This window comes from Pseudophryne corroboree, chromosome 9 (genome assembly GCF_028390025.1).
Source record: "Pseudophryne corroboree isolate aPseCor3 chromosome 9, aPseCor3.hap2, whole genome shotgun sequence".
Taxonomy (NCBI): Eukaryota; Metazoa; Chordata; class Amphibia; order Anura; family Myobatrachidae; genus Pseudophryne; species Pseudophryne corroboree.
Window position 1 is genome coordinate 153,913,999 of NC_086452.1, and position 72,089 is coordinate 153,986,087.

At 45.1% G+C, this 72,089-nt stretch overlaps 1 protein-coding gene and 1 non-coding gene across 3 annotated transcripts; one reads left to right on the top strand and one right to left on the bottom strand.

The window, feature by feature from the left end:
- The first annotated feature begins 5,165 nt into the window (after positions 1–5,165).
- On the top strand, positions 5,166–50,841 carry GCLM (glutamate-cysteine ligase modifier subunit). 2 transcript variants are annotated; one of them, XR_010186727.1, is made up of 8 exons: positions 5,166–5,570; positions 12,017–12,082; positions 31,641–31,725; positions 39,262–39,318; positions 43,492–43,694; positions 44,195–44,309; positions 46,067–48,995; positions 49,747–50,841. XR_010186727.1 is itself a non-coding variant. In XM_063939863.1 (7 exons), the coding sequence occupies exons 1-7, from the start codon at positions 5,442–5,444 to the stop codon at positions 46,237–46,239; spliced, it is 828 nt and encodes a 275-aa protein (XP_063795933.1). In that variant the 5' UTR covers positions 5,166–5,441; the 3' UTR covers positions 46,240–49,415. The 2 variants fall into 2 exon arrangements, 1 of the variants encoding a protein (XP_063795933.1); XM_063939863.1 differs by lacking the exon at positions 49,747–50,841 and having other exon boundaries at positions 46,067–49,415.
- Positions 50,842–55,950: 5,109 nt separating this feature from the next.
- TRNAR-UCU (transfer RNA arginine (anticodon UCU)) lies at positions 55,951–56,035 on the bottom strand. Its single transcript is given in 2 exon segments — positions 55,951–55,986; positions 55,999–56,035. It is a non-coding gene; the product is annotated as a tRNA-Arg (tRNA).
- Positions 56,036–72,089: the final 16,054 nt, after the last annotated feature.

The window sequence follows — 72,089 nt, forward strand, 5'->3', positions numbered from 1 at the left end:
AGAGGTCCCACTGGAAGGTCCTTGCATGGAACCTGCCGAATGGAATTGCTTCGTATGAAGCCACCATTTTTCCCAGGACTCGTGTGCAGTGATGCACCGATACCCGTTTTGGTTTCAGGAGGTCTCTGACTAGAGATGACAGCTCCTGGGCTTTCTCCTGCGGGAGAAACACTTTTTTCTGTTCTGTGTCCAGAATCATCCCCAGGAACAGTAAGCGTGTGGAAGGAACCAGTTGTGACTTTGGAATGTTTAGAATCCAGCCATGCTGTTGTAGCACTTCCCGAGATAGTGCTACTCCGACCAGCAACTGCTCCTTGGACCTCGCCTTTATTAGGAGATCGTCCAAGTACGGGATAATTAAAACTCCCTTTTTTCGAAGGAGTATCATCATTTCTGCCATTACCTTGGTAAACACCCTCGGTGCCGTGGACAGTCCAAACGGTAGTGTCTGGAATTGGTAATGGCAATCCTGTACCACAAATCTGAGGTACTCCTGGTGAGGAAGGTAAATGGGGACATACAGGTAAGCATCCTTGATGTCCAGGGATACCATGTAATCCCCCTTGTCCAGGCTTGCAATAACCGCCCTGAGCGATTCCATCTTGAACTTGAATCTTTTTATGTATGTGTTCAAGGATTTCAAATTTAAAATGGGTCTCACCGAACCGTCCGGTTTCGGTACCACAAACAGTGTGGAATAGTAACCCCGTCCTTGTTGAAGTAGGGGTACCTTGACTATCACCTGCTGGGAATACAGCTTGTGAATTGCCTCTAGCACAGCCTCCCTGCCCGAGGGAGTTGTCGGTAAGGCCGATTTGAGGAAACGGCGGGGGGGAGACGCCTCGAATTCCAGCTTGTACCCCTGAGATACTACTTGAAGGATCCAGGGATCCACCCGTGAGCGAACCCACTGATCGCTGAATTTTTTTGAGGCGGCCCCCCACCGTACCTGGCTCCGCCTGTGGAGCCCCACCGTCATGCGGCGGATTTGGAAGAAGCGGGGGAGGACTTTTGTTCCTGGGAACCTGCTGTGTGTTGCAGCTTTTTTCCCCTTCCTCTGCCTCTAGACAGAAAGGACCCGCCTTTTCCCCGCCTGTTTTTCTGGGGTCGAAAGGACTGTAGCTGATAATACGGCGCTTTCTTAGGCTGTGAGGGGACATGGGGCAAAAATGCTGACTTCCCAGCTGTTGCTGTGGAAACAAGGTCTGAGAGACCATCCCCGAATAACTCCTCACCCTTATAAGGCAAAACTTCCATGTGCCTTATCGAATCTGCATCCCCTGTCCACTGCCGAGTCCATAAGCCTCTCCTAGCAGAAATGGACAATGCACTTATTCTAGATGCCAGCCGGCAGATCTCCCTCTGTGCATCTCTCATGTATAAGACTGAGTCTTTTATATGCTCTACGGTTAGCAATATAGTGTCCCTGTCTAGGGTGTCAATATTTTCCGACAGGGAATCTGACCAAGCAGCAGCAGCAGCACTGCACATCCACGCTGAAGCAATAGCTGGTCTCAGTATAACACCAGTGTGTGTATATATAGACTTTAGGATAGCCTCCTGCTTTCTATTAGCAGGTTCCTTTAGGGCGGCCGTATCCGGAGAGCGCTTTATCCACCCTAGGGGGAGTTTCCCAACGTGACCTATCCTCTGGCGAGAAAGGGAACGCCATTAGTAATTTTTTTGAAATCACCAATTTTTTATCGGGGAAAGCCCACGCTTCTTCACACACTTCATTTAATTCTTCAGATGGGGGAAACACTATTGGTAGTTTTTTCTCCCCAAACATAATACCCTTTTTTTGAGGTACCTGGGTTTATATCAGAAATGTGTAATACCTCTTTCATTGCCTCAATCATGCAACGAATGGCCCTAGTGGACATTAAATTTGACTCATCGTCGTCGACACTGGTATCAGTATCCGTGTCGACATCTGTGTCTGCCATCTGAGGTAGTGGGCGTTTCAGAGCCCCTGATGGCCTTTGAATTGTCTGGGCAGGCACGAGCTGAGAAGCCGGCTGTCCCGCATTTGGCATGTCGTCAAATTTTTATGTAAGGAGTCGACACTTGCACGTAATTCCTTCCATAAGTCCATCCACTCCGGTGTCTGCCCCGCAGGGGGTGACATCACATTTATAGGCATCTGCTCCGCCTCCACATAAGCCTCCTCATCAAACATGTCGACACAGCCGTACCGACACACCGCACACACACAGGGAATGCTCTTAAAGACAGGACCCCACAAAAGCCCTTTGGGGAGACAGAGAGAGAGTATGCCAGCACACACCAGAGCGCTATATAATGCAGGGACTAACTGAATTATGTCCCCTTATAGCTGCTATAAGTTATACTGCGCCTAAATTTAGTGCCCCCCCTCTCTTTTTTACCCTTTCTGTAGTGTAGACTGCAGGGGAGAATCAGGGAGCTTCCTTCCAGCGGAACTGTGAGGGAGAAATGGCGCCAGTGTGCTGAGGGAGATGGCTCCGCCCCTTTTTCGGCGGACTTTTCTCCCGCTTTTTTATGGATTCTGGCAGGGGTAATTACCACATATATAGCCTCTGGGGCTATATATTGTGGTTATTTTGCCAGCCAAGGTGTTTTTTAATGCTGCTCAGGGCGCCCCCCCCCCCCAGCGCCCTGCACCCTCAGTGACCGGAGTGTGAAGTGTGTATGAGGGGCAATGGCGCACAGCTGCAGTGCTGTGCGCTACCTTGGTGAAGACTGAAGTCTTCTGCCGCCGATTTTCCGGACCATCTTCATGCTTCTGGCTCTGTAAGGGGGACGGCGGCGCGGCTCCGGGAACGAACACCAAGGACGGGTCCTGCGGTCGATCCCTCTGGAGCTAATGGTGTCCAGTAGCCTAAGAAGCCCAAGCTAGCTGCAAGCAGGTAGGTTCGCTTCTTCTCCCCTTAGTCCCTCGTTGCAGTGAGCCTGTTGCCAGCAGGTCTCACTGTAAAATAAAAAACCTAACATATACTTTCTTTCTAGGAGCTCAGGAGAGCCCCTAGTGTGCATCCAGCTCGGCCGGGCACAGAAATCTAACTGAGGTCTGGAGGAGGGGCATAGAGGGAGGAGCCAGTGCACACCAGATAGTACCAAATCTTTCTTATAGAGTGCCCAGTCTCCTGCGGAGCCCGTCTATTCCCCATGGTCCTTACGGAGTCCCCAGCATCCACTAGGACGTCAGAGAAAAGTTAGTTTTATGTAATCTCATTCAATATTATGCATAATAAGAATAACGGTCTTCCTTATTTTCTTTCTTACCAGTTATTTACATAGCGCATACATATTCCGCAGCGCTTTGCAGAGAATATATTTGGCCATTCACATCGATCCCTACTCCAGTGTCTATATTCCCTACCACATGCGCACATTTACACACTTGGGATCATTTTTTGGGGAGCCAATTAACCTACCAGTATATTTTGGGATTGTGGAAGGAAACCCGGAGGAAACGCATGCAAGTACTGGGAGAATATACAAACTCCACAAAGGGCCGTGGTGGGAAAGAAATCCATGACCTCAGTGCTGTGAGGCAATGATGGTAACCATTACACCATCCGTACGAGTTCAGTATGATATACCAATGGACGGGATGCCGGCTGTCAGTATACCGACATCCCCCCATTTAGCCCCCTAACCCTCATGTTTTCCCTACCCTATCACTAACCCTTCTCTTGTGGGTGCCTAACCCTTCCCACTAGATGCCTAATCCTAGCCCTTCCTTCCCTGATGCCTAAACCTAACCCTCCCCGCTAGATGCCTGACCCTAACCTCCCCCTGTATGTGGCTAAACCTATCCCTCCCTCCACGGTACCTAACCCTAACGTTTGTGTGTGTATGCCAAGCCTAACCCCCCTTTTGCTGCCTGAAAATAACATCCGCCCTCCCCCGCGCGGCAGTACAGAAAGCACGTCCCGCTGTCAGGACGTTCGGGATGCCGGCTGTCGGTATTTTGACGCCGGCATACCGCATGGCACCGGTATTTTGAAGCCGGGATTGTGTCCTCTATTGGGATCCCGGCGTCGGTAAATATCGACCTCTAAGATCCCGTTCGTCGCTAAGCTGACTGCTTCCCATCCGTACTGCCCACCTGTACAGCACTCAATGCCAACAAGATCAAATATGTCATGTGTGCAGCATGAATGTGGGCAGGTAAGTAGCTGTATTGCCTTACTGCTCAAACTATTGTTCTGCCACGTGTGCTATAGGGTGGTGGTCAAGTCCCAAATCAAATGGTCCCAAACCGAAGGCTTGTAAGAGACAACAGCAGTGTTGGTGTGGTGGCTGCCAATTCTAAACTATGATTGCAAACAAACAATAAGACAACCCAAGCATGCCAGGGGTTTTGTTATTGTTTGCAATTATAGTTTAGAATTGGAAGCCACCGCACCAACACTGCTGTTGTCTCTTACAATCCTTAGATTTGGGACCATTTGATTTGGGACTGGACCACCACCCCATAGCACACGTGGCAGAACAATGGTGGTCATTCCGAGTTGTTCGCTCGCAAGCTGCTTTTAGCAGCATTGCACGCGCTAAGCCGCCGCCTACAGGGAGTGAATCTTAGCTTAGCAAAATTGCGAACGAAAGATTCTCAAAATTGCGAATAGAAATTTCTTAGCCGTTTCTAAGTAGCTCGGGACTTACTCTGCCACTGCGATCAGTTCAGTCAGTTTCGTTCCTGGTTTGACGTCACAAACACACCCAGCGTTCGCCCAGACACTCCCCCGTTTCTCCAGCCACTCCCGCGTTTTTTCACACACTCCCATAAAACGGCCAGTTTCCGCCCAGAAACACCCACTTCCTGTCAATCACATTACGATCACCAGAACGAAGAAAAAACCTCGTAATACCGTGAGTAAAATACCAAACTTCTTAGCAAATTTACTTGGCGCAGTCGCAGTGCGAACATTGCGCATGCGCAGTTTGCGGAAAATCGCTGCGATGCGAAGAAAATTACTGAGCGAACAACTCGGAATGAGGGCCAATAGTTTGAGCAATACTTTATGTATCTTTGCTGACTACCTCAGTAATAACCTTTTGACTTTGGGTTAAAGTCGACTCTAGGACCTCGTGATTCCAGAAAGCTAGAGCATCTGTTTCAATAAGACACCCCAAGGCGGCAGGGGGCGCTGGTCCGCACAAACAGGATCCCATAACAACAGTAACGTGGTAAGTGGCGTAGCACTGCACGTGTTGCGGTGCCGGCGGCGGTGAGCCCAGCAGCAGCAGCAGCAGCAGCAGCAGCAGCAGCAGCAGCGAGCGGGGGCCGGGGATGAGTCACCGTTCCTCAGCACTTAAGTTCTGCTGTGTGAGTGGTACTGCTGTCTCTGTGTCGAGTCATCGTGCTGCAGCTTTATAGCAGATCCCGGCAGCCGCCTCACACTCTGCTGCTCGTCCGCTCAGCGAGGAGGTGTAACCGCATCATCTGCAGGGACATGAGCACCACCGACAGCGCCGCGGCCATGACTCTGCTGGGCAAAGCCCACACTCTCAGCCTGCACACCGGCAACCTGATGAACTGGGGTCGCCTGAAGAAGCGGTGCCCTGTCTCCCCCAGTGAGGAGGTGAGTGCTGTAATGTATGCTGACACTGAGTATTCCCTGCTACATCAGTGTGTGTGGCCTGTGCACTGATATAGCATTCTAGCTATTCATAAGTGTTAATTAAAATAAATTGCAATTATAGGGATAAGATTGCATGTGAGTTCTGCTTTGTAGCCCGGTGGGTGAGCGCCCTGCTGTGGGCTGACTGGCTGGGCACTTCTAGTTGGCAGAGCTCTGTGTGTCATTGGAGTATCTGTGGCATCTGTTCTCCCTGCACATGTTCCTATCGCAGTAATCGGTGACACTATAGAGATGGTTATATGATGGGAAGTGGTGTGCAGTGCAGCTACTGTACTGTTGTGTCATATAGTTATGGAAGAGAGCGATGTACATGTTATGTAATATCAAATACTGATGATGCCATCTGCCGGGGAGTGCGCAGTGCTATGCCACCTGGCATGCCTGGCACAGTAGGCAGTGGCCACTGTGATGGGTGGCTCCTGGTAAATTGTTCCCTCTTGGGATGAAAATGTAAATATCACTTTAAACCTAAACTTTGTGTCTCTAGGCAGGACTGACTGCAAATCTTATTACAACAAAATGATTTCTGCTGGGGTGAGACTGGGCTATAAGTATATCAGTGATTGACTGCCGGGGTATCCAAGATGTGTAGCCATTGCGGGAATTTCATTATCGGAAACTATTATGTAAATCTGTATATTACATCTGCCTAGTTGTGTAGTTGCCAATAGCTTGAATGTAGTTTTGTTCTACATAATGTAGGCATCCTGTTCCGCTTATGTCTCCCATGAGTACAATGGGGTCAATTCTATTCGGCAACTTAAGAATAGCGCCGGGAATTAGCTCCCGACGCTATTCAATTCAGCTGCTAGTGACCCGCAATTGTCGGGAATTCTTCTCTCTCATCCCCGGGGGATGAGAGAAGAAACCCGACAAAAGTGCTGCCTCGCGGCCGGCGCGAGGCTGATTCTAAGTCGGAGAATGCCCGTTCTCCCGACAAAACTACCTGTTAAGTTGGCGATAACGGGACATCGCCGACTTAACTGGCGCTGAATTGAATAGCGTCGGGAGCTAATTCCCGGCGCTATTCTTAAGTTGCCGAATAGAATCGACCCCATTGTGTGTGTTAAAAAAAGATATCGGTCAGTGCTAACTGTAAACCCCAATGAAAAGTGTGTGTATCTGGTTTAATTACCAGGACATTATAGTAACATGTACTAATATACTGTATTTCAGATGTTTTCTATTAACAAAATCCTGTTACCTTCAGGCCACTAGTTTACATGTTAAAGGTCTATTCAGACAGTTCATTAAGCTGGACTTACTGGCTTTGCTGCATTTTAAAGGGAAATATTAACCCGTTATCTTGTCTTCAGAAATGTCATCCATTTGTTAAGTTAAATAGGAAACCATTCTGCTGCTATGTAGGAATCATTTGCCCCAGGAACCAGTGACTTCAGTATAAGCATACTTTAAACTACAGTATAATACAGTAATAGCAGACTATGCAGTGTAGATACACAGTATAGCATGCAGACAGCATTTGAAGGCCTGCAATGTTTACTTTCACTTCCTTCATTACTTCGTCCTGTCAGGATGACTTGCTGGTTTTAGGCTTCTGACTCACGTCCATTAGGCTATTACAATGATCTGTGTTTCTAGACTGGTTTATTGTGTATGATTCTGATACCAGTATATACAAGTGCACATAAAAATCAATACAAGAATACCAGACCTTATTTATAAATAGATGCAATACAGGATCAACTGTTGTGCTTTCATTAAAGGCAATTTTATCTTTAGCGTTTTGGTAGATTACTATAAAAAAATAAAATAAACTGCAATGTCTTCTGTATTGTTTAGCGATTTCTTCACAAATAATTACTACAAGTCTCAGCATGGTAGCACCTGTTATGATTATTGTTAGGTTGTGTAGTACAGACTCCACCCCTTTCACAAGTGATCATACAACAGTCATTTAACACTTTTTTTTTTTTGTAAATTTATTTTTATTACTGTTGTATTATATTTTAAACTGAATGAGAGGTTTACACAAATATTCCTATAATTAGTGTATAGTTTCTGCAAGTCACCTCTATAGGAACTTCCCCACAAAAAGACTGTCAGCCATTTTTATATTTTAAGGCAGAGGTGAGTGAGGTCTCCTGGGGTACAATTTTGCGTGGATGCCTGCCCACAAAGGGTTATTGTTTACTAGGATGAGCAAGTTATTACGTGAGCTGCTATTAATTGAGCAATTAGACTTTTTGTATTTCAATGCTTCTTACATATTTGTAAGACAACAATTGTGACCACCATATTTATTTATAACTAATTAACAATGATCCTGTGACCTCAATAATATTTTTTTTTAGTCTTTTGAAAACAAATGGGCAAAGAAAATATACAAAAACAGTAGGTACCTAATGTGTTGATTTCCATAGTAATAAGAATACTGCCTAAGGAAAATATAGTCCTATTTCCAGCAGACTTCATACACCAATAAATGGCTTGTTAGCATATTCCGCATGACCTGGGAACATTATTTAGGAGCTTCAGCATCTGCTTGCTTACACTCTCAATCATTTAGTCGGACCAGTATTTCTCTGGACTGTTGGGGAAGCTGATATGGGCACAAGGAAAATACTGACACCCTTGACCGGACTGACTTTGATTGCTTGACTGAAGTCCTATAGACCTATAACCTAAAATGCAAAACTTCTCTAACAAAAGTTGCATTTATAATGCTTACAGTTAAACCATTTTGTTTTTATGTTGCCTAGTGACTTATCTTGTACTCTGGTGTCTTTTTCCTGAGACAGCTTTATTCTCAGAGGGTTGTTTTTAGAATTTGCACACCATCATGTTTTAAATGGGGTAGCAGTTGATTTACAGACTGACACAATACCGACGGTCATAATCCTGACAGCCATTGACTGACAGTCAAAATACCGGCATTCATTATACCGACATGTCCAAAATGCTGACATAGAATACCGACATTTAAAATGCCAACATGTCAAAATGCTGACAAGTCTGTTTTTTAAGGAATTTTTGCCCAAAAACAGACTTGTTCATGTTTTACCATCCCAGCGGACCTGGAAGAGGAATATAATAGTGCGCTAAGCGCAGCGAGCCATGCGAGGGGACGCAGTACACTTACACGGTGTCCATGTCTACGTATGTCCACATTGACAACAAAAAAAATCATCAGAAAAACTCATGTCCGTATTCTGGAATGTCGGCATTTTGAACATGTTGTCATAATGATTGTCAGTATTTTGACTTTCTGTATTTTGACTGTCGGTCAATGGCTGTCGGGATTATGACTGTCGGTAATCGTTTTCAGGAGGGTCCCTCCCCCATCTTTTACTTGCCTATATAGCTTTATTTAATATAATGAGTTGGCACAAAAGAACCTGGTCTTGTTGCATAGGCTATTTATCAATATATCACTATATTGTGCAAGAGTATAATCCACATAAAGCCGTGAAAAAATGGTAATAAGTATATAATAATAATTGATGTCATTGTTTACACAGCAACGTTCCTGCAATCTGTTGCGGATCAATCGGTAACAAGGTCTACAATCATTAGGATGACCGTGAAAAGGTCGCTATGGTCATTAGGTTGACATGAACAAAGGGTCCACTCATGAAACGGTCGACAATAGAAAATAGTTGACACCCTCTAAAAGGTCGACACACCGTTTTTGGTGACATTTCAACCGTCTGAGCACGTGGTTCCCCAATTAGTGCACCGCTTCGCTCACCATGCTTCGGGCAAGGTGCCTCACTCCACTGCGCTCGGCACAGGTTACTATTCCCAATCGTAGTCCACGTGGATGGTGAAGTATGACGAAGTCAGAAAAAAAGAATAAAAACAAACAAACTACAAACCTCATGTCGACTACATGTGTCGACCTTTGGCATGTCGACCTATTGACTGTCTAACTAGACACTGTAGATCTATTGACCCCATATTCCTGCAATCTTTAATTTACTTAGAGAACATAAGTGGATCTGTCGCCAGCATTAGCCGATGTGTTTGACCAGTGGAGCCTATAAATTCCCTAGGACAAGAGACATAACTGTGATACTTTTAGTGCTTAGTGATTTTCACTGCATCAATGGAAACGCTGTTACTTTTATTTCTTATTATATTCCGGGAAATAATTTCTCAACCTGTCTTGATCCATAGAGAAGGCAAGTGCCATGTGTTTACTGTCTGTATGATGTAGTATGTGCCATCTTAAACGATTAAAATATATTGGCAAATGTATGGGTGTTTAAAGATTTAAAATAACTCTATGGGGGGTATTCAATTGTTTGAAAAGTCAGTTGGGAGTCTGTTTTTGCCTGTCTATTGGGTAAAAACAGACACCCAACCGACTTTTCAAACAATTGAATTCCGCCTTATATGTTAATTTCCCTGCTTCATATACAACTTACAAAAAAGAGCACAAACAGAATGTAAAAATGTGATGCAAATAGAGTAGTAGATTGCTCTGCATCACTCAATTCTTTGTAATCATTTAAGACGTGTGTTTATCATTAAGCACAATTCAATTCTAAAGGGGGGTACTCGCGGAGCGATATTCTAAGCAATCTGACTAGATGGCTTAGAATATCAGCCTGATCGCTCAGTGTGTAGCCCCCTCAGCGATAACGATGCGCGGCCCCGCACATCGCTATCGCTGCTGCTAGATTGGCCTGCATGCAGGCCAATCTAGCGGGTCGCTCACTTCACCCACTGGGTGAAATGAGCTGCCCCCCCGTCTCCCCCTGCACGCTCAGCACACATCGCGCTGTGCTGAGTGGCGGGAGAGATGTGTGCTGAGCGGTTCGCTCAGCACACATCTCTCGTGCATCGGCCCGTCTATATGGGCCTTTAGAGAGTTGAATAGTGCAGGGAATTAGCTCCCGGGGCTATTCAATACAGCGCAATGGTAAGTCGGAAAATGCCCATTCTCCCAGACTAAACAGTGTTTTGTCGGGAAAACCGTCATTCTCCGACTTAAGTGCCCAGCGTGATGCTACTTCCGCCGCGCTAAGGGTAGAAATTGGCATCGCGCCTGCACTTTTGGCGGATTTCTGCTCGCACCCCTCCGGGATGTGAGAAGAAGTCCCGTCGTCAGGTGTCGCATTGCGCTGTATTGAATAGCCATTACTAATTCCCGGCGCTATTCAACTCTTAGAATTGAATTGTGCCCTATGAGACCACTTGTTGTTTTATATTGGGTATAGGTTGATATTTATGAATGGAGGGTTTTTTCATTTTCCAATATATTAGGGAACAGGTATCCATGCTTGAGCACTGGGGACGTTAATTAGTACCTCAGGCGATTTGAAGTAACCATCTGTGCTGAAGCATGGATATCCTTTAAACCTGGGCTGTAATGGCAGCATTTGGAAGCTCTGCATTTAGGGTGAAACTTCATTCTCTTGTGTTGTATGTTTGCCAGATACAGGAAGCCAAAACTGTGATGAAATGTCAAGCGTGACACTTACCATCTTGCCTTCTAAGACATTTGTATTTACAGAGTACAATGAAGATCATTAGCTGACTTTGGGGAACAAGGTTGCTAAATATATTTACAAATATTTGGGATTTGTAGTTAGGAAAGACTGCCAGGTATATTCTATCTGGCAAGAACATGCAAGTGTATATGCTAGGTGGCACTTGCTCATGAACTGTACTGTAGTATTGGGTAATTCCTTTTACTACCACAGGCAAGTGCTAGTTAATCACTGTCTTTTTCTCTCCATAAAATTCAGTAATTATTTTAACATTCATGCTTCCATAGTGTGCGTTTCTGTGATCGACACTAGGAACCTGTATTATACTATTTTTGTCAAGGATAAATAGTGATTGAACTTGAATAACTTATGGGCCCTATTCTTGTATATAGTTCAACTTTTGAAATTTTTGCATTCCTAAGCCCCTCCAACCAGTATTTTGCCTGGGGCCCTAGGCGAGATACTGATTAGGGTCCTCTTTTTGTTGGTATGAATCACAAAGGCGGGGAATTCAATTCATAGTGATGTGGCAATGTCTGGCTGCGCCCATATTGGGCCATTTGCAGTAGCTCTGACATTTAATGTTTTCCCTCCCACCTCTGCAGGCTGTAAAGGAAACTGGCAGGACGCTATGTGCCATTGTGGCACGGCACGTCATATCGATGTCTGAAATGAAACTCCCCAAAAAGAGTGGGATCATTTTGTCACTATACAGATACACTACTCGTGCTTTTCACCATATGCTGGATGTGTATAACCACGTGTCTCCTGTTTTGGGGTTTTTAGTTTGTACAGTGTTTTGCAGGGATGCTTACACCTAAAGATCATTCCGATGGTAACGGAAGTGCATTCACCACTTGTGCTAATTAAGCTCTTAGTTGAAAACTGATATCATGTTCTGATTGTAATAAAATTATTTCATTACAGTTGGGTGATTGCATCAGGACTACTCTAAATGAATGGAGCTTGAAGATTAGCCCAGAGCTTATACAGGTAATTATTGATTATCTTTATTCTCTCTTGCATGTATAAAACAGGGCGATGGCTGTTTTTATCTAAATTCATATAGACCAAACTCTGAAATGTAGACGTTAGAAGCTATAAATTAAGGTGTGTACACACCTTAGAGTTTTTTTACTTTCGATTTTGACTGTATAGTCAAAATCGCAAGGAAAGTTAGTGCATATCTCAAGGTGTTAAGCAGCTTGCGATATCTATTCAATCCCGATGCGTGCTCCCGTGGGGTCTGTATCGCAAGGTTAGAGAGACTGCACAGGAAAGTCAATCTCGACTATCTAGTGTACGATCTAATACAAAGTATAGTCAAAATTGCCACTTCGTCAAAATCGTACGTAGACAAATTCGAAAATGCAGATAGCATAGATTTTGACTATCTGGGCTCTGGGGGAGTTCAGGGGAAATCCATAGTCAAAATCGGGCATAGCAGGGATCTCACTGTGAGTACACACCTTTAGTATATACTTTCCTGCGGGTTATATTCAGGTACACCATAATCTGATTGCACACTTGCTCGCGAAGACTCAACAGAACTCCATACGGAATGCTGAAGTCCTCTGTAGACGGTGGATAGTATGCATGCACCATGTTCATAGTTGGGTTGGTCCTTTGTGATTTGGAGAGGAGCATCTTACCCTTCACTCTAACCTGCTACAATGGCAGTGACTGTGCTTATGAACGTTACACTCTTCTGTCTGGAAATATTCTGCCAGGTGATAGTTATCTGGTCAGAATGTCATCATGGTACAAACTGTCGATAGGCACCATGTTGACACCCTCAGAATGTCAACATGTTCACAATATTGGCATCCGAACTGTTTCAATATGAAATGTAATCATTTTGAGGATGCCGATGGTTACGGTTATGCGTCGCCAAGAGGGTTGCGCTTGGTGGGTTGGGCACTAGGGGGAGGGATTAGGGATAGTGGGGAAAATACACATTGTAATGCAGCTGCTGAGACATTGCCACCGGAACTGATCTCCTCATGACCGCTGGCACCCAGAAAAAAGATGCTGGAGACACTGCCCATGTGATGCCACCCTTGCTCAATAATTCCAGCCTGCTTATTCTCACTGGTGCTGCAGCAGACAGTCTCCTGACATTTTAACAGCATTCTAAACAAATGTTTAATTCATACATCTGAATTTTAGTGCAGTTTTCATTGACCTATAATGTAGGGCTTGATCAATTCAGGACTGAGAAACAATTCTCTTGACTGGGACTTTTCCTGTACATGACACTGTGCTTTTACTGCATCTTCAGGATTACCAGGTATAGCTCACATACAGCATTTCATAACCTTGTGGTAAGAGCCGCTCACTGATAGTAATGCAGGGTATGTTGTGGCTCTAGTCACAGTTAATTATAAAATGCTGTTCAGGCAAATGCTGTTCAGACAAATGCTACGCTACAGGAACCAGTACCGCTGGTTCCCCACTGATGCAGTGCAAGCTCATGTGATATATTGCAAGCTAGGGCAGTGCTGGTTGTCAAGTCACAGTGAGAACAGCTTGGCCAGATCATTGCAATGTTCAGAGCAGCAGGAGGTAAATGTGAAGAGCTTGTGGGAGGCAGTGCCATGATGTAAGGAGGGGAATGGAGACAAGTGGATGGAGCAGGGTCCCTAATAGCACTGTGTAGTGTTAACAGGCTTCAAAACTAAATACAAAGGATTTACGCACAGACCAAATAATCGGGGCGATTCAATTAGCACCGTCGGAATCTAGCAACTGGCTTAATTTCTCTAGCGGTAAGTCCGCAATTAGCCCTTAACACAGACTTCTGATTGCAACCTTTAGAGGAAGCAAACAGAATTGTGTGGTAAATAGTGGTTTGGGCTAGTCGCAGGCTCACCACATGCGGTATCTGTATTGCAGAACATCACCCGGGAAATGCTTACCACAACTAAGCTGCGGTGATAGTCGTAGGTACAGAGAGAATTGTGATGGTGTGGACTAGATGGCGCTATCGTTCAAGCAGTGATGGTGAATATGAGAGTGCTAAACAAATACTTAGCTGTGCCGTATCCAGAAGAATAGTCAAAGATATTCTGTATCCCATTTTTGATGGAAGAAGGCAACAACAACCTGCGGCTCCACACACACGCGCTTTTCCCCGCACCTGACCTCCGTTCACTCGTCGACGAGTGAACGGAGGTCCGGTGCGGGGAAAAGCGAGTGTGTGGAGCCGCAGGTTGTTGTTGCCTTCTTCCATCAAAAATGGGATACAGAATATCTTTGACTATTCTTCTGGATACGGCACAGCTAAGTATTTGTTTAGCACTCTCATATTCACCATCACTGCTTGAACGATAGCGCCATCTAGTCCACACCATCACAATTCTCTCTGTTCTATATTTTGGACTACCTGGGATAAGTCCACCGTTGGACTAAGAAGGCAGCAATCGGTCTATTAGAAGCGCCATTAAGGATTTCACCCCCTTTTTTTCAGATACTCGTAGGTATTGGGCGTGATGCAGTCAATTGAATAATGTAGGACACTTTAACTCGAGAGTTACATTTCCTAGGTGATAAGTAAATTGCCCCCATAGAACGAGAGAACTCTACTCAAGTGCTACCATGAAACAGTAATAGTTTGTTTTGAGTGTTAACTGTGCATCTTAGCTTCTCTACTATACCTTTGGGGTAGAGGAGATCTGAATCACTGTGCATTTGGTCACTGACTCTTCCTGTTAAGGCCATGTTTGTCTCCACAAGTCCATTACATTTCAGCAAATGTGTATTTAAAGTGCACTCTACCTGGGTTTCATAAAAAGAATGTTTTTTTTTGCCCCTTCGATCATCGGGGGATGAAAATGTAGAACTAGGTGTAGCAGGAACTCAACCTTTTCAAAACGCTATGCTGGGTGTATGGGAGCCAAAATAAGGGTTGTGATTAGAGATGATGTAGTGGACCTGGGTTTGTGCAGGTGCCGCGCACCATGGATTATTAGGTTGTAGGCTCGCTTACCCTCCATGCAGTGCTTTGGAGAAGGTTGGGAAAATTAAGTGGTGGGGTGGTGATTTATTTGCGGGTTAGCCTTCACACCATTGCCAGCAGCACAGATCCTGGTTGTACCTTGCTTCTAGGCATAAGTAGCTAAGTAGCAGGATATTATGGCGCCAGTCCAGATCTATTGTAGTTGAGGATTAGCTGTTTGCATGCACCTTTGTGTCCTTTCTGCTGTACATGGATAGGTCTGCAGTATTGAAGGCCCAGCTCCTTCTCACATGGCTTTGGTTGCTCTTATGCAAATATTCTAGATAACGTAACATTATGAACATGTCGGGTTAATGGATTTGTTTTACCACTCTTGCGGGCAGAATGTTGTGGATCTTATTTCCATTAAAGATGATCACGTCAGTTTTCCTGTAATCTACAAATGACAACCTTTTTCCTTTAATAAATACTCATAACCTCAAACTGCACATTATTCAGATTCTGCTTTACCACATAATTAGACTGGCTCTCTGCAGTGTCTGTAATCACTGCCCACATCGGCCTTGTGCAATGTGTATTGAGTTGTATGATTAAACAACTTAGAACATTAACTTGAGTGACTGAACCCTGTATAGCAACAACTTACACGGTATGCAGGCGACATTCGCTAGTGGGGAAGTATAGTAATATGCTGTGTGAGTCAGCAGTGCTAATACTCCAAGATATTCTGCTCAGAGCATCAGTGTTTCATGAAAAGTACTTGTAACATTATTATTATTATTATTATCCTTTATTTATATGGCGCCACAAGGGTTCCACAGCGCCCAATAACAGAGTACATAAATAATCAAACAGGAAAACAGCAACTTACAGTTGATGACAGTATAGGACAAGTACAGGGTAAATAAACATAGTTACATCAGCAGATGACACTAGAATAAGTATCAGGTGGTAGAAGACTGCTGGATGTGGTACAGTTGAAGATTATTAAAGTAAGACAAAGGATAAGCATATGAGGGAAGAGGGCCCTGCTCGTGAGAGCTTACAATCTATAGGGGAGGGGTAGACAGACAGGGGTGACACAGATGGGGTACATAGAGAATGTGGAACAGAGGCTTAGGATAAGATTTGTCTGGGTTTGGTGATGAAGTGGGTCTTGAGAGCCCGTTTGAAGTTTTGTGGAGAGTCTGAGGGGGAGAGGTAGGGAATTCCAGAGAAATGGTGCAGCACGTGAAAAATCTTGGAGGTAGGAGTGGGAGGAAGTAATCCGTAGGCAGGAGAGTCGGCGTGCATTAGCAGAGCGAAGAGGACGGGTGGGAGTGTAAAGGGAGATAAGGTCAGAGATGTAGGTGGGAGAGGAGTGGGTGAGGGCTTTGTAAGCGAGTGTGAGAAGCTTGAAATGGATTCTGAAAGGGAAGGGGAGCCAGTGAAGGTCTAGTAGGAGAGGTAGACGTAGTGCGTTTGGTGAGGAAAATGAGCCGTGCAGCAGCATTGAGGATAGATTGGAGTGGAGAGAGGTGTTTGTCAGGAATGCCAGTCAGGAGGAGATTACAGTAGTCCAGTCTGGAGATGACCAGTGAGTGGATAAGAGTCTTAGTAGCATCCTGGGTCAGAAAGGGTCTGATCCTGGAAATATTTTTTAGATGAAAATGGCAGGTTTGTGTGAGGTGCTGAATGTGTTGAAGGAGAGGGAGGAGTCAAGGATTACTCCAAGACAGCGCACTTGATGGCACTACTATCTCCTCTAGCCCCCAATAGATAATGAGATTGTAGGAGGTGAGGTTTTGCGGGAGGGAGGGAAGATGATCAGCTCGGTCTTAGACATGTTAAGTTTAAGAAAGCGCTGGGACATCCAGGAAGAGGTAGCAGAGAGACAGTTGGAGATAGGAGAGCAGGGGAGAGGTCTGGAGAGGAAAGATAGATTTGGGAGTCATCAGCATAGAGATGATATTGGAAGCCAAAAGAACTAATGAGCTTACCTAGTGAGGATGTATAGAGAGAGAAGAGGACCAAGGACAGAACCTTGGGGTACACCTACATGACATTCATGTGTAGCAGTGATAAGACACGCGCATCACTGAGGGAATCTGAGGCAAAGATAGAAATAGGAGTTGGCTGGTCACTGACTGACTACTGTGGCAACACAGTCCAGTTCTGGCTGTACCATAATTACGGGGAGAGTGCGTCATTGCTTTTCTCTGATTGTGTGAAACACCTCAGGAATGAGCAAACAGATGGGGGATGAGAGTTACAGAAAAGCTCTTTTCTCTAACGTCCTAGTGGATGCTGGGAACTCCGTAAGGACCATGGGGAATAGCGGGCTCCGAAGGAGGCTGGGCACTTTAGAAAGATTTATGACTACCTGGTGTGCACTGGCTCCTCCCACTATGACCCTCCTCCAAGCCTCAGTTAGATTTCGTGCCCGGCCGAGGTTGGATGCACACTAGGGGCTCTCCTGAGCCCTTAGAAAGAAAGTATAGTTTTAGGTTTTTTATTTTCAGTGAGACCTGCTGGCAACAGGCTCACTGCAGCGAGGGACTAAGGGGAGAAGAAGCGAACTCGCCTGCTTGCAGCCGGATTGGGCTTCTTAGGCTACTGGACACCATTAGCTCCAGAGGGATCGACCGCAGGCCCAGTCCTTGGTGTTCGGTCCCGGAGCCGCGCCGCCGTCCCCCTTACAGAGCCAGAAGCAAGAAGAGGTCCGGAAAAACGGCAGCAGAAGACATCAGTCTTCACCAAGGTAGCGCACAGCACTGCAGCTGTGCGCCATTGCTCCTCATGCACACTTCACACTCCGGTCACTGAGGGTGCAGGGCGCTTGGGGGGGGGGGGGGCGCCCTGAGCTGCAATAAAAACACCTTGGCTGGCAAAAATACCACAATATATAGCCCCAGAGGCTATATATGTGGTAAATACCCCTGCCAGAATCCAGAAAAAAGCGGGAGAATAGGCAGCGGAAAAGGGGCGGAGCTATCTCCCTCAGACACACTGGCGCCATTTCTCCTTCACAGATCCGCTGGAAGGAAGCTCCCTGGCTCTCCCCTGCAGTCTACACTACAGAACAGGGTAAAAACAGAGAGGGGGGGCACTAAATTTGGGCGCTATATATATATATATATATATATATATATATATATATATATATATATATATATATATATATATATATATATATATATATATATATATTATAAAAAGCAGCTATAGGGGACATAACTTAGTTAGTCCCTGCATTATATAGCGCTCTGGTGTGTGCTGGCATACTCTCACTCTGTCCCCCCAGGCTTTTGTGGGTCCTGTCCTCATTCGGAGCATTCCTTGTGTGTGTGCGGTGTGTCGGTACGGCTGTGTCGACATGTTTGATGAGGATAATGATGTGGAGGCAGAGCAGATGCCTTTAGAAGGGATGTCACCCCCTGCGGGGCAGACACCTGAGTGGATGGGCTTATGGAAAGTAATGAGTGCACGTATAGACTCCTTATATAAAAAAATCGACGACATGCCAAATGTGGGACAGCCGACTTCTCAGCTCGTGCCTGCCCAGGCGTCGCATGGGTCGTCAGGGGCTCTAAAACGCCCGCTAACTCAAGCAGACCCAGATGTCGACACTGATACTGACATCAGTGTCGACGACGATGAGTCAAACCTGATGCCCACTAAGGCCATTCACTGCATGATTGAGGCAATGAAAGAGGTGTTAAACATTTCTGATATAACTACAGGTACCACTAAAAAGGGTATTATGTTTGGAGAGAAAAAACTACCCGTAGTTTTTCCCCCATCAGATGAATTAAATGAAGTAGCGTGGGCTTTCCCTGATAAAAAATTGGTAATTCCTAAGAAGGTACTAATGGCGTTCCCTTTCCCGCCAGAGGATAGGTCACGTTGGGAAACACCCCCTAGGGTGGATAAAGCGCTCACACGTTTGTCTAAAAAGGTGGCACTACCGTCTCCGGATACGGCCGCCCTCAAGGAACCTGCTGATAGAAAGCAGGAGGCGATCCTGAAGTCTGTATATACACACACAGGCATTATACTTAGGCCAGCTATTGCGTCAGCTTGGATGTACAGTGCTGCCGCTGCATGGTCAGATAAACTGTCAGAAAATATTGACACATTAGACAGAGACACGATCCTGTTAACCATAGACCATATAAAAGACTCAGTCTTATATATGAGAGATGCACAGAGGGAAATCTGCCGACTGGCATCTAAAGTTAGTGCATTGTCCATTTCTGCTAGGAGAGGCTTATGGACTTGCCAGTGGACAGGAGATGCAGATTCAAAAAAGCACATGGAAGTGTTACCATATAAGGGTGAGGAATTATTTGGGGATGGTCTCTCGGACCTAGTTTCCACAGCAACGTCTGGGAAGTCAGCATTTTTACCCCATGTCCCCTCACAGCCTAAGAAGGCGCCGTTTTATCAGGTTCAGTCCTTTCGGACCCAGAAAAACAGGCGTGGAAAAGGCGGGTCTTTTCTGTCCAGAGGTAGGGGAAAAAGGCTGCAACAAACAGCAGGTTCCCAGGAGCAAAAGTCCTCCCCCGCTTCTTCTTCCAAGTCCGCCGCATGACGGTGGGGCTCCACAGGCGGAGCCAGGTACGGTGGGGGGTCGCCTCAAAAATTTCAGCGATCAGTGGGTTTGCTCACAGGTGGATCCCTGGATTCTGCAAATAGTATCTCAGGGGTACAAGCTGGAATTCGAGGCGTCCCCACCCCACCGGTTCCTAAAATCTGCCTTGCCGATTGCTCCCTCAGACAGGGAGGCGGTGCTAGCGGCAATTCACAAGCTGTATTCCCAGCAGGTGATAATCAAGGTACCCCTACTTCAACAAGGCCGGGGTTATTATTCCACACTATTTGTGGTACCGAAACCGGATGGTTCGGTGAGACCCATTCTAAATTTGAAATCCTTGAACACATACATAAAGAAATTCAAGTTCAAGATGGAATCGCTCAGGGCGGTTATTGCAAGCCTGGATGAGGGGGATTACATGGTATCCCTGGACATCAAGGATGCTTACTTGCATGTCCCCATTTACCATCCTCACCAGGAGTACCTCAGATTTGTGGTACAGGATTGCCATTACCAATTCCAGACGCTGCCGTTTGGACTGTCCACGGCACCGAGGGTATTTACCAAGGTTATGGCGGAAATGATGATACTCCTTCGAAGAAAGGGAGTTTTAATTATCCCGTACTTGGACAATCTCCTAATAAAAGCGAGGTCCAAGGAACAGTTGTTGGTGGGAGTAGCACTATCTCAGGAAGTGCTGCACCAGCACGGCTGGATTCTGAATATCCCAAAGTCACAGCTGGTTCCGACGACACGGCTACTGTTCCTGGGTATGATTCTGGATACAGTCCAGAGGAAAGTGTTTCTCCTGGAGGAGAAAGCCAGGGAGTTGTCATCTCTAGTCAGAGACCTCCTGAAACCAAAACGGGTATCAGTGCATCGCTGCACACGGGTCCTGGGAAAGATGGTGGCTTCTTACGAAGCAATTCCCTTCAGCAGGTTCCATGCCAGAATCTTTCAGTGGGACCTGTTGGACCAGTGGTCCGGATCGCATCTTCAGATGCATCGCTTAATAACCCTGTCTCCAAGAACCAGGGTGTCTCTACTGTGGTGGCTGCAGAGTGCCCATCTTCTAGAGGGCCGCAGGTTCGGCATACAGGACTGGGTCCTGGTGACCACGGATGCCAGCCTTCGAGGCTGGGGGGCAGTCACACAGGGAAGAAACTTCCAAGGACTATGGTCGAGTCAGGAGACTTCCCTTCACATAAATATTCTGGAACTAAGGGCCATCTACAATGCCCTAAGTCGAGCAAAATCCCTGCTCCTACACCAGCCGGTGCTGATCCAGTCAGACAACATCACGGCAGTCGCCCATGTAAATCGACAGGGCGGCACAAGAAGCAGGATGGCGATGGCAGAAGCCACAAGAATTCTCCGATGGGCGGAGAATCATGTACTAGCACTGTCAGCAGTGTTCATTCCGGGAGTGGACAACTGGGAAGCAGACTTCCTCAGCAGACACGACCTCCACCCGGGAGAGTGGGGACTTCATCCAGAAGTCTTCCAGATGCTGGTAAACCGTTGGGAAAAACCACAGGTGGACATGATGGCGTCCCGCCTCAACAAAAAGTTAAAAAGATATTGCGCCAGGTCAAGGGACCCTCAGGCGATAGCTGTGGACGCTCTAGTGACACCGTGGGTGTACCAGTCGGTTTATGTGTTCCCTCCTCTGCCTCTCATACCAAAGGTATTGAGAATAATAAGAAAGCGAGGAGTCAACACAATTCTCGTGGTTCCGGATTGGCCAAGGCGAGCGTGGTACCCGGAACTTCAAGAGATGCTCTCAGAGGACCCGTGGCCTCTACCGCTCAGACAGGACCTGCTGCAGCAGGGGCCCTGTCTGTTCCAAGACTTACCGCGGCTGCGTTTGACGGCATGGCGGTTGAACACCGGATCCTGAAGGAAAAGGGTATTCCGGAAGAAGTCATTCCTACGCTTATTAAGGCCAGGAAAGATGTTACTGCAACGCATTATCACCGTATATGGCGAAAATATGTTGCATGGTGCGAGGCCAATAAGGCCCCAACAGAGGAATTTCAACTAGGTCGATTTCTGCATTTCCTGCAAGCAGGAGTGGATATGGGCCTAAAACTAGGCTCCATTAAAGTACAGATCTCGGCTCTGTCGATTTTCTTTCAAAAAGAACTAGCTTCAGTACCTGAAGTTCAGACTTTTGTAAAAGGAGTGCTGCATATTTAGCCCCCGTTTGTGCCTCCAGTGGCACCTTGGGATCTCAACGTGATGTTGAGTTTCTTAAAATCACATTGGTTTGAGCCACTAAAATCCGTGGATTTGAAATATCTCACGTGGAAAGTGGTCATGTTATTAGCCTTGGCTTCAGCCAGGCGAGTGTCAGAATTGGCGGCTTTATCATGTAAAAGCCCTTATCTGATTTTTCATATGGATAGGGCAGAGTTGAGGACTCGTCCCCAATTTCTCCCTAAGGTGGTGTCAGCATTTCACCTGAACCAGCCTATTGTGGTGCCGGCGGCTACTAGTGAATTGGAGGACTCCAAGTTGCTAGACGTTGTCAGGGCCCTGAAAATATGTTTCCAGGACGGCTGGAGTCAGGAAATCTGACTCGCTGTTTATCCTGTATGCACCCAACAAGCTGGGTGCTCCTGCTTCTAAGCAGTCTATTGCTCGCTGGATTTGTAGTACAATTCAGCTTGCACATTCTGTGGCAGGCATACCACAGCCAAAATCTGTAAAGGCCCATTCCACAAGGAAGGTGGGCTCCTCTTGGGCGGCTGCCCGAGGGGTCTCGGCTTTACAACTTTGCCGAGCAGCTACTTGGTCAGGGGCAAATACGTTTGCAAAATTCTACAAATTTGATACCCTGGCTGAGGAGGACCTGGAGTTCTCTCATTCGGTGCTACAGAGTCATCCGCACTCTCCCGCCCGTTTGGGAGCTTTGGTATAATCCCCATGGTCCTTACGGAGTTCCCAGCATCCACTAGGACGTTAGAGAAAATAAGAATTTACTCACCGGTAATTCTATTTCTCGTAGTCCGTAGTGGATGCTGGGCGCCCATCCCAAGTGCGGATTGTCTGCAATACTTGTAAATAGTTATTGTTAACTAAAGGGTTATTGTTGAGCCATCTGTTGAGAGGCTCAGTTGTTTTCATACTGTCAAACTGGATATAGTATCACGAGTTGTACGGTGTGATTGGTGTGGCTGATAAGAGTCTTAACCGGGATTCTAAATCCTTCCTTATTATGTCTGCTCGTCCGGGCACGGTGTCCTAACTGAGGCTTGAAGGAGGGTCATAGTGGGAGGAGCCAGTGCACACCAGGTAGTCATAAATCTTTCTAGAGTGCCCAGCCTCCTTCGGAGCCCGCTATTCCCCATGGTCCTTACGGAGTTCCCAGCATCCACTACGGACTACGAGAAATAGAATTACCGGTGAGTAAATTCTTATTTTAATATTACACTAGCTAATGTAAACACTTTGGGGGAATTCAGCGAGCCACAGTAAATTTACCACGGCTCATTGATCCCCAAGGAGTAATTCAGTTGGCCCTAATAGCCGGCCTTTTAATCCCCAATAACTGCCCCTTTTTTGCGGTCATGAATGCAAAAACAGATGGATACGGGAACTTGTCCTGGATTATAGGGGTTTTTGCGCATAACACACAGGGATTTTATGGGGGTTAATTGACTTACTTGGGGGGGAAAAAAGTAATGTTAACCAAAAATTACTGTAAAGTCTCGTTTTAATGGCACGAAAAATTATTGGGAAGAATTGAATTTCCCCATACGCTTTATTGGATATAAGGTAAGCATGGTTCAGTTTTAACCTGCTATGCAATTGCAGCTCCTCTTAGAAAGGAGAGGTTAGTAGAGTATTACATTCCTGTGTCCTAACAGGGTCTGATACTGTATAGAAAGTTTATAGCATAGTTGCTGGTCTGCTCTATATATCGCCCATGCCACTGTATTTTCATTTACCAATGTAAGTAGGCTTGTAGAATTGCTCCATACAAGTGCTTGGTCAGTCACACCCTGCTGCCTACGGTTGAAGAAAGTCGCCCTTCCGGCGTCACTCTGTTGCAGGAGGGTGTGCAAGTGTGTGATAGCTGTATATAAAATGAATTATGCCCTTTTTGAATTATATTAAGCAGCTTTAATTTATACAAAAAAAAAAAAATAACTGCTGATGGATTCTGTATTGAGCGCCTCTGTAAGCTGAGGATCTGGAAACTAAAAAGCTGCCATTTTCTAGATACTCATATAAAAACAAAAGCACATTCTGTGTGAGTTGGTGGAATACTTAAATACCCTGTTTGGTGAAAGACAATGCGAGTGCTGAATAGCTGGTATGTGCAGGGCATTGTACTGGACCAGACAGTTGTTTTTACCAAAGCAATCCCTGTCACACTGGTAGCTGGCAGGAATTTGGAGCTTCTTTTTCAGTCCGATCTCCAACTTAAACCGTGTATGTGACGTGACATTTTCTCAGGCTTCTTGTGCATGGTTTTCTTTTCACTTAGAGGGGGGGGGGGGGGAGGAATTTACTAAACAAGCGGCTGCTTCTTGGTGTGTTCAAGCAAGAAATGTAAACAGTCAATACTATTCAAAGCAAAATGCAACATGTTTTTAGGGTTACAATTTTTACATTTCTAGCTTAAATAGAACAAGCGGTAGCAGCTCTTGATAACGAAAGCTTAGTAAAGTTACCCCTCTGTTCACTCTGGCAAGGTTTGAAACGGCATAAAAAGAAACGTAAAGTTTATTCTTGACTATAGCCAATATTCAGCTTTTAAACATGCATTTTATGTGAATGGAGCATTTCAGTTTTTTTTTTGTTTAAATCCAGAACGGTAACTGTCCAAAATCTACTTTGATAAGGTCTTTTGCGTAAAAAGAAATAAGCACATTTTACATGCAATTGCCAGATGTGGAGATGCGTACTCAAATGTACATGGTTTGAAAAAGCTCCTTTTTAAAAATAAATGAAAGAATTAAAAAAAAAAAAAAAAAAACCACAACAATGTCACCAATACACAATCCCTCAGCGCTGAAAAACGCAGAGGATGCCCAATCTTATTGAAATGTCGTACAGTAGAACTTCCTCTTTCCTTAGTTTTCAATGCGTTTCGATACAGCCAGGTATCTTTTTCAAAGCATACCTGGCTGTATCGAAACGCGCTGCAGGGAGGTTGAGGACGGAAGATTGGACGACCACTGGTGTTTGAACAGAGCCTGCAGGGACGCCTGACATTACCATTCTTATGTCTGTTTGTCTGCTTTGTATAGTGGACCATCACACCGGGTGAGAGTCCAGTACTTCTGCCTTGCACACATTTTATTGTATTCTTGTTTGTTGATATTAAATCTTCTGGTTACGCTATGGTGGATTTTTTCCATTTATTTCTGAGGATACGTGGCTGTTGATTCGTGGTGGGATTAAAAAAACCCTCTCCCAACATCTGTGCATTTGTCTACCTACAGCATAGGCCAACACACATGGTAGGAGTCCATTTAATCACTGCTATCCTGACTATTTGGAACATATATCTCTTGCCCTATGAAGTGTTCGTTTCTTTCTCTTTTTAAGGACAAACTAAGGAAAGAGGAAGTTCTACTGTACGACATTTCAATAAGATTGGGCATCCTCTGCGTTTCTTTCAGCGCTGAGGGATTGTGCATTGGTGACATTGTTGTGTATTTGTGTTTTCTCTGGCTGGGTCCACAGGATTATCCACAGGATAACATTGGGATATTGTCGAGCAACAGCGAAAATGGCACCAACACGGTCACAAACTTTCTGGCCTCCCAGGATGCATTGGGGCCTCCACTATATAGTCCCGCCCACTGACTTAGTCAAATCAGTTTTTGCTTGGTGCGGCAGGAAGCCGCATGGTCACAGGGCTGCTGTGAGAGCAGCCTCAAGCTTTTATTATTTTATTTTTATAGACTTACTATATTGTTTTTTTGAGCAACTTCTCTTAACGGCGTCTTAAACGCATACTAGAAAGAGTCAACAACTCCCCACCGGGTCGCAACAACGCTTACCTTCGGGTATCAGTGCTGTCTCGACGGGCGTCTGTGTCGGATGTTCTAGCAGGTCCAGCAGACGTAACCAGGCTGTGGCCGGAGCATGGGGAGACTGTGAGTCTATGGACTTCCTCTTACTAGAGGGGTCAGGACACAGCTACACTGATTTTGGTGGAGACTGCAAACAGTGTGTTGATCCGCCGAACATCTAGAGTGCGACAGCGCTAAGCTCCGGGGATCATTGGCGCAAGGACTAGGTAGAGGCCGCGATCCTGGGAGTTTAAGTCAACAGGGGGTTTCAGACGCTCTCCTGGCCGTCCCTCCTCCGAGTTCATGGCCAGTTCCCGCGTGTTTCTCGTTTCATGAACTAAATGACCTCGCTTCCGGCTCAGACGCTACCACGAGGGTACTCGGTCGCAGCTTAGACGCTGCGGTTGTGTACACTGGAGATAAACCCGCCCAGACCGAGTCGCAGGCCTTAGCGTCTGCATACACGTGGAAGTCGCTCAGCGTCCGTGTCCGTTTGTGAGCGTCCGTGTCCGTTATCGGTTATCACGAGCGGCAGTGTACACCAGTTGCGTCTGAATCCACTCTGCGTCTTACGAGCGTATTTGCTTGGATATGGAAGTGTGGTGAGTCTCCCTGTATCCCGCTCTACGGAGGCAGGGTATACAGTACTAAAAATTCTCTTTACTTCTTAGTATGCATTGTTAATTTTTTAGTACCTATTGCATATGAGACCTGTATATTACTGTGTTTTCTGCATGTTATGTTGAAAAAAGAACCAGTTTAAAATAGAAGTACAATTTTCCTACTTATGTGTAAGTTGTTATGGAGGTTGTATTCTCATATGGCAATGTCTAATGCTTTAACATGTGACTGACTGCTAGTATGTGTGCTGACTTTTCTGTGTAATGTCAGTACTGTTCTGACCCTCAAATCAGGTGCACTGTGGTCAGATTGATCTCACCTCTATATACTGACATATAGGATGATTTTCAGTCACAAATTGTGTAGTCAATAACAGGTTAATACCATGTCTGTGAGCGGCAAAAGTGATGAGAATTTATCAAGCACTCCTACAGCCCTAACATGCTTATCTTGTAAGTCCAGGGTAATTGATATGAATTAATTGGTCACTTATAAGGGTTTGTGTGCAAACTGTTTCGCTTTTCAGCGAAGTTAGAAACAGGAGTTGGTTTAACCACCAACAGGGCCACCATGGAATATGTTCGCTAAGACTCTGTCTTCAATAGCGGACAGGTTAGTTCCGGTAGCACCACCTCAAGGGTTAGGTTACACTATGAACCCATACATGCAGCTCCCTCCCTTTGGATTGGTTCCAGTAGCCTCTACAAGCAACCAAGGGGCAGGTAAGACTAAGACAGATACGTCTGTGTGGCAGACTACACAAGATGATACATCGGATGATGATGATACAATAGATTCAACTCCGTATGATGATCAGTCGCAGAGCTTTAGTTCAGAAGATGTAGCTTAACTTATTAATGCTGTGAAGGCTGTTCTCTCGTTGGAAGAGCCAGCCAAGACGGTGTTAAAAACTAAAGCACCTGTATTTAAACGAACAAAATCAGTGAAAGCTGAATTCCCAGCGTCAGATGAGCTGACGGAAATGATGGATGAGTCTTGGGCAGCGCCCAGTAAAAAGTATAAGATTCCTAAGAGATGGGATTCTTATTATCCATTTCCTGCTGTGGATTGTTCGAAAAGAGAAGTTCCTCCTAAAGTAGATGCACATGTTCTGCGACTCGTGCATAAATCTGCTTTACCACTGTCATCTACCTCATTGAATGATGTCACAGACAGAAGGGTAGAGAGCCTGTTGAAAAATATTTTTTCTCTAGTAGGAGCAGTGGTAAGACCTGCTATGGCTTCGGCCTGGGTAGCAAAGGCAATGGGCGAATGGATGGAGGAACTAGAGAATGAGATCCCTTCTCCTACTAGGGAGCAAGAGGATCGTTTTTGCCATTTAAGACAATCTGCCCAGTATTTGGAAGAAGCAGCAATTGATGTAGGCACAGTTGCTTCTAAAGCTTCAGCCTTGACAGTAGTCGCTCGCAAAGCAGTTTGGCTACGGACCTGGAAGGCAGATGCGGAGTCCAAGAAAGAATTGGAAGCATTGCCTTTTGTCGGTAATATATTACATTTGAAAAACTTTTATCGGATATCCTAGAATCAGAGGCTGAATCGAAAAAGGTCAGATTTCCGGCTGCTTATAACCCTAAGGTTTAAAATTTCGCTCATTTCGTTGGCAAAGCGAAAGCTAAAGAGGAGCCTAAGCAAGGTTAAATCCAGGGGTAGGAAGCAGTGGGCTAGCAAAAAGCCAGCTTCCAAACCTGAACAGAAACAGTCAGCCTGAAGAGACGGGCCTCCGCCTGGAGAATTCCAGGGTTGGGGGCCGACTCCTTCTTTTTGCACACATATGGCAACAGTCAACAGCAGATGCTTGGGTGCAGAAGGTAGTACCTCAGGAGTATGGGTTCCCATTCAGCAGGCAGCCTCCTCAAAGATTTTTTTTTGCACCAGCCCGTCTCGTATAGAGTCGAAGGCCAATGCCCTGCAAGAAGCAGTCCAAAAATTACTGCAGTCAGGTGTGATTGTCCCAGTACCTCTATCACAAAGGGGACAGGGGTTTTACTCCAATCTATTTCTAATCCAGAAACCAAATGGGTCATTCCGACCAATTCTAAATCTGAAAATGTTGAACAAATACATATGGATCCCGAAGTTCCACATGGAGACGTTACGCTCCATAATGTTGGCTATGGAACCGGGAGATTACATGGTATCTCTGGCTGTACGGGATGCTTACCTACATGTGCCTATAGCACTATCACATCAGTATTTCCTCAGGTTTGCCATCCTCCAGGAACATTTCCAGTTCCAAGCTCTGCCGTTCGGGCTAGCTACAGCACCCAGGGTGTTTACCAAGATCATGGTGGTTATGGCAGCTTGTCTGCGCAAACAAGGGATAAGAATATTCCCATACCTAGACGACCTGTTAATCTTAGCACAGTCGCAAGGTTTACTGTTGAGCCATCTTCAACAGACGATAGTTTGTTTACAGAGACACGGGTGGCTCATAAATTGGGAAAAGTCGTCCCTGAATCCGTCACAGCGGATGGTTCATTTGGGGGCCATATTGGATTCAGACCTACAGAAAGTTCTCTTACCAGAGAAAAAGATAGTCCAAGTGCAGGTCATGGCTCAGGAAGCGTTGCAAGCCCAGACAATGTCAGTCCATGCAGCAATGCGACTGTTGGGTCTGATGGTATCAACCTTCGACATGGTGGAATATGCGCAATTCCACTCCAGACCGTTGCAGCACCTTATTCTGACCAAATGGAACGGAAATCATCAGACGATAAAGAAGCAGATGATAAAGATTCCAGTAAATGTAAAAAGGTCTCTAGCGTGGTGGCTACAGACAGACCATTTAAACAAGGGGAGACCCTTTTGGATAAAAGAGTGGCAAGTCCTGACAACAGATGCCAGCCTGCAAGGCTGGGGGGCGGTACTCGGAAGCCTATGGTTCCAGGGAAAATGGACCGCAAGGGAAAGTCGCCTGCCGATAAAGCTGTTGGAAATAAGGGCCGTTTACTTGGCTCTGGTTCAGGCAAAGGACAATCTACAAGGAAGACAAGTCCAGATCCGCTCAGACAATGCGACGGCAGTAGCATACCTCAATCATCAAGGAGGAACTCGCAGCAAGAGTCTGATGGAGGAAGTAACTCCCATTCTAAAATGGGCAGAACTCCATCTCCCAGCATTGTCGGCGGTATTTGTCCCGGGTGTACTAGACTGGGAGGCGGATTTTCTCAGTCGGCACACCATTCAGGAAACCAATGGGCACTACACCCAGAAGTGTTTCAGACACTGGTGAACAGATGGGGTCTACCGGAGATAGACCTTATGGCGTCTCGTCTAAACAACAAAGTTCCGAGGTACGGATCGAGAACAAAGGACCCAGGAGCGGTCCTGGTAGACGCATTGTCAGTAGAATGGAGGTTTCAGCTGGCATATCTGTTCCCTCCAATATCTCTGTTACCCAGAGTAGTGAGAAAGATAAAACAGGCAAAATGAGCGATCATTCTAATAGCTCCAGCTTGGCCAAGAAGGCATTGGTACACAGATCTGTTGAGCATGTCCATGGAAGCACTGATACTGCTCCATCAACGTCCAGATCTGCTGATGCAGGGTCCTTGTTGTCAGTCATCTGGATCGCCTATCTTTGACGACGTGGCTGTTGAAACCTCTATCTTAGAGGCTAAAGGATTTTCAAAACAAGTAATCCAAACTATGCTTAGAGCAAGAAAGCCTTCTTCGGCCCGTGTGTATCATAGAATATAGCAAACCTATATTCATTGGTGTACTGGAAAAAATGTCAATCCGAGATCTTTTAAAGTAGCTAGGATTTTGGATTTCCTTCAGGCAGGATTGGATAAAGGGTTGAAAGTTGCTTCCTTGAGGGTCCAAGTTTCAGCAGAAGATTGCTGATTTACAGGATGTACGTACATTTTTTCAAGGAGTAGTACATATTCAACCTCCATTTGTTACTCCTGCAGCTCCCTGGGATTTGAATTTAGTTCTTAAATTTCTCCAGGGTCCTTTGTTTGAACCACTTGAGAGAGCAGATCTTAAGTGGTTAACGGTTAAAGTTCTTTTTTTACTGGCAATGGCGTCAGCCAGAAGAGTGTCAGATTTAGGAGCATTATCATGTAAGTCTCCCTTCCTAAGTTTTTTCCCCAGACGGAGCAGTTCTCAGAACGAGATCTAGCTATCTTCCAAAGGTGGTATCAAAGTTTCACCTGAATGAAGAGATTGTAGTCCCAGCTTTTCAGGTATCAGGACTATCTGCGGGAGAAGCGTCGCTGGACGTGGTCCGGGCTTTAAGAATCTACATAGATCGTACTAGTGCCATCAGGAAAACAGATTCTCTCTCTTCATCCTGTACGGATTCCATAGAAGAGGATGGCCTGCTAGTAAACAGACGCTGGCGAGATGGCTCCGAATGGTAATATCAGAAGCTTATTCTCATGCAGATCTCCCTATTCCGGCTAATGTCTCTGCACACTCTACACGTAAGGTAGGTCCTTCTTGGGCAGCACAACAGGGTGCTTCAGCAGAACAGATATGTAGGGCAGCCACATGGTCTTCCATAAACACATTCATTAGACATTATGCCTTGGATACTTTTGCCTCTCATGACGCAGACTTCGGGCGAAAGGTCCTCCTGTGTAATCAGGAGCGTCCCCACCACTAAAATGGCTTTGGGAATCCCAATGTTATCCTGTGGATAATCCTGTGGACCCAGCCAGAGAAATATACGTTATGGTAAGAACTTACCGTTGATAACGTGATTTCTCTTATGTCCACAGGGATCCCACCCTGACGCATCTGATTTGAGGAACTAGACAATTACTAAAACCTCTTCCTCCTTGTATGGAAGGGTGTGCATGTGTGTTCTTATTGCCTAAACAGGTCTCTGCCTGATGTTCCTGCCTAAAATCGCTGTGGAAAGAACTGATCTGACTAAGTCAGTGGGCGGGACTATATAGTGGAGGCCAGAAAGCTCGTGACCGTGTTGGTGCCATTTTCGCTGTCGCTCGACAATATCCCAATGTTATCCTGTGGATACCTGTGGACATAAGAGAAATCACGTTATCAACGGTAAGTTCTTACCATAACGTATATTTTGGGGTGTAGGTGACACCCCCTACCAATCTAATCACACAGGCTGATTATTGTGCGCAGTGGTTAGGCTCGTAACTGTTTGCGTTGAACAAAAAAAAAAACATCCAAGTGTGAGAGGCGCTGATTTTTAATCTGCAGTGACTTTACCCTTGTGGCAGAAGAGGTGTGTTCCCGATAGACACAGGCGCAAGGTCCACTTTTCCCTTATGGTCATGTAAACACATATGGGCAGTGTGATGCTATCTTTGTGGAAACGTGGGGCATTTATCATTAGTGTTTTGTTTTCTTTACTTCCTATAGGAATCTCCACGTACCCTGGAATGTGCTGTAACCCAGGCCATGGAAACCATAAACCCTGAAGAAAGAGAGGAAATGAAAGTGTCTGGTAAGTAAAAGATATGTATGTATGTATTTTCTTTTTATTGCCTGCATATTCGGCTGTTCCTTAACATTGGGAACAAGTACATTCTCTTTTTTTTTTTCCCCCCCCCCCCCCCCCCCCCCCCCCCCCCCCCCTCTAACGTCCTAGTGGATGCTGGGGACTCCGTAAGGACCATGGGGAATAGACGGGCTCCGCAGGAGACATGGGCACTTTAAGAAAGAATTTGTATTCTGGTGTGCTCTGGCTCCTCCTTCTATGTCCCTCCTCCAGACCTCAGTTTGAATCTGTGCCCGGACGAGCTGGGTGCTGTTTAGTGAGCTCTCCTGAGCTTGCTATAAGAAAGTATTTTGTTAGGTTTTTTATTTTCAGGGAGCTCTGCTGGCAACAGACTCCCTGCATCGTGGGACTGAGGGGAGAGAAGCAGCCCTACTCTCTGAATATAGGTCCTGCTTCTTAGGCTACTGGACACCATTAGCTCCAGAGGGATCGTACACAGGATCTCACCCTTTGTCGTCCGATCCCGGAGCCGTGCCGCCGTCCCCCTCGCAGAGCCGGAAGACAGAAGCCGGTGAAAGAAGCAAGAAGACTTCGAAATTGGCGGCAGAAGACTCCAGTCTTCACTGAGGTAGCGCACAGCACTGCAGCTGTGCGCCATTGCTCCCACACTACACCCACATACTCCGGTCACTGTAGGGTGCAGGGCGCAGGGGATGGGGGGGGGGGCGTCCTGGGCAGCAATTAGGACCTCTTGGCAAAAAGTAGACATATACAGTTGGGCACTGTATATATGTATGAGCCCCCGCCATCATAATGTATAAAAACGTGGGACAGAAGTCTGCCGCTGAGGGGGCGGGGCTTCTTCCTCAGCACTCACCAGCGCCATTTTTTCTCCACAGCTCCGCTGAGAGGAAGCTCCCCAGACTCTCCCCTGCAGATACACGAGGTGAAAAAGAGAGGGGGGGCACATAATTATGCGCAAAAATCATTATTACAACGGCTACTGGGTTAACACTAAGTTACTGTGTGATTCCTGGGTTTTATAGCGCTGGGGTGTGTGCTGGCATACTCTCTCTCTGTCTCTCCAAAGGGCCTTGTGGGGGAACTGTCTTCAAAATAGAGCATCCCCTGTGTGTGTGGTGTGTCGGTACGCTTGTGTCTACATGTTTGACGAGGAAGGCTATGTGGAAGCAGAGCGGGAGCAAATGAATGAGGTGTCTCCGCCGACGGCGCCGACACCTGATTGGATGGATATGTGGAAGGTTTTAAATGATAATGTTAATTCCTTACATAAAAGGTTAGACAAAGCAGAAGCCTCAGGACAGTCAGGGTCTCAACCCGTGCCTGATCCTATGTCGCAGAGGCCGTCAGGGTCTCAGAAGCGCCCACTATCCCAAATTGTTGACACAGATACCGACATGGATTCTGACTCCAGTGTCGATTACGATGATGCAAAGTTACAGCCTAAATTGGCTAAAGCCATCCGTTATATGATTATAGCAATAAAGGATGTGTTGCACATCACAGAGGAAACCCCAGTCCCTGACAAGAGGGTTCATATGTATGGGGAAAAAAGGCAAGTGGTGACCTTTCCCCCTTCACATGAGCTAAATGAGTTATGTGAAAAGGCTTGGGAATCTCCAGATAAAAAACTGCAGATTTCCAAACGGATGCTTATGGCGTATCCTTTCCCGCCAACAGACAGGTTACGCTGGGAATCCGTCCCTAGGGTGGACAAAGCTTTAACACGCTTATCCAAGAGGGTAGCCCTACCGTCACAGGATACGGCCACCCTCAAAGATGCTGCGGATAGAAAGCAGGAGGGTACCCTGAAGTCCATTTATACACATTCAGGTACCTTACTCAGGCCAGCGATAGCATCGGCCTGGGTATGTAGTGCTGTAGCAGCATGGACTGACACCTTGTCTGAGGAACTGGATACCTTAGACAAGGATACTATATTAATGACCCTGGGGCATATAAAAGACGCTGTCCTATATATGAGAGATGCTCAAAGAGACATTAGCCTACTGGGCTCTAGAATAAATGCAATGTCGATTTTCTGCCAGAAGGGTCCTGTGGACTCGGCAATGGACAGGTGATGCCGACTCAAAAAGGCACATGGAGGTTTTACCCTACAAGGGTGAGGAATTGTTTGGGGAGGGTCTCTCGGACCTGGTCTCCACAGCTACTGCAGGAAAGTCAAATTTTTTGCCATATGTTTCCTCACAGCCTAAGAAAGCACTGTATTACCAAATGCAGTCCTTTCGATCACAAAGAGGCAAGAAAGTCCGAGGTGCGTCCTTTCTTGCCAGGGGCAGAGGAAGAAAACTGCACAACGCAGCTAGTTCCCAAGAACAGAAGTCCTCCTCGGCTTCCACTAAATCCACCGCATGACGCTGGGGCTCCACAGGCGGAGCTAGGCCCGGTGGGGGCGCGTCTCCGAAACTTCAGCCACAAGTGGGTTCACTCCCAGTTGGATCCCTGGGCAATAGATATTGTGTCTCAGGGATACAAGGTGGAATTCGAAGAGATGCCCCCTCACCGTTACCTAAAATCGGCCCTGCCAGCTTCCCCTTTAGAGAGGGAAATAGTGTTGGCGGCAATTCACAAATTGTATCTTCAGCAGGTGGTGGTCAAAGTTCCCCTCCTTCAACAAGGAAAGGGTTATTATTCGACCATGTTTGTAGTACCGAAACCGGACGGTTCGGTCAGACCCATATTGAATTTAAAATCCCTGAACATATACCTGAAAAGGTTCAAGTTCAAGATTGAATCGCTCAGAGCGGTCATTGCAAGCCTGGAAGAGGGGAATTTTATGGTGTCTCTGGACATAAAGGATGCATACCTTCATGTCCCCATTTATCCGCCTCATCAGGCGTGCCTCAGATTTGTGGTACAGGATTGTCATTACCAATTTCAGACATTGCCGTTTGATCTCTCCACGGCACCGAGAATATTTACCAAGGTACTGGCAGAAATGATGGTACTCCTGCGGAAGCAAGGGGTCACAATTATCCCATACTTGGACGATCTCCTCATAAAAGCGAGGTCAAGAGAGCAGTTACTGATCAGCATAGCACGCTCTCTGGAGGTGTTAGGACAGCACGGCTGGATTCTAAATATCCCAAAATCGCAGTTGATTCCTACGACTCGTCTCCCTTTCCTGGGCATGATTCTGAACACAGACCAGAGGAAGGTTTATCTCCCGAGGGAGAAGGCTCAGGAACTCATGACACTGGTCAGAGACCTGTTAAAACCAAAAAAGGTGTCGGTGCATCACTGCACACGAGTCCTGGGAAAGATGGTGGCATCATACGAGGCCATTCCATTCGGCAGGTTCCATGCGAGGACCTTTCAATGGGATCTCCTGGACAAATGGTCCGGATCACATCTTCAGATGCATCGGTTAATCACCCTATCCCCCAGGGCCAGGGTGTCTCTCCTGTGGTGGCTGCAGAGTGCTCACCTTCTAGAGGGCCGCAGACTCGGCATTCAGGACTGGGTCCTGGTGACCACGGATGCAAGCCTCTGGGGGTGGGGGGCAGTCACACAGGGAAGAAATTTCCAAGGCCTGTGGTCAAGTCAGGAGACTTGCCTTCACATCAACATCCTGGAACTAAGGGCCATATACAACGCCCTACGTCAAGCGGAGTCCCTACTTCGCGACCTACCGGTTCTGATTCAGTCAGACAACCTAACCGCAGTGGCTCATGTAAACCGCCAAGGCGGCACAAGGAGCAGAGTGGCGATGGCGGAAGCCACCAGGATTCTTCGCTGGGCGGAGACTCACGTAAGCGCACTATCAGCAGTGTTCATCCCGGGAGTGGACAACTGGGAAGCAGACCTCCTCAGCAGACACGACCTACACCCGGGAGAGTGGGGACTTCATCAAGAAGTCTTCACACAGATTACAAGTCGGTGGGAACTGCCACAGATAGACATGATGGCGTCACGCCTCAACAAAAAGCTATTGCGCCAGGTCAAGGGACCCTCAGGCGGTAGCTGTAGATGCCTTGGTGACACCGTGGGTGTTCCAGTCGGTCTATGTATTTCCTCCTCTTCCTCTCATACCCAAGGTACTGAGGATAATAAGAAAAAGAGTAAGAACAATTCTCATTGTTCCAGATTGGCCACGAAGGACTTGGTATCCAGATCTGCAAGAATTGCTTACAGAAGATCCGTGGCCTCTTCCTCTAAGACCGGACCTGTTGCAACAGGGACCCTGTCTCTTCCAAGACTTACCGCGGCTGCGTTTGACGGCATGGCGGTTGAACGCCGGATCCTAGCAGAAAAGGGTATTACGGAGGAGGTCATTCCTACGCTGATGAAGGACGTAACGGCTAAACATTATCACCGGATATGGCGAAAATATGTTTCTTGGTGTGAGGCCAGCAATGCTCCTATGGAGGAGTTTCAGCTGGGCCGGTTCCTTCACTTCCTTCAGTCGGGAGTGGATTTGGGCCTGAAGTTAGGCTCAATTAAGGTCCAGATTTCGGCCCTTTCCATTTTCTTTCAAAAGGAGTTGGCTTCTCTACCAGAAGTTCAGACGTTTGTGAAGGGAGTGCTGCATATTCAGCCTCCTTTTGTGCCTCCAGTGGCACCTTGGGATCTTAACGTGGTGTTAAGTTTCCTGAAATCGCACTGGTTTGAACCACTTAAAACGGTGGAGTTGAAATATCTCACGTGGAAGGTGGTCATGCTATTAGCCTTGGCTTCGGCTAAGCGCGTGTCAGAATTAGCGGCTTTGTCACATAAAAGCCCATATCTGGTTTTCCATATGGATAGAGCGGAATTGAGGACACGTCCACAATTTCTGCCAAAAGTGGTCTCATCCTTTTATATGAACCAACCTATTGTGGTGCCTGTGGCTACTCGTGATTTGGAGGATTCCGAGTTACTAGATGTAGTCAGGGCTTTGAAAATTTATGTAGCCAGAACGGCTAGAGTCAGGAAAACAGAGTCACTGTTTTTATCCTGTATGCATCTAACAAGCTTGGTGCTCCTGCTTCAAAGCAGACTATTGCTCGCTGGATCTGTAACACGATCCAGCAGGCTCATTCTGTGGCTGGATTGCCGCAGCCAAAATCAGTGAAAGCCCATTCCACTAGGAAGGTGGGCTCTTCTTGGGCAGCTGCCCGAGGGGTCTCTGCATTACAGCTATGCCGAGCTGCTACTTGGTCAGGTTCAAACACGTTTGCAAGGTTCTACAAGTTTGATACCCTGGCTGAGGAGGACCTATCGTTTGCTCAATCGGTGCTGCAGAGTCATCCGCACTCTCCCGCCCGTTTGGGAGCTTTGGTATAATCCCCATGGTCCTTATGGAGTCCCCAGCATCCACTAGGACATTAGAGAAAATAAGATTTTACTTACCGGTAAATCTATTTCTCGTAGTCCGTAGTGGATGCTGGGCACCCGTCCCAAGTGCGGACTTCTTCTGCAATACTTGTATATAGTTATTGCTTAAATAAGGGTTATGTTATAGTTGCATCAGGGTTTATCTGATGCTCTGTTATTGTTCATACTGTTAACTGGGTAAAGTTATCACAAGTTATACGGTGTGATTGGTGTGGCTGGTATGAGTCTTACCCTGGATTCCCAAAATCCTTTCCTTGTACTGTCAGCTCTTCCGGGCACAGTTTCTTTAACTGAGGTCTGGAGGAGGGACATAGAGGGAGGAGCCAGAGCACACCAGAATACAAATTCTTTCTTAAAGTGCCCATGTCTCCTGCGGAGCCCGTCTATTCCCCATGGTCCTTACGGAGTCCCCAGCATCCACTACGGACTACGAGAGATAGATTTACCGGTAAGTAAAATCTTATTTTTTTTTTTTCTACCGGCCAAACTGACAACTACCGCATTTGCGGCATACATAGCTCAGCCTTCATACTCCTTTTCATACTTTAAAACATCTCCCGGGAATTTTGGAATTCATTGTTGGGCCTCCCCAAGCCCCCAAAGGGATCAAGGTCTGCACTCTGGGCCACCAAAGGGGTTTTGTTTTCTTTTTAGCCACACCAAGGCTGTTTGGGGGTTGCTTTTGTTTGTAGAAGGTGTCTGCTTTATATCCTAGATTTGTGGGTAGTGAGGTCCTGACAAGTTGGAAAGTTCTTGGTGCTGAGATGCTGCCCCACAGCCACCAACATATGTCCTGGCGGGGATGGTGCCATCTGGCCAATGTGCCGTGCAATACATGCATACCTCTTGGCATTCAGGCAAAAAAAAAAAAAAAAATCTGCTCCATTTTAATCTTGTCGGACCACAAGACTTTCTGCCACACCTATGCAATGCTGTAGCTTCTATGTAGCGTTTCAGGCAAGGACATGGGCTTTTTCAGCAAGTTTATTTTTCTAGCTACTTTTAAAACATGCAGCTCTTAAAAGCCATGAGTACTATATGGAAGATTGTTGCCTGTGAGGATTATTCTCCATTGCAGCCAGTGACTTCTGTAGGTTCTCCAGTGTCACATTTGGCTTTGCAGTAGCTTGTCTGGCTACTGCATTTGGACAGACTGTAGTGTCATATTACTTCCATTACTATATAATAGACTGCAGTGATCTTGCAAAACATTTATTGCTGTTGTAATAGTCTTGTGCCCTACCCCAGATTCCCCCTTACTCATTTCATATCTGTACTACATTGTAAAACCTAGGGATTGTGTTATGCATTACATTAGTGCAGATTTGGTTTGCAATTACCAGTACACCACAAATCCCTTTTAATTTCTGTTACTCCTTTTATAGTAACTTGTTTACTCCTTTTATAGTAACTTGTTTACAGGGTTCTTGTTTGAGTTTTTTTTTATTCTTTTGCAAAAATTATGAAATGTGTTCAATCCTAACTACTTTTTCATGACACTGTGCATATATGTGTGCACAATCTTTTACATACTGTAATGCGTACATTGAAAATGTCATTGATATTACATAAACCCTTCTCACACCAAGCGTCTCTTTCGCTCTAAGAGACCGATTCAATTGTTTTGGGCATCCAAAAAATCCTGTCTAAACGGGACTGTTTAGATGCCCAAAAGGTTGTCACAATGCAATTGATGTTTGGGTGCCCATGCAGATCACATATGTCGTACCCAAACAGAAAGGGTTTAGCAGCATAAAACTGCTATACTGTTCTAAAATTCTGCTTTGGGTGACCAAAGGGCCAATTTAGCACACACTTCTTCTCGCACCTCAAAAGGCTGCTGGAAGAAATGTCAGCCCAGTGGCTACTGGGTGTCTAAACGGAGCAACAATTGAATTGCTCAGTTTTGCACTCCCTAGTGGTAGAAGCGGGGTAAAATAATTGAATCGGCTCCTAAATGTGCGTCTTATTTGCACAAATAAAACAACTCCCTGAAAGCAATAAAACTACTTTGTAACTTGATGCGTGACCTATGCGCAAATGAGTCAGCACTTTGTATACAGATTCAATGGTGCAGCGTCTGCTGCTTTTTCTCTTGTCGTTGTGCTTCATCCACTACTTTGTGCTTTACATAGTCTCTTGTATATGTAGTATATCTAATCAATGTTTCATTTCTCTCTACAGTAAAACTGTTTATTGTGAGTTCTGGTCTTTCATCCATCAGACATGCTGTAGATATGGGTGAGTCAATATTGTATACTAAGAAAATTAACAGCATTGAGGGACATGGCCCTCGCCTGATTAAGGGACAGTTTGTTTCCATAGTACTGTGTGTAACTATATACTGCCTGCAGTCCATATAGATCTACACTGTGTGTGTGTGTATGTATATGTGTGTATATATATATATATATATATATATATATATATATATACATACATACATACATACATACATACATACATACATACATACATACATACATACATACATTCATACATTCATTTTTCAATAGTGACCACTGATGTTTCTATAATGGGTGCAGTGTGTGTACTGCACCTGAGTTCAGGGGGGACCCACACTGCACACGCTGCACCCATTTTTGGAAAACTTACCCCTCCAGAGTCCCACGCTGACAGCAGCGCTGTTAAGTCTGTGAAAATGGCTGCTGTGCCATTTTCAGAGTTCTGCGCATGTGCAGTAGAGAAATCACTGGGAAAATGGCCACCGTACACATGCGCAGTAGAGTCTGAGCCCTCTAGTGCACAGACTCTCAGCGCTGCCGGCAGAGAGGAGGAGGCTGCACATAGGCGGCCTCTTCTCTTAAAGCGCCCCTGAAAGTGGCACTATGTGAAGGTATCCGTTCAGATGGTCGACAATGTTAAGGTCGACCACTATTGGTCGACAATGACATGGTCGACATGAGTTTTTATTTAAAAAAAAAAAAAAATTTGGAACTTTTTCATACTTTACGATCCACGTGGACTACGACTGAAAACGGTAACCTTGCCCGAAGCATGGCAAGCGAAGGGACGCGGTGCACTAATTGGGGTTCCCCGTCACTTTATGCAGAAAACGACACCAAAAAAAGTAAAAAAAACACACAACCTCGTGTCGACCATTTTCATGTGTCAACCAATTGTGGTCGACCTTAACATTGTTGACCATTCATACCGGAACCCTATGTGAGCCAGAGGCATCTTTTGGCTAAAAAAGAAAAAAAAAAAGTTTTGTTTTTATTTGTGTGTGAACTATGGATTGTCGTAAAGTAGTGTATTTCTTTTCTTTGTATAAGGAACCAACAGTAGAGTGCACAAAGTAGTGGAATGATTATTTGATGAAAGATGCATTGCTAAACCATGGTCTGGTCACTAAGGAGTAAAGGACCTAATTCAGACTGGATCGCTGCAGCGATAGCAGTCTGAATCCCTCTGTGGAGTGCACGGGCACACCCCAGGGAGCCCAGTGAGATGCTAAAAGCTGTCAGTCAGGCAGAGGCGGTCGTGGGGCGGGAGGAGGCATGCCAACGGTGTTAGAATACCGTTGGTGGGGTGCGGTCCGGACAACGGAGGCGTGTCCGGACCGTTGCTGGGGAGGGGGCCGTGGCAGCAGGCTACTCAGTGGGCGCAAAAGCATCACCGCTGTGCGATGCTTTTGCACCCTTGCGGGAGGGTAGGGCCTGACGTGGGGCGGACTAGCCCTGCGCTGGGCGTCCGCCCGCATGTCTGAGAAAATGATCGTAGATGTGTTGAATTTAGCACATCTACAATCAGATCTGAATTACCCCCAATATCCCAACTGATTAAGGAACTAGTTTCTCCAAGGAGATATGTTTGCATGCCAGTTTGACATTGGCGTCAAGGCTTGTTTAGTGACCTAGAGGGACATGCAAAGAGCAGGACTCTGAGACTACATTGAGGGCATCTTTGAAGTCAGATTTAGTACAATAAGGTCTTAATGTGGGGAAAGTTCCCTCTGCTCAGGAGGTCTGCACGTTACAGACAGAAGTGCGTGTTTTCCTGTGCCTGCTTATTCCTGCTTGCATTATTTTGTCTGGCCAGGTTCTGTGTTTAGCTCCATGCTTAAATTATTCCTCAGAACTTGTGAGTTACTATTTGCGCACAGTTTTTAATGGACGTGCTCATAAGTAAGAGCTGTAGGGCTCTTATTTTGGATGCTTTCCTTTGTGCTGTAAAACAGAGCTGCAGGCCTGACCTCACTTGAACCCAGACTGGGGTTTTTTTTTCACTTAAACCCTAGTGTTCACAGATCTGGAAGTGGTGATGTAAAGCACATTGAAAATAAACCGCTATTTGGCAGGCCATGTGGCTGGCTCCAGCACTAAAGGCTCAGGGAACAGATCAGTAAACATGTGTTGTTAACACTATATACAAGTTCAGATTCCATAACACTCTCCGCTGCCAAGAGGTCTACAAACTGGGGCGTAGAGTGAGCCCTTGTGTAACCAGATGCCAAGCTGGGAACAATGGTGTAAACCGTTTCCTAGTAACCCCATCAAACGGGAATGAGAGACTTTTGGCACTGCATGAGTTTCTGGGCTACGGGTTCCATGATGCTCAGTTCTCTATTTACTAATGTACACAAGGCTGAGTGAGTCATAGGTGCCGGGCTGCCATTTTGTTTCCACCATAGACTGACGGTGGATTTGGCACTTAATATTGAATTAGTGAATATTTTGATGTAGAAGTAATCACTATGAGCGCACATGCGCTGCTGCTCTGTGTAGTCCTGCTGATAAAGCTCCGCAACTGAACTGCTAGGAATCTGTTTGGCTGTGTCTGTTGTTCAGGCTTTCCTGTGTCTCTTTTGTTAGATCATGTTTGTGTTACTCAGAGGGCGTGAACTGGGGTTGTCCTCATCTGACTTTGTAGGAGAAATGTGCTTTACATATTCACTTGAAAGGCAAATTTGCACTTTGGAAGCAAGTACAGAAAACAAACGAGTGCTGGGGAAAAACTATTTGTTTCACAGTGTTTTTTTTTTTTTTTTTTTTTTTTTTTTTTTTTTTTTTTTTTAAATCACAATTTCTGAGCATCGTAGATAGAACATTTTATCAGAACACATTGCTACAGATGTGTTGTTGATTTGTACTTCTCCAGTTAATAAAATGGGACCATAACAGTATATTATCAAAGGGCAGATTGCCAGCGTGGGTAACTCCAGTGTGTAAACCCTTCTTAATGTTTAACTTTGAAAGTTACTTGTACACAGTATTACCAGTGTCTGTACACACTTGATTATTGTGCGCGTCCGCTTTCCTGCACTCTGTATTGGGTAACATTATCCTGATTAAATAAAACAGGCTAGTAGCTGCTGTTGTAAAATGTGCTCACAATGGGGGTTATTCAGAGTTGTTGGCAATTGGGCAAAACCATTTTGCACTGCAGGTGGGGCAGATATAACATGTGCAGAGAGAGTTAAGGTCAATACACACGGAGCGATATAGCTGAGCGATTTTTGACTATATAGTCAAAATCTCTTAGTAAGTTAGTGCATATCGCTCTGTGTGTACACAGCTAGCGATGTGCGTCCCCACCAGGTCGCTATCACTACTAAAAATAGACTGTGCAGGCAAGTCAATTTTGGCTAGGTCGCTGGAAAAGAAAAAGCATCCCCTTGCTTAAATGAGTTAGCCAAAATCACTGGTAAAGTTAGTCAAAATCTCCTACTGCCAGTTCAAAGGAAAACGCTCAGTCAAAATCTCTCACAGTTAAAATCTGTGTGTATGCACCTTTTAGATTTGGGTGTGGTGTGTTCAAACTGAAATCTATTGTGTAAAAATAAAGCAGCCAGTATTTACCATTCACAGAAACCATATAACCCACCCAAATCTAACTCTCTGCACATGTTACATCTGCCCCGCCTGCAGTGCAACATGGTTTTGCCCAATTGCTAACTCTTTCGGTTTGCTAACAACTCTGAATACCCCCCTATATCTCAAAACTTTAGCAGACCCAACGGAATACAAATGTGTCTTCACTTTAAAACCCTTAAAGGCCAATACACACTGGGCGGGTTTGAGCTGAAAGCTGCTCACTTTTGGTGTGTTGAGCTGCTTTCAGCTCAAAGCCGCCCAGTGTGTATGGCCAAACGATGAGCGCTGATGCACGCTCCTGCTTCATCGCTGGTAGCCGCCGTTCATCTACTGGTATTACCTGTAGATGAACGACGGGGTGAGCGACTTTCCTGCTATGGAAAGCCGCTGATATCACTGGGCAGCGGGGAAAAGCGTTCAGTGTGTATGCGCTGAGCGCTTTTCAGCCCAGCGATGTCAGCGATCATCGCTGTTCGTACACGCTGGGCAAAAACGGACCTTAAGTTCTGCAGTAATGGCTTTTAATCTTCTGTGCCTGATAATCTAATTGTGTGTCCTTTTATTGGTTTTCCTCTAGCATGTTCCACTCTGGATGTTGCCCAATTAGATTCTGTGATCATTGCACCACCCCCTCTGGAAGATGGAGTCATTCTCACCTTGGAGCATTTACAGCCTTACTGGAGGGAGCTGGAACGTCTTGTCCAGGACAATAAAGTTGTTGCAATAGGAACGTCTGATTTAGATAAACCGCTCTTGGAACAGCTTTACCTCTGGGCACAGGTGAGGTGTGGCATCACGGCTGAAGATGGGACATGTTTCTTTTGAGAACACTGCAGTAAATTCAAATGTGGAGTTGATCAACCAGTTAGTGAACAGTGCCTGCCGCTCTGTATACCAGAGCAAGTTGTGCCTTGTATGTTGCCAAATAATGTATAATACATTGTTATCTTTTAATAGAAACACAATATATGAAATGAATCAAGTATTGCCAGGCTTTTTTACTGGCAGCCAGAAGCTGTTGGGTGGAGTAAATTTGGCCTGTGTTTTTCATTACCAGCATGAAATAATGGGAGGTGCAAGTTTTCGTGTACGAAATACACACTTTCAGGGAGAGTCGGGAGAAATGCCTCGGCCATGGCAGCCTTTATGAAGCTAGACTGTTACATTTTTATTCCCAGTTTCAGCATAAGTTTGTTTTTCACAAGCAAGCAGCAATTATGAGCCACAAGTAAGCATGATGAATGCACGGGTATGCTAAATGTTTTCCCTCTCTTTTGCAGATCAAGCCAAATAGTAACCAGGTGAATCTTGCATCATGCTGCATAATGCCTCCAGATCTAACCGCTTTTGCAAAGCAGTTTGATATTCAGTTATTAACACACAGTGATTCGAAAGGTAAGTGAGCAACCATGATTAGTGTGTTTGTCAGTCCGCATAGATACGATTTTCTATAGCATGGGGCAAGTGAGTCACTTGGATGATGCCAATGCTGGGTACACACTGGGTGATATCAGTACCAGGTCGGCGATTGGGATTGTGTGCACCCGATGTATCTGATCTACATCGTTCACAGACATATTGCGTCAACCCTGCAGCACAGCCAGTGTCTGGTATAGCTGCAGATATATCTGTGCATCTGACTGTGTGTACAGATGGTCTGCCAATCGCCCGTTCCCTGGCTGCATGGACAGACATCACAGCTGGCTGGGCAAATTCTAATGCCCACCCAGCTGTGATGTGAGGACCAACATATCGAGCAGCCAATTGGTAAGTGTTTATGCTTCCCTGAATCGGATGCTTGGTCGGCCTGACACAGGTCTTTTGTCAAGTCAGCTAGATGTGTACCCAGCTTATAGCAGTATGCCTAATGACGCAGATGTGGTTGTTAATACCGGCTGACTATAGTTTCCTGCATTACAAACAAATTTATAGTGTGACTGCATCATACCACTGTTCTGGACTGATGCAGAGTAGTAATGGATTGTTGTCCAGTATAAAAGCTATATGTGGCCACCATATCTTGCTGCTAGGGGTGCATCAATAATGAGTACAGCTGAAGGCAAGATAATCTAGGATGGTAAGGCCATCCGTTTTCAGATGGAAAAGATAGCCTGTTATTTCATTTTTACTTATGGGCATACAGTATTTTCTGCCACTTACCCATAATTGGAAGTGGCTATCTTGCTCGTTCTGCCAAAGACAATTGGAAGTTGTTGCTCTCTTATGGAACAGTGGCTAAACTTATAATGAAACCTGATTAAATGGTTTCTTTGTCACTACGCAATAACTTTGGTTAACATCTTAGACTTGGGACTGCCTGTGTTTTACATAGCCAACCATCCAAAATATATATATGCCTGAATTGAGTGCTCTTCTCTAAATTTTCTGTATTCACAAAGTGCAGTGGGCACAGTCAGTAGGCATTCAGCAACGTCCGTTTTCCCTACAACCCATAGGGATGCGTATAAAATGAGGCTACCACAGTTATCGGAGAGGTGTGCGGCTAACCCTAGCCAAGCTTTGTATTCCCCCGAAGTACCAGGTGTCCAATTCATGTGTAGTATAAGTTCAGTGCCTGCAATACAGCAAAGTATACTTATCTAGAGTGTAAATAAAAAGCAGTGCCCAGAGGTAGAAAATGAGCATGTGCTTACACACACACACATCAGGCAGAGCTTTACAGAGGACATTCACATCCATCCCTGCCCAAGTGGAGCTTATAATCTTTGAGGAAGATTTATCAAAACTTGGAGAAAGATAAAGTACCAACCAATCAGCTCCTAGCTGTGTTTGAAAAAATGGCACTTAAAATGCACGGTCCGGACATGCCATTTAATGGAGGAGATGGGGCCCTCTGGATTTCCACTGTCCCCCTGTGGGCCAGTCTGACTCCCCAGGCTGGAATAAAATCCATGAGACCTGTGCTGTGAGGCAGTAAGGATATCCACCATGCTGGTAGAGCAATTATTCAGAGGGCTGTAGCCAGACACTATTCCTACAGTTGACTAGTAACCTGTGTTTTCTTATGTTTTTCTTGTATGATTTCCCGATCTACATTTATTTATATATATATATATATATATATATATATATATATATATATATATATATATATATATATATATATTTTATTTTATTTTTGTTGACCACAGAAATTCTGTCTGAAGAAAGTTTTCAAGAAGCTCTGAGGGAAGGTGTCCAGGGAACTCAAGTGGATGGATGGTCACCAGAGTGGATTCTGCGATACTCTGTCATTGTTAAAACACGAGGAATCATAAAATCGAAAGGCTACATTGTGCAGGCTAAGAGGAAAGCTCCCCATTAACGCCCCAGGACTTCTCCACAAACCGCAGACCTGTTTTATCAGACCCACACAGTTGACTTTGTGAATGAGACGAGATACTCTGAAGACTAATTTACTGAGACTCTCGATACCTGTGGCTAGATCAATGTTTACAAACTGGAGTCTGTGCGTGGATGAAACCGAAATAGAGATAGCAATAACCAGTGCTTGTCTAAGGGACCACCGTGTTGCTGTTTAGATCAATAGGTGCCTCTGTTTAAATTGCTGTTTAAAAGTTTTTAAGAAATGCAGTTTCTTCCTTGTTCTGGGTGTGCATGTTGCTTGTAACATCTTACGTGACGTGCTAAGTGGAGGATGCAGTTAATATCCTGGCTGTCGAGGGGACTTGCTGCCAGCATTCCGACAGACTGGATGCTGTCTGCTGGGATAGCGTATGTATTTCCTAAGTGGTTACCTAACAAATGTGTTATGGTAGCTTTAAATGATGATACCGGGAATTTGAAAAGACGGTTCACTATATCTTCACTACAGAGTGGGTTGTAACGTTAACGTCTGCCTGAAATTTTTCAAAAATAAAACAAATACAATAGAGATTACGAAAGGAGTAGGGCGGTAATCCTATAAAAAGATCTTCTAAACACAATTTTTAAACAAACCTTTAGGCATTCATTACTATACCATGCACATATAGTAGCCCCCAGTCGCACCATCAGAGGGCGGAAACTTTCTAGTGCTTCTTGGAGTCTTCGTGGTCGTACAATCCAGCCCTTGGTTGTAAGGGTTCAGTCAAATGGTTCAGAGGAAACAATTTCTACATTTTATAGATACTGTTCAATACCGCTTTCATATACAATGGTTAGTCAGGATTTATTGTATTGTACTTGTCTATTCAGACCTTAATCTTATGACTAGGACTGGGAAATGAAGATATGTCTTCCACTTACTGTTCATCTTGATGGCTTAAAATTGATGGTTTTCATTTTATTTACATTACAGCCTTTACTTGGTGGCATTTAATAATTGTTAGTCACTGCTGTGTGGTTCCAAAGCCAGCTTCATGCCAAAGACCTGTGTGTGTGTGTGTGTGTGTGTGTGTGTGTGTACACCTCTTCCATCATTTTGAGAATGAATCCTGTTTGGTAATCCTGGGCTTGGTGTAGGCAGGATCTTGTCTTGCCCTCTGTGTGTCTTTATTTTTCAAATAACATATTCTGTGTTCTCATAACAATTCCATGAGTGTTGGTATATACTGTGTGTATGTATGGGATATGGTATAGTAGGTCACCATTTATAATAACATATTCAAATTAAGCATATAGACACTGCTAGAATGTCAACAAACAGTCTGATGGTCTAGCAGTGTGTTACCTGGTCCTGTGCAGTGATGTGACGAGTGGCATTTTGGTGCGTACCTCCCCTCCTCCATCCCTAACTATTCCACTATGACCAATCATCATCTCCACCCCCTATCCCTGTAGCCTCTAACCTCCCCTAAGTACCTAACCAGGGTCTGGTTTGTAATACCGGCGGTCAGGAGGCCGACGGCAGAATCCCTGCGGCGAGTGCAGCGAGTCCCCTGTGGGCTCACTGCGCTTCGGGGCCGATGGCGAGCTTTGTTTGCCACACTATTATATTCCCTCTCGGGTGGTGGTGTGGACCATCACTCGAGTGGGAACTCAGGGCTTTGGTTGGGATTCCGCTGGCTGTCGGGATTCCAGGATTGGTCTGCTGACCGCTGGGATCCCGACAGCCGGTGAATTAACTGCACCCCCCTAATCCCTCCGTCCCACAACCTAAAGCTAATGTTGACATTCAAAGAATATAGTGTTTTCAGATGTTGACGTGTGTGTGTGTGTGTGTGTGTGTATGTAGGAGCGTAGCTAGAACCTTGTAGGCAATATAGCAACATTTTTGAGGGGCCCCCTGTTCCAGTACAGAGAGACGCTTCTCTGCAGCAAGTATTTAATGTTATTCCCCATAATAGAGCCCTAGTTTATTTTATGAACCATAGTAGTGCCCTACTTCAAGTTGTCACATTGTAAGGAGGCCAATACAGTACCCCATATTTACATTCTGAATTACAGAGCCCCAGTTCATATTATGCCACATTACAGAGCCCCCAGTTCATATTGTCACTATTACAGTGCCCTAGTTCATCTTATGTATCATTATAATGCCATACAGTTAATTTTCATCAAGTTACAATAAGCAAGTCTAGGGATGTAACTAGATATATTGTAGGCCACAAGGCAAATGTTTGTATGTATTGCCCAATGATGAAAAAATTATATAACATGTAACTTTGAAGGTAGGCACCTCTCAGCTCTGGGCCCATAGCAACTGCACTCCCTGCACCTATTGCAGCAACACGTGTGTGTGTGTGTGTGTGTGTGTGTGTGTGTGTGTGTGTGTGATTTTTTTTTTTTTGGTGCTCCTCTCCATTCTCACTATGGAACTACATAATGAAAACTAAAGTTTGTTCTCTGACAACCACAGGGTATGCCAATCAAGCTGTATTATTAACCGTACATGACCCGTACAAAAAAAAAATCGCTCTAAAAAAGCTTTGCTTTAAACCTCGTTTTATTAAATGTTCTTTTGGCAGTAGCAAAGTCCAGAAAATGAACTGCTGTAATCTGGGAATCAGAGCTGACTTGATACGTGTGCGTGGCTGTTGCATGCAGAGATTGGAACTCACATTTCAGACTGAGAATAATCTATTTAGGAGAGATTTACTTGACAAGGGCGAATTTAGCCTCTAAAGACAGAACCATGATGTAGGTATAGCTGTGTTGCAAAATGGTGAAAATTTATGGGACACTGACTGAAGTATATGCCAGTTATTAAACATTATGGATCCTGCACTGTGTGTATTACAATGTTACTGTTTTAAAGTTGAAATTATCATGTTAGTAATGTTAATAAGGGTAAAACTATTTAATTTTAACTATGTTGTGGAGGGTTATGCTGTAAATAAACATTGTTAATTACAAGAGTCGTGCCACTAAAGAATTTTAAGAAATTTGTGTCATTTTATTATGAATATGTAATATTATGAATGTTTGTGTGTATTAAACATACCCTGCTTATGTGGTAGAATCTAACGAGTTGTAGACTCTCTCTTGATGGATTATTTGTAAAGCATTTTGAAGTGGACCTATTGCAATAAATACACTTTCCATAATCTGTGTACATTAGGTTTTGCTCTGTTAATTTTTTAAGTGATCAGACCTTTCTTGATATAGTAACCAGACACTTTGCTCTGCTGCTTTGACGACTGAAATAAAACCGTAATTTATACTTGATCACTTTAAATACCTAAACTGATTAATGGCTTATTCATCTTTGTATAAAGGATACCATTAACATTTTATCATGGTGACTGGCCCACTTCAAACAAAATGTGTTTTATTTTTTTGTATATTTAAGTGCTTAAAGGTCATTTTAGAGCTTAAATACCAATTTGTTCCTTTACAACTATTATTTATTTACACGATAGTACAGCATATATTTGCTTGCTCTTGACAGGTCATATAATTGCATAGAACTATCCTTGAACGTAATGACTAAGGACTAGTATACCCAAATTATTCCTGCACCAATTCTCTGCTGTCTTTTCTGGTTGGTGAATGCATCTGAACTTGCACTTCAAGTAGAGTTTACTGAACCTTATGAAGAAATGCCATCCGTACACACGAGCATTCAGTGTGAACTTTGGACACTTTTTTTTTTTTCAGTGCGTTACTGTAATCCATCCAGAATTTAATCTGAACACGTGTACTCACTCTCAATAAGGTCCTGCGAGTCTTATTTAAAATGCCATTAAAGTTATCTGGGAGTACACTGGCGCAGACAGAGTGTTCATACCTTTTTAATTGCACATGATTTTGAGGTGAATCACTCAGTGTAATTACACACTTGCTGGTGCAGGCCTATCTGCAGAACCGATGCCTCATAATTACCCAGGCATCCACAAACTGTCATGTTGACTAGATGATAAACTATACAATCTTTGTTAGTATATAGTGTGTGGTTAGAATTGCTTGGGAATTATCCTTTCTGAAAGTAATGTTTTCAGTATTTGTTCTGTAACTTTTTGCATATTTTCTGTTTAAAAAATTGTATGCTTGCCCTAGGATGTGTGGATAGTGCAAATACAATACAATGCCAAGGCTATCACAGGGTGTAAACTTAAATATTTGTAAATGTTCTGTATATGTTTTCAATGGTAGATTAACTTTCAGGATTTGTGGCCCTTTTTTAAAATAACATGATGGTCTTAGGAGTAAGCAGTTGGACATAGAAGGATAAAAAATCAACCAAGACAGCATTGCTAAATTGCTGGTGACATTGTCTATTGTAGTTTTTTTTTTTTTTTTTTTCCTTTTTATGCAGTTATAAATTTTATACTTTTTTTTTTTTTTTTTTTTTTTTTTTTTGTCTATCACCTCTGTGCAGTTATATGTTCCATATAGATCACTGAGTATTGTGTATGTAGACTAGATATACCGAATTCTGTTATCGCACTCATTGCTTGTTTTATTTTTTATATTTGTGGTAGGAACGTTGTAATTCCTTTTCCTTTGCTTCCTGTTACCTGGAATAAATGAACGCTGGAACGTACATCTGTGTGGCCTAGTCAAATCAATATTTTTTTAAACTGCAACTTCACCTACACAATATTGCCTGAACTGTTTCTAAATTAACTAATACTCAGCACTTAATGCCCAATTTTCCAAAACACTGATGAACCTGCAGCTGTGTAAAAGGGACACCACATCCCAAAGCAGAAAATATCAAATAAGAAAAAAAACACAATGCTGGTACCACAGTAAAACTGACTTTTTCATTTAAGATCAGACAAGATCATTAAAAAACACAAATATATAATTACCAGCCGGTATGCATTCAAAGTTTACCTATTAATATGCCACTAGTTGCTTCAAATAGATGGGTTAGTGTATTATAAAGTTCCAACAGTAATTTAAGATGTTAATTGCTGAATATTATAATCCAGAAAAAAAAACTGGTATTTGTAGTGTCATTACACGTGGAGAGCCACATATGACCAAATTCTTTAGCATATGTAAACCAGAGGCATGCTGGTACTTATAATTCCTCTGCAGTTTAACAATCTCTATTATATATAAACACCAGAGGCATACACTCATTCTAGACTGCCATAACTGCACATTATGTTATGACGTCTCTGTATGGGAACACAGCTAAGGAAAGCTTCACAATGCACATGCTGGAAATGCATACTGCATATCTGTGGGTCTGTGACTTACCCCAGTGTCTGTCCACAAAGCCTGTGATTGTGTTGGAACACAGTTGGGTTCGATATGTCGGTAATCAAAATACTGATTGCGGCATCCTGAAGTTGAGAATTCCGACAGGAGGAAGGTAAATCAACTTACCTTCCACCAATGCCCCAACCCCCCCCTTCCCGCAGCTTAAACCTAACCGTCCCAACCACAGTTTAAACCTAACCTCCCCGCCGGGATTGTGTCCTTCGTGTTGGGATTCCGGCATCCGAATTTTGACTGTTCCCGAATGGAAGAAACTGGCATTAAGCCCAAGTCTTTCAGCAGCAGAAAAAGTTGCTGGGTCAGTGTGATCTCTCTGTGGTGCTTTCTCAGTGCCCTCTGGTTGCCGCTGCTGCCAGCAGCGCTTCTTGCTGGGCATTACCGTGAGCGATGCATTGCCCAGGGGGTAGGGATGGACATCAGAAGCCCGTCATCGAATATTTTGATGCAATAGTAACTGAACATCACATCAAAAGAATGATAGAAAAAATATATATTTTTGTATGTGCAAAAAAGCTGTTGGCGCGTGTGCAAAACTTCTGCAGTGTGGCCTGCCAGGGATGGGATTGGGGGCTGGACCCAGAGTAAACGTCGAAACACCATCAAATGTTTACAATTCGATGACAGCAAACATCGGAATGCTGCCATCAAAGGGTAAAAACAATCAATTCAAAAACATTGATTTCAACCGTAGCGTTCCGATGGCCATCCCTACCACGAGTAAACTGGTGCTGCCACTACAAAGTGAATCTACCCCCTGGCCAGCAGGTGGCACCGCTAGGTGGTGCCCCTGGTGAGCGCCATCCTGGCCAATGGGTACATAAGCCTCTGACAATAAGGTCTAAATAACATTTATTGTGCAGGTTTTAGTATGGTATGGTAGTGGTCCTCAAATTTATATCCAGTTCATTGCCTCCTGCAGACAATATGTAATTAAAATGGTGATTTATGTGTTATTTGAAGTTCACAATTATTTCTTGGAGGTGAAACTAACTTTACAAATATAAAATTTGATAATTTACATGTAACAGTTTCACAGTATCAACCAGAACTGCCTGAGCAAGCTGATCTGGTTCAGTGGAATGCACAGGATTTGAACATCAAGTATGGTGTGTGGCTTCTGGAGTAATGAATTTATTGCATCTTACCATGAATGGGCCATGCAGCTTATCACAACAGCACATGATCCTAACCTCCTCTCTGGTGGCTCCTCATCACAAGATGCTAAGGGACCCATTTCCTTCACAGTAGCCACTCTGTGTGAAAGCACCAAATGAAGAGAAAGCAGCAACAGGTAAGTGACCCTATGGGAGTGACGGTGTTCCCTGCTTCAGGACCTGCTCCACATGGTTAAAATACTCAATGTGACACCTGATTAAAAAGGCTATGTGCCACAGCAGTGGATGGAGTCTGATAGCAATGGTTTGTGTTCCATAATGCCCATGTGACTGGGGCGGGCACTCAATTTTCTTTTTCTCTGAGCGCCTTCAGAGCAAGTCCAATTTTTTTCCTAAAATTTGTTATTTTTAGGACAAGATTTTGGGACTTGTTTTTGAACCCATAAAACCCTCTCCACTAATGATCAATTAAGTAATTGAAAGTTTTCAAGCTTAATTAGTCCAAAATTAGCATCTCCTCAAGCCCCTTTCAGACATATCGAGAATACTGGATTCTGCCAAACTACCCGAGACTCGCTTGTCTGAAAGGCACCAACGCGGATCACAGTCCTGTGTCGGTGCTCCTGCTATTGACCAGAGTTTTTCCTGGGACTTTCATCCCGAGTAGACAACCTGGGTTAAGTCTGAATAGTGCGACCTGGGATTTTACTCCCACGTTGCTCCTAGAAGCCTCTGATAGGCCATTTCAGGCGGCCTGGAGGGGGCAGGGCATCCTGCTGTAGATGTATTGAAGCAGCCGGTGCACCCTATAGCTACAGAGACTCTGCTGTGTTGTAAGGTCTGGGGGTTAGAGAAGGGATGTGTGTGTATGACATGTATGTGAGCAGCATGGCAGCCCTGGCTTGTAGAAATACCAGCAAAGACTCTGCTTATGTCTGAAAGGGGATGCAGTCAGATTACCTCCAATCAAAATCCCGACACCAATTGACCGATGGTCAAAATACTGACATTTAAAATACCGACAAGGTCAAAATACCGACATGAGTTTTTCATTATTATTTTTAATTGAAACTGACTTGTTCATACTTTACCATCCCAGTGGACCTGGAGGGGGAATATAATAGTGTGCCGAGCGCAGTGGTACACTTTATATGGTGTCCATGTTGACTTATGTCGACATACAAACAAAAACTGCATGTTGGTATTTTGACCTGTTGGCATTTTACATGTCTGTATTTTGACCTTGTTGGTATTTTAAATGTCGGTATTTTGTCCATGTCGGGATTTTGACCACCGGTCAATTTGTGTCGGGATTTTGAACGGAGGTATTTCATACCGATCAAAGGGAAAGGGGCCAACCTGGGAATTTCCCTGGTCTCAGATGTAGAGTGAAAGGTGGACAGCCAGCAAAAACCCCGGGCTGAGAAGGGAAATTCCTGGGTCGAATTGTCTGAAAGGGGTATCCGTCATTTCCAGGACTTTGAGTGTGTGGGATCAGTACTAAATGCCGCCGGTCGGAATCCCGGCGGTCGAAATACCGACGCCGGAATCCCGACCACACAATCCCGACGGGTGGTGAGCGGAACGAAGCCCCTTGCGGGCTCGCCACGCTGCGGGCACGGTGCCTCGCTACGCTCGGCACACTATTATATTCTCCCTCTATGGGTGTCGTGGACACCCACGGAGGGAGAATATGTCGGGATTGTGGCGGTCGGGATTCCGGCGTCGGTATTTCGACCGCCAGGATTCCGTCCGGCGGCATCCTGACCGCATCCCGAGTGTGTATGTGGGGGTGAGATTGTACAGTGAGATGTGTGCAGCGTTGGAAGCCATGTCTGTCTGCTGCATCAGGAGCCTGTGGGCTGTACATGTTCATTTTAGAAAACAATAATTCCCCTCCCATTGGATTTTCCCTGCAAAAAAAATTTGCTACTTTTTTCTATTCTTTTTTTTTTTTTTTTTTTTATTATTGATTACCACGAGTATCCGGAGTGAGTACACATACCTGCAGTGATTCAAAATCAGGCAAAAGGTCTGGGTGCGTGTTTCACTACACACCCTACACCTGTTGCTAATAAGCCATAGGTAGTAGTAACCAGTTTAAGATTTAAAAATAAATTCTATAGGTTCGATTTAATTACCTGTAAATTGCAGGTGCAATGTTTCCAGAATACAAAGCCTACATGAGTTTTGTATAAGGCATGCACAAAAATTGATGATGTAGCCGTATTACAGGGAGTACCATATATGGCAAACATCTGCGCACGACCACATTGCGGCACATCGGGTATGTAATTCTAGGTGACTGAATCGTTCTAGAAGTTCGATTTTGCCACAAGTCATGCTTAAAAAATTGATCTCCAAAAAAATTGCAAAACACACACACACACACACACACACACACACACACACACACACACACACACACACACACACACACACACATATATCCTATACATCACCAAAATAAGTGTCACTGTATTATATCTATTTGTCCTTAGAATAGGATACTCCTGAGTTCAGAATCTTGTCAGCTTATGTTACAGCAATAGCTTAGCGTATATGGGAGCTATACACAAGTATCACAGATCACTGGTGGCTTTTACACGCCATCATACCGTAGGACGGAGCGGGGGAAAACGCGGTATACGTTTGTGATTAACGATGATTTCCTGTCTTGTTGAGCATCTAGAGATCGCTGACTCCTGCGCATCACTGCGTCACCTTACGTGATGTCACGTTGGGGGTCATTCCAACCCATTCGCATGCAGCGGTTCTTCGCTGCGGTGCGAACGGGTCGGAAATGATCATGCACGGCGGACACATTGCGCACGTGCGACGTTGCCAGCGAGATATGTGATTGCAGCGGCAATCGCAAGACAGACAGGTGGGAGGTGTTCTGGGGTGGATACTCACCGTTTTCCAGGCGCGGTGAGTCCAACGCAGGCGTGATGAGGCGTTTGGAGGGCGGATGTCTGACGTCAGGACTGGGACCTTAATCGCTGGATCCGTCGCACTGGTGGGTAACTGCAGCCCTGGTCTTGTTTTACTTGAAACTTTTTTTTTTTAGCATAGCAGGGATGCACAAGCGTCCGCAGCCCTGCTATGGTAAAATACACTCCCCCATAGGTTGATCGCAAGAGCAGCAAAAGCTTGCAACTCGGAATGACCCCGTTATCTCCACATGCCACACGTCACTGTGCAGCACACGCTCAGCCCGCGGGAGGGTTACCATTACCATACCCGGTATTTTACACGTCTATATAAAAATGTCTATTATCAGAACCGATGAAGTAAAACTACACCGACTCCGCCGGGACTCGAACCCGGAACCTTTGAATCGCTTCCCCCTCTAGAAGTCCAATGCGCTATCCATTGCGCCACGGAGCCACCTGTTGGACTCTCGGCACACAGCGTACATCAGCGACATCACAGCTCTCACTAATGCGCTGACGTCACCGCGACACACGGGTGTGAGAGCCGCGGAGCTCTCTCGGGGTCGTACGGTGTTCCTGTGGCGGGACACGGACCCCCATACGTCCGGAAACATGATAGATACAGAGGGGAAGCTACGGCAACCACAACGAGAGCGGAGAGTTTCGCAACAGAGAAGCGCGCATGCGCCCTGCCTTCCTCCTCCTCCTGCCCTTTGCCCGTACTCTCCTCCACACGCATGCGTCATTATTTATAAACCCTAGAGCTGTATGACATTTATTTTTTTTAAAGAAAGGACATTTTGGTTTTGCTTTTATGCGGAGAGTGTCAATAATCATGGTCTTCAGAAAAATGTCTTCACATTCCAGACCTGTCGGGCTAATGGCTCTCTAGTGACGACGAGCAGAGACTGTTATCACCTGGAGCTGCCGCTAGGGGGCGTGCGTTGTGTACATTGGTTTGGTTCTGTCTAATTGTTTTGTGCTCATAAATGTATTTATACTTGCCTACCTGACCCTCTCCATGAGGGAGAAAATGCTCTGTTCCTGGACTTTCCTGGTAATGTATGATTGCCATCACCTGTGGTGAAACACCTTTCTTATCAATTACCTAGCTCACCACAGGTGATGGAAATCCTACATTACCAGGAAAGTCCAGCAACAGAGCATTTTCTCCCTCATGGAGAGGGTCAGGTAGGCAAGTATGAATTTTAACCAAAGGGAAATCCTATGAATAACTCATTAGCAAAGTTACACTTCTGAGGATGCTGCTTCTGATATGGGTTTTCTTTTTTTCTTTAGGAATTCTTGTCTAAATTCATGTCTTTTATTTATTTGCTGTCCATCTCTAACTGGTGCCCCTATTTTTGTTCACTTTTTTAGCATAGTATATTATAATCCCAGTACTCTATATTGGCTTACTTTTGCATGCCGTTGTACACATTATCATATGTTAGGGGTAGAGAGCCAGTGGGCAGTGGTGATGCACTGATTACATTCTTTGGATTTAGTTGCATATTTCTTTCCTTGTTTTGCAGAATATTACAGGAACTTTGCCCTGGGATTGTTAATGATTTACAAGAACCCTGCTGAGGATATTGGTGAAAGGATCCCTACCTCTCTTTGATTACCTCGATGTGATGGCCACTGACGTCAGTGAGAGCAATCCTTAACGTTACAGATAATACACGACACCATGTAGTTAAGAATCACTCTGTTTATTTAATAAATTACAGCGTACTATATAGAAGAGAAACATGGGTGTATACAATATGTGCAAGCATATGATTGGATAAATAGAAGTAGCATACGACATTACATGCGGGATATTTTAGTAACACACAGAAGTAACAGTTTTGATCTAGTATGTAATTGTCCTTGAAGATAAGACACACAGAAGCCTTATATTATATGAAGAGACAAAGGCATCTTGTAGAGAGTGCGTACGTGTCTATTCAAACACATAACAATTCATATAGCATGTTTAACCCTTCAATCCCCTCTTAGAATCATGATTGTTATATGACATGATTCTTAAGTGAGGCTCCTTTCTTGTTCCTCCAGTTCTTGAGATATTGGACATAATCGTCGGGTCCCTTACTATCAGAGGAGGTGACAGGACTGGTGGTTATATCATAGTACATCAGGGCCTTATCAATGCCTTTGGAGGTAAGTTTCTTTCCACAGGGAATTACACAATAAACTATAATGCCTAAAAGAATTAAAGTTACAAGTATGAATATGATTATTTGCACAAGAGCCTGTTTCCAATTTTCAAACCACCCAAAATATTGGCTCCATGGGTTATCAATACCTGAATTTTTCTTGAGTTCTATGGATAAGGTTTCTAACTTGTTTATGGCTAAAGTAACCTTACCATTGGGACCAGTGTTGTCAGGAATATATGTACAACAGCCTTCCACCTTACTAATGTAAACACATGTACCGCCTTTTTCTGCTAGAATCATGTCAAGGGCCATTCTATTTTGAAATGTCATTTGGGAAGTGGCTTCTAGCTGTTCAGCTATACCTTTAAGAGCATCTTTGGTATCATTAACAAATCTTTGTTGATTATAATATATATAATTAATCCAGGCTACGTTTTTATTTACAGTTACTATAGGGAACAATGACTCAAAACCCGCAGCCACCTCATCTCTAGCTTTGAACTCATTTGGAACACCTCTTGGGACCCCTATAGCATCAATGTACACGTGGGGGTCAAAGCTACCTCCTGGGAGTGCTCTTTTCTTTCGATTAGCAGGAGTATTAGAGGGAGGATTGGGGTCATCGGTGATCATTAGGAGTGGCATTATGACTTTGGCCAGGGCACACTCACCATACCATGGTGTGTCTAATTTAGTTCTAAGCTTCATATCCCCACATATATAATAAATGTCGCCTAGTGATCTAGTTTGGTTGACTAAAACAGTTGTTCTTTTATTTGCACAATACCCTGGTGGGAAGGTTTTTAAATTTCTCCCTGGGGTGATGTTAGATGTATAACAGGTATAGTTTCCAGGATATATGGTTATGGTGCTTCCTGGGTTGGGATTTTTTGACAATATGGGATATTCCCTTTTCCACATTTCGCACTGACTGTCATTTGTTTTGGTGTCATTAAAAAGGCTGAAAAAACAATTTTCCTGTTCTAGGGGTATATTAAGGGGCACTGTACCTAGGTGGGGCCTAGATTTGCCACAGACATAACAGTTGCTTTTATTGTGTTTGTTAGCACTATACTTCATCCATTCCAACCAAAAATTAATGTCAGAGAAACCAGTTTCAATAGCTAGGGTGTCTTCAAAGGTAGGGTTAGTAATAGCCACCATATCTTTAGAAGTGGCAATATGGGGCTTTAAAGGTTTATTTTGGGGGTCAATTTTGGGCTGATATTTTGGGTTTTTGTACATATCCCATAAATAAAACCTTTGTCTTGCACTATAGTACCCTGCTTGCCACCATATACCAAGTACATAAGTCTCATTGTCGCTTCTGCTAGGGTTCACTATGTTTAGTCTAAACCTGTATGAATTTGGGCCTTCATCCATCTTATGAATGGATAGTCTAGAAAGTAGGGGTACTCCATATTTGCTCCATCTATTTTTTGCAAATGATGGGCCATATTTCCAATCTGCTCCTGTATTCCACCCCACAGATTCCCAGTAATCACAGTTGGATCCATGATAGGATATTTCCATCCACCATTCATCAGTGACACAAATGTACATTGTCTCAGACATTCCTGATTTCCTCCTTTGTTGTATATAATATTTGTCATCAGCAATTTTGGGGAACATAAAATAGTCAAGGATATATGTGGCTACGTGTGTGTTAGAGGAATTGTACCACAAGGTGGGGACCCCATCTGTTTGTGTGATGCTGACTTCACATATTGTGAGGTGAATGAGGGCCAGTAGGGCTATCGAGATAGTCCCCAGGATAGAGATAGGGGGCAGGTTCTTCATCGTTTTCTGTTCTTCTGTCTTCGCTAGGTGGGAGGTCAGGGCTGTCTGCCCCGGTTCGTACCTCACTGGAATCACTTGCTTCCCTCTCTAGGTCTGGTCTAGGAACCTTTTTTACTCGGGATGCATGGATCCAGGTAGGACTTTCCTCTGTCAGGACTGCTGTTCGGGTAGCTGCTACGACCTCTGTCTCTGGACCATAGGTGAAGTCTCCTGGGCTCTTGTTCCTGGGGAGCACCTTCACCACGACTCTGTCTCCGACTTTAAAGGGGTGTGTAGGTTCCTGTGGATTCAAAGGGTTTTTACAAACAACCTCATGTTCAATTTCATTCAGTTTTGTTATCAGGGACCTGACATACTCTTCTCTGATGAGTTCTAGATCTCCCTCCTGTATTACTAATGGTTTCTTAGCCCAAGGTGTAGGGAAGGGCCTACCCATTAATATTTCAAAGGGGGAGTAACCCAAAGTCTTTTGTGGTGTCATTCTAATTTCTGCCAAGATAATGGGAAGGACTTGCTTCCATTTGTGGAAGGTGCCTCCTGTGGCCTTCCTAAGCTTGTCTTTGAGGGTCCTATTCATGCGTTCTACGACCCCTGAACTCTGCGGGTGATACGGGATGTGGAACTTCCATTCCACCTGCAGGGCCTTTACCAAGGCCTGTGTAATTTTTGCTGTAAAGGCGGAGCCTTTATCACTATTGATTTGCAATGGGCACCCCCATCTGGGGATGATTTCCTGAGTTAGGATCCTAGCAACTGTCTTTGCATCCTCAGATTTAGTGGGGAATACCTCTGGCCATCGAGAGAACATGTCTACAATGACCAGGGCATACTCCTGTTTACCAATACCTGGGATATGGGTGAAGTCAATTTGCAGGTGTGTAAAGGGTGTGGTGGGGTATTCAAGATGCTGATGTTTTGCCTTGTCAGGGTTGTTGGGGTTGTTTCGCAGACAAGTGATGCATCTACTGACATACTGATCTACTAATGACTTGGCATCCGTGACATAGAAATCATTACGTAAGAGTAAGGTAGTTGTTGCCTTACTGTGGTGTCCTATGCCATGGTAGTGGGCAATAAACAAGGGTGCACTGGACTGGGGTATACAAGGTTTCCCCTCTTTGCAGATTAATCCTGTTTTAGGATTCTTCTGCAAAACTGGGTAAGTCCAGTCAGCTAGGTCGGCATTGGAGGCTGAGGCCTGTAACTGGGTGATCAGGTAGTGGTTGTCGAGAGCTGGGGGGGTCATGATGGACATGTGGGCCTGGGTGATGGGCTGTGAGGCTGCATGTTTGGCAGCAGAGTCAGCAAGAGCATTTCCAAGGGAGACTGCATCCTTCCCCCCCGTGTGTGCCCTGCAATGGAGGATTGCAATGTCAGAGGGCAGGGTTATGGCATGCAGAAGGTCAGAGATGAGTTGGGCATGTGATATGCCTTTTCCATCAGCTCCAAGGAAACCACGGCGTCGCCAAATGACCCCATGGTCATGCACGACGCCGTACGCGTATTTGGAGTCAGTGTAGATGGTGACTGGTTTATTCTGGTAAAGGTGACAAGCCCTTGTGAGAGCAATGAGCTCTGCAGCCTGTGCTGACTGGTAAGGAATGGGCTGTGCTTCCAGAATAATGTCAGGGAGAGTGACAATAGCATAACCCGCTTGGTACGTGGTGTCATTGGGTCTGCTACAGGAACCATCTACAAAAATGACATCCGCGTCGGGGACAGGGACAGGGGACATGTCCAGTCTGGGGGATGTTTCTGACTCAATGGAAGCTGAGCAGTCATGGGGTTCAGGAGGGTGGTCTTCAGGACCTTTGAGCCCCAGGAGAGCGTTGAGAATGGGTGCAGGACCTGAAGAGTTGGTGGCATACTTAATGGTGAGTGAGGGGTTGTTCAAAAGGAGAACCTCATATCCACTGAGGCGCTGAGCTGACATGTGTTGTGTGTGTAACCCTTTTAAAATGGTTAGAACATCATGAGTGGTGTGAAGTATTGTTGTGTGGCCTAGGGTGAGTGTGGTGGCCATTTCAGTTACCATTGCACAGGCTGCAAGTGCCCTGAGGCAAGCAGGCATACCTTGCACTGTGACAGGCATTACTTTGGAAAAAAATGCCACTGGGCGCAACTTTCCTCCATGAAACTGTGTGAGCACCCCCGCCATGGTTTTACAATTGTCCCTTGCAAACAAATGAAAAGGTAGTACATAGTTGGGGAGGCCAAGTGCCGGACTTTTCATTAACATACACTTTAAGCTTTCATATGCAGTTAACATTTCTTGTGACCATTGTACAATATTAGGTTTGTCTTTCAGTGTGGCTTGTCTCAAAATGTTATCATAATAGGAACAATCAGATATCCACTGTCTGCAGTAATTTACCATACCCAGAAAAGACAGCAGTTCCCTCTGGGTAGTTGGGGTGACCAGGCCCAATACAGACTGAATGCGCTGTGGACTGACTTTCCTTTCCCCCTGAGTGAGCACAAAACCTAAGTAATCCACATGCTTCTTACACCATTGCATTTTTGTTTTGGACACCTTGTGTCCACATTCACAGAGCCAGTTTAACAGTGATATACCATCCTCCCGGCAGGCCTCCTCAGTTTGACTACAGAGCAGCAGATCATCTGCATACTGTAGCAGGACTGAACCATGGTGAGGGTGCCAGGGCCCCAATGTGGCCTGGAGTACAATGCTATACACAACAGGTGCGTCAATGAAGCCCTGGGGTAAACGACACCAGGTGAGTTGCTTGCCCTCAAAAGAAAAGGCAAAAAGTAACTGTGTCTGTGCATCCACTGGAATGCTAAAAAATGCATTTTTTAAATCAATTACCGAAAAAAATGCAGCATCTGCAGGGATAGCTGAAATGAGTGAGTTAATGTCAGGTACAATGGGTGCTATAGGCACAATGAGTTGGTTAATTGCCCTAAGGTCTTGTACAAACCTTACACTGCCATCTGACTTAGCAACTGGGTTGACTGGTGTGCAGTAAGGTGAAATTACGTGTCTGAGAATGCCTTGTTGGAGAAACTGTTGTATCATTGGTCTAAGACCTTCAACCTTCTCTTGTGACAAGGGGTATTGCTTTTGATAGACAGGTTGTGTGTCAGGTTTCAGGGTTGCTCTATATGGTGTGCAAGGAATGAGGCCAGTGTCATAGGGACCCTCCGACCATAGAGCAGGGTTTACTTTGTCAAAATCAGGTGTAATGTCTGTTGCTTCCCACACCGGTAGGTGTGGGGACTCAACCTCCAGGCCACTGCCAGTGGGTGAAGGGAGAATGGAGATTTCGAGCCTGCTAAGAAGATCCCTTCCCAGAAGATTAATTGGACATTCAGGTATTACAGTGAAATTGTGTTTACCCATATATGTGCCTCCCGTGGTTCTGACACTAAGGGCATCTGTCAGGTAAGCATCTGTGGGTATCCCATTGATTCCCATTGAAGGAGCAGTCTTTTCCAAGTGACCGTCGTACAGGTCGACACACAAAACACTAGTAGTTGCCCCGCTATCTACCAGGAAAGGGATTGCTCTCTTTCCTATAATCAAGGTTAGTAGCGGTGGGTCCTTCCAGTGTCTGGTGAGCTGGGCAAAGGCTGGGATACCCTCCTCCGGGCCCCGTCAGTGGGAGGGGTCCTGCCAGTCAACTCGGAATCGGACATGATCCTGAAAGGGGTTGTTGTGTGACTGTCGGGGATGATCCCGGGAGGGAGCCGGAGCTTGGGGCTGTCGGTGGTTTTGTGAGGGACAAGGGCAATCCCTTGCCCAGTGATCGTCCCTTCCACAGTTGAAGCAGGAGGTTTGTTTCCTGCTGGCAGAGTCAGGGGGGTGGGGTGGCCTGGCTTGTGGGTTTTGATATCGGGCTGGATTACGGGGTGGGCCAGTGGAGTGCTGCTGGCGTCTATCTCCCCGACCTTTCTGATTTTGGTAATTATGAGTTGGGGCATTCTGCAAGGGTTTTTTAACATCAAAGCATCCTGCAGCTTCCTTTTCATATAAGTGCTTTTCAAATTCCTTAATATTATCAGAGGTCCAGGAAGAAACACCTTGCTTAACAGGGACCATAACAGATGGCAACAAGTTATTTACAAAGGTAGAAATTAGTAAATGGTCTGTATCTACAAGAGTGAGACCTGCATCTTCAGACCAACACTTTTTAAACCTCTTCCAGAACTCAGTGACAGTTTCAGTGGGCTTTTGTTTACATGCTACGGCAATGGGAAGAGAAGCCCGGGTTTTAAAAATCTCTTTCATATGGGTCTCAATTTCCTTCCACATCTCCGTTACACCGTCCCCAGTATTGAGAGGGTAGCGAACGGCATCGTTAAGGGTGGTAGGAGTGTTTATGGTGGGAATCTTTTTCCAATCCCACCCGTTGTAATGGTCTATAACCCCATCTATGATCAGCTTCATATCTTCTTGAGTATAGCTGCGTCCTGTGCAAGCCTTTTTCAAGTAAGCTATGCAGCCGTCAGGTGCAACAGTGGGTTTGGGACAGTTCTTAACAATTCTGTCTAAATACTCTATTTCAATGGGTTTCTTTAACAACTGATCCCCTACTGTCATGAAGGGCAGGTGGGTGGCGACACCGAGGAAACCAGTGCCGGATCGCGTTGTGGAGGGGGTGAGAGGGTTGTCAGTAGCAATAGTTAAGTCAGCGTTGCGGCGGGAGGCGGTTTGTCTGTTAGGAGTAGGGGCACTAGGGGCGGGGGTGGTTACGTCTATGTGGAGGGTACTGTCAGGGGGGGCTATTCCTCCTGAGCCTCCTTCTCCTTCCCCTTCCCCTCCTCCCCCTCCCCTTTGCATCGGCATTCGTGACAAAGCAACTGAGCCTCCTTCTCCTTCCCCTTCCCCTCCTCCCCCTCCCCTTTGCATCGGAATTCGTGACAAAGCAACTGCAGCTAACAGATCTGTGTCTTTTAAGGAGGGGTATAGGGGACTGTAGGGCGGAGGAGAAGAGTTTTTCAGAAACTTGTTGCTTCTAAATTCCTCAGCTTTGTGTAGTCGGGAAGTTACAGATTTTATTCTACGCTGTTTCTGCTTGATATTTTTGTCATACCAATGAGGTGCTATCGTGAGCCATTGCTCTCCTCCAGCGCGCATATATGTCATGTCCCATTGTGGGTCATGATCATACCACGGCCAGGCTTCCTTGTCTCCCAGACAAAGCCCTTTGATCATGTCCATATAAAATGGATAATTAATACCATCACGGGGGAATGGGCTGGGGCTGCCAACTTTCTCTGTCCACCCCGCTAAGTTATCTACCCAAGGGTTAACTAGATAATAATCTGTGGTGGAGTTACGGGCTACATACTCCTTACATGTCTCTCCTAGTAAAGGTGGAGGATAAATGACTGTCTTACTCTGACCCCCTCCCATAGTAAAGAATACAATCTACACCAGCTTTCTACGCAATTTCTACAACAACTTATAACAACTGTCTATGCAATATCACAACAAAAATACGTTCTATGCAATTTCACAACAAAAACTTTCTATGCATGCATTAGCTAACACCAGTTAATTAGTCATTGACAATATCACAATATTATCTGTATAATGAGAACATGAAATCTTTTGACGGGTACGCTTACCTTCGTACAAGATGTCAGAAAAATACAGCGTTTTAAACAGGAAGCAAGAAAAGAGTTTTGAGTAAAGATATCTGGCAGACGAAAACTTACCAGCCGTCTGAACCAAATATAAGAACTTATCTCACTACAACATACAAGAATATATATATAGACGATCAGATCGAGGTATAATCTACGTTATGTATAGACCCCAGGTCTATATATTTTTTTTTTTTTTTTAAGTATCCCAGATACTAACGTCTTTGGAGAATTGCGCTTGGACTCCTGGTCCTTTCTCAGACGTATCTTTAAGTCCCAGACATTAAAGATTCTATGGTATCCCTGATACCTGTTTTATGTTTTTACATAAAACTTCGTAATATTAAGTCCCGGACTTAAATATTACCTTGTCACGTGTTCCCGGAACACTGACACGGATTCAGCTTCAGTGTATGACCGCAATCCTGTATGGCAAAGTCAGACAATAAATTCTCTATTTTTACCATTCAGGGACGATCACTGAATCCCGGACATAGAGCTCCCAGCTGAAAGGATCCCTACCTCTCTTTGATTACCTCGATGTGATGGCCACTGACGTCAGTGAGAGCAATCCTTAACGTTACAGATAATACACGACACCATGTAGTTAAGAATCACTCTGTTTATTTAATAAATTACAGCGTACTATATAGAAGAGAAACATGGGTGTATACAATATGTGCAAGCATATGATTGGATAAATAGAAGTAGCATACGACATTACATGCGGGATATTTTAGTAACACACAGAAGTAACAGTTTTGATCTAGTATGTAATTGTCCTTGAAGATAAGACACACAGAAGCCTTATATTATATGAAGAGACAAAGGCATCTTGTAGAGAGTGCGTACGTGTCTATTCAAACACATAACAATTCATATAGCATGTTTAACCCTTCAATTGGAGTATGGGATCACATACATTTTAAACAGAGCACCCTGCAGGGCATACATGTGCTTTAAAGTCTAAGTGCAGACAAATAGAGAGAGTCTTGTAAGAACTGTTATTAGTGGGATCCCTAGGTTGCAGACAGGAAGTTATTCTTAAATGGTGATTTCATTTCGCAAAATCATGGGCTGCTGCACAGTGCAATCTATGTATGGTGGCTGATGCTCAGACTCTTACTTGTTTGCATACATGGATGATTGCACAGTCACAGTGAGACTTCCCTTGTTTAGTATGATTAAGTTAGTTTTTAGTAATATCTCTATTCCTGTGATTATTGATAAGTGCTCTATATAATGGTGGTAGTAGTATATTTTATTACTCATAGGACAGCACCAAATTGTCTAGGTGTAGGGTGACACCATCATGTTACGGAAACTAATTTGGGTTTCGTGCACTGCCTTTGATACATACTTGCTGACATTGAATTTCTCAGAGAGGAGACGCTGCAGGAGACTTCAGGGGGTGGAGCCGGGCTGTGACATCAGCAAGCCATGAAAACAGCGATTTGCGGGTCCGCGGGAAGGGGGCAGGGCTAAAATTACGCGATTCGTGTCATTTTAACACCTTCCCCACTCCACGGATCGCGAAATAGGGAGAGTATCTCTCCATCCTGCCCGCATCACTAGGATGCAAGCAGGATGCGGGAGACCTGCCTACTCTTCCGGGGGCGCGGGGGACTGCCCCAAAAACGTGAGCCTCCCGCAGCTTCCGGGAGAGTAGGCAAGCATGCTTTGATAACAGCAGGACAGACATTCAATATGAGCAGTGATCCGGTCGGCCAAGCACGTCCACCACAGGCAGTGCACCAAACCCGAACCTGTTTCCGTGACATGATGTTATCACTGCACACCTCTACAAGTTGACGATGAATTTCAGCTGCTGATGTGCCCTTTAGACTCAGAAATCTGATCACACTATGCACCTCACTGTATGACCATGCGTATTATACCTGTATGTGTCGTGCGGAAATAACGCTTCCTGCTTCCCACAGCGCATCAGCGCGCTCTGTCTCTCCTTCGGCTGACTCACTGGGCATGCGCACGATCTCGCAACTATCACAAATGACTATTCATACATTGCCCTGCATATCGGCCCCTGTCATTTCACTCACTTCTCCTCCTTCATACATGGGGAAAAGCTGTATCGGTGCACGTAATGGCGCATCTTGATGCTGGGACAGTATGACTGGTAGAAGGCGCAGTCTGATGGCCGTGAGGGGAAGCAGTGGCCTACCTGCTCTGGCCTGGCAGGGAATTAGAATGAAACAGGGAACATTAACACGTCAGAGGTCTTTTTACTTTACTTATTCAGCCACCCTCGTATTTTCAGTGGGTGCTGACTCACCTTGCGAGTTTCCTTCCTGCAGGTCACTTTGGAGACACTTTCAAGCAGCCAGGTTGTTATTTGCCAAGGAATTGTCTGACTGGGGGTCTGCTCCTGTTTTATTAGGTTTGTTTTTGGTGCAGTTATATTTTGGTAGCTGTCTGTAACTTGCTGCTTTCTCATCCTGCACCTGCCACAGATCCATCTGTATTCCCGCTGATTTCCTTCTACATCTGCACAGACTGTTGAGTAAGTCTTATTCTTTCTTTCCAGCCTTGCCTAGTGCTGTTCCTGACTGTGGACCTGTAGAGAAGTACACAGATGCCACTGCTCCTATGTGTACGCAGCAACTGTGCGAAAGTATGCCAATGCCGCAGCCAACCCGTATTTGTAGTCAGACACCCACCAGCAACTTTGTGAGTCCCGTCGGCTGCGTACAAAGATGGTTGCAGAACAGTCATAATTGAACTTATGAGAAGTCCTGTTTCCACAGAAACGAGATGCCAGAGCCACTGTTACTGTGTACAGGATCGAGAAGGCAGGCTGAGAAACAGACCAAAAATGGTTGTGACGCCACTTTCCATAACCGCTCCCAAATGGTGCCTGACTTCTAATAACTTTGCAAATGAATCCTCTTTGCAACTGCACTAGTAAGGCCAACACAGCACGTGCGCAGTGCAACTTCGGCGCATGCACAGTAAGGCGATTATCACTCAACTGCAGAAACATCAAGTTTGTGTATTACTCTGTATCAGGTCCAGTGTCTCATCCTTCCTAGCACCTCACAGGCTCTCAGAGGCTGAATATAAATGCCTCAAATAGTTTGCCAAAGTCCTGGGTGAAACTGAGTACCATCGAGCGCTCTCTGTTCTCTAAGGAAAGCGGGCTGCTAAATATAGGCGACACTGACTACCACCTAGCGCTCTCTGTTCTCCAAGAAAAGTGGGCTGCTAAACGTGAGCGCAACCGAGCACCACCGAGCGCTCTCTTTTCTCTAAGGGAAATGTACCGCTAAACGTGAAGAGCAGGGACAATCGTGTTTTGTTTTAGCCATGGGTTCCTAAATATTAGCATCTCCCATAAATGCAAACTAGATTGTTTAGCATTTTCCTGACATTTGGCTACTGTACTATTACAAAGTAAAACTGAGCTCAGCACTCCAGCTTTAGGGCAGTGTCACTTGATGATTAAAAAATTTGAGAGTGCAGTAGTTGAGTTGCTGACATCACTGGCTCAGCCCTCTGTGTGAAATCACCAATACACACAGTGCATTTTCTGGATTGCAAAACTGCCAACTTGTCAGTTTGTTAAAAAGCAAACTTTGTCATAATGTATAATATTTAGTTCTATTTAAAAGTAGAATTCAATGCCAAATACTCCAAGTCAGTGGTGGGCAACAGGCATCCTGGTGCACCTTTACCCATGACCCCCAGTTGTATGACACTCTACCATCTAACTGAAGCAGCCAGCTTCCGCCTGGTGGAGAAGAGAATGCAGTGTGCTCTCCTCTCCTTTCTGTATGTGCAGGACGGGACTGCAGAGTAATAGTAAAAGTGGTGAGATGTTATTGTTTGTAGTGTTGCAGTAAAATATTATACAATACTATACTAAATATGATTCTGAGAACTTTTACTGAGTATCATTTACTATACCAGTATTTACCAGATCTATAGCATGTACCTAGTGTAAATATATGTCTAGCTGCAAGACCTACCTGTGCAGTTGTGACAAACTGACATACGGTGACATGAGGGTTAGGTGTGAAAGGCATGTGATGAGGTGTGATGGATACTTGGGTAGTTCTGAGTGCTATATGGGGAGTTTTGAGGGACATGTAGGAGAGTTTTGGACCACTGATGGGCTAAGTGCAGGTGGGTACATTTTGTGGCAAATGGGGTCTGAGGGCACATGGAGTTATTTTGGAGAAAGTGAGGAGCATTTTGGGATGACATTGGGATATGATGACGCGACAGCGGATTTGCACCGAACGGTCATAGCTTTCGGCCTCCCAGCATGCAACGGGCCCGTCCATATATTGCCGCCTCCTGGCTCAGGAAAATCAGTTTGTTTTTTTTGTGTGGCAGGAGACGGACCATGGTCAAAGGGCTGCTGTTTTTTAACAGCCATAAGCTTTTTTATTTTATTTTTATAGTCTTACTATTTTTCTGAGTGATCTTTCTAAAAAGCGTCTTATACGTACCTTAGAAAGAGTTGCTCCAACTCCCCGCCGGGTCGCAACTACGATTACCCACGAGTACAGTTATGTTTCAGCGGGCGAATGTGTAGGATATACTAGCAGGTCCAGCAGACGTTACCAGGTTGTGGCCGGAGCATGGGGAGAAGGTAAGGCATTGGTTCCGCTTAGAAGGGGAATACGGCCGCACTGCTTTCGGAGGAGACTACCAAACAGTCGCCGACGCGGATGCCACCTCCGGTGCACCAGCGCTAGGCCTTAGGGACCAGAGGCTCCAGGAATATTATGAGGCCGCGATCCCTAGGGTTGACTTCAGCAGTGGGGAGTCAGATGCTCTCCTGGTCACCCCTCCCCACGGTTCATGACCAGTTTCCTCCGAGTGTCCCGCCATGAACTGTTTCCCGCTTCCATCTCAGACGCTGTACACGAAGGGGACCCAGTCGCAGCATAGGCGGCTGTGTGACGGGTGCATCTGTGTTCACTGAGCGTCTGTGTTCACTATAGGTTCATGGAACAGCAGTGTACACTAGTAGCGTCTGGATCCACTCAGAGTTCGCAAACGTATTGATCGGTCTTGGAAGCGAGGTGAGTCTCCCTGTATCCCACTCCACTGAGTACGGGTAATACAGCACTAAGGAGGTCATTCCGAGTTGTTCGCTCGCAAAGCGATTTTAGCAGAGTTGCTCACGCTAAGGCGCCGCCTACTGGGAGTGAATCTTAGCATCTTAAAATTGCGAACGAAGTAATCGCAATATTGCGATTACACACCTCATAGCAGTTTCTGAGTAGCTTCAGACTTACTCGGCATCTGCGATCAGTTCAGTGCTTGTCGTTCCTGGTTTGACGTCACAAACACTCCCAGCGTTCGCCCAGACACTCCTCCGTTTCTCCGGGCACTCCTGCGTTTTTTCCGGAAACGGTAGCGTTTTTTTCCCACACGCCCATAAAACGGCCTGTTTCCGCCCAGTAACACCCATTTCCTGTCAATCACATTACGATCGCCAGAACGATGAAAAAGCCGTGAGTAAAATTACTAAGTGCATAGCAAATTTACTTGGCGCAGTCGCAGTGCGAACATTGCGCATGCGCATTAAGCGGAAAATCGCTGCGATGCGAAGATTTTTACCGAGCGAACAACTCGGAATGAGGGCCTAAGTCTCTAGCTACCTTTTTGAGTACGAATAGTTAGATAAGTGCCTATTGCATATGAGTCTGTATACTATTACTGTTGTTTCTTTCGCTATGCGTCTGAATACGGTAGATCTGTTTAAACATGATTCAGTAATATGTTCTCCTACATACTTGAAATTTAGTTGTAGTTGATGATGTGCTCATATTGCTTATTCTAATGTATAACATGCGACTGACAGTGTGATTGATGACTTTTCTATATATTCTTTCAGTTTTTTTTATATTCCGATCCTCAATGCTGGTGCATGGGTAGGGTCGGATTGTAGGTCAGTTTAAAAAGCTTAAAGTGATTGCAGTCACAAATTGTGTAGTACTCATATCATGTTTGTCTTGCGAAGCTGTGTTAATGTCTCAGGATCTGGTTCAGGTTGATTTGTGTGCAAATTGTTTTAGCTTTCACCAGGGTCTCTTGAAAATTACAAGGCAGATTCAGTTGCAGGTCGATCCACTTTGGGCTATGTTTGCACAGACATTATCCAGTATAGCTGAACGGATAATTCCTCCAACTTCTGTACCAGGGATAGGTTACACAATTAACCCTTACATGCAGCTTCCCACCTGCGGTATATCACTTCCAGCAGCAGAAACAGGCTGATAAGCCAGTGGTAAGTAAATCTTCATCCTCACAGGCTACACATGTTTCAGATGAGAATTCATTGGAGGATGAAAGCTCAATAAATTTTACTAAAACCATTTTTTCCCTGTCTGGAGCAGTCATAAGGCCAGCCATGGCTTCAGCTTGGATGGTAAAGGCAGTGGCTGCCTGGGCTGATGCATTGGAGGGGGATTTTTCAATAGCATCTAGAGAGCAAAAATCCCATATAGCACATATAAAACAGGCTGCAATGTTCTTGGAAGAAGCAGCATTGGATATGGGTACTATTGCCTCCAGGGCAACAGCTTCAACAATAGCTGCTCGCAGAGCAGTTTGGCTACGTATGTGGAAAGCTGATTCAGAATCTAAGAAGGTTTTGGAATCTTTGCCTTTTTCTGGAGATATTCTTTTTGGTAAAGAATTGACAGATATTTTGGAGTCAGAAGCAGACTCCAAGAAGGTGAAGTTTCCTTCCACATACAATTTCAAACCAGAAGTACTGGCTTTTCGGCTCTTTCGGTCTCAAGGAAAAGCTAAAGGAAAAATGGATGGCAGGCAGTCCCAATACAAGTCTGGTAAGATCAAAAAGCATTGGGCTACCAGAGGACTGGTTGGTAAAACAGAAAATAAGCCATCAGCCTGATGGTGCGGGACTCCCCCTGGGGTATACCACGGTGG

Coding starts and splice junctions, on each gene's coding strand:
- GCLM (XM_063939863.1), top strand. CDS start 5,442: ATGAGCACCACCGACAGCGCCGCGGCCATGACTCTGCTGGGCAAAGCC. Junction 5,571..12,016: donor CTGTCTCCCCCAGTGAGGAG/GTGAGTGCTGTA, acceptor ATTTCATTACAG/TTGGGTGATTGCATCAGGAC. Junction 39,319..43,491: donor CAGACATGCTGTAGATATGG/GTGAGTCAATAT, acceptor GTTTTCCTCTAG/CATGTTCCACTCTGGATGTT.